General features: G+C 34.0%; 5 protein-coding genes, 2 long non-coding RNA genes and 2 pseudogenes across 9 annotated transcripts; 7 read left to right on the forward strand and 2 right to left on the reverse strand.

The window, feature by feature from the left end:
* The first annotated feature begins 9023 nt into the window (after nt 1–9023).
* On the forward strand, nt 9024–9535 carry LOC140842092 (uncharacterized; annotated as a pseudogene).
* Nucleotides 9536–23874: 14339 nt separating this feature from the next.
* On the forward strand, nt 23875–24778 carry LOC140842134 (uncharacterized). The gene is made up of 2 exons (XM_073209944.1): nt 23875–24559; nt 24690–24778. Exons 1-2 carry the CDS (start codon nt 24014–24016, stop codon nt 24741–24743), a joined length of 600 nt encoding a protein of 199 aa, XP_073066045.1. The 5' UTR covers nt 23875–24013; the 3' UTR covers nt 24744–24778.
* Nucleotides 24779–28913: 4135 nt separating this feature from the next.
* LOC140842093 (uncharacterized protein At4g00950-like) lies at nt 28914–29991 on the forward strand (annotated as a pseudogene).
* A 1235-nt stretch (nt 29992–31226) lies between these two features.
* LOC140842136 (uncharacterized) lies at nt 31227–32134 on the forward strand. Its single transcript, XM_073209945.1, has 2 exons — nt 31227–31824; nt 31955–32134. Exons 1-2 carry the CDS (start codon nt 31234–31236, stop codon nt 32006–32008), a joined length of 645 nt encoding a protein of 214 aa, XP_073066046.1. The 5' UTR covers nt 31227–31233; the 3' UTR covers nt 32009–32134.
* A 3810-nt stretch (nt 32135–35944) lies between these two features.
* Nucleotides 35945–40069, forward strand: LOC140840958 (protein ABIL2-like). Of its 3 annotated transcripts, none has more exons than XM_073208091.1 (10): nt 35945–36287; nt 37091–37240; nt 37912–37994; nt 38119–38269; nt 38577–38676; nt 38771–38863; nt 38958–39000; nt 39248–39321; nt 39432–39577; nt 39678–40069. In XM_073208091.1, the coding sequence occupies exons 1-10, from the start codon at nt 36270–36272 to the stop codon at nt 39846–39848; spliced, it is 1029 nt and encodes a 342-aa protein (XP_073064192.1). In that variant the 5' UTR covers nt 35945–36269; the 3' UTR covers nt 39849–40069. The 3 variants fall into 3 exon arrangements, with proteins under 3 accessions (XP_073064192.1, XP_073064194.1, XP_073064193.1); XM_073208093.1 differs by having other exon boundaries at nt 35947–36418; nt 37096–37240; XM_073208092.1 differs by having other exon boundaries at nt 35948–36418.
* An 8731-nt stretch (nt 40070–48800) lies between these two features.
* LOC140842094 (uncharacterized) lies at nt 48801–51762 on the reverse strand. The gene is made up of 2 exons (XM_073209908.1): nt 51667–51762; nt 48801–51245 (listed from the first exon to the last, which is right to left on the reverse strand). The coding sequence occupies exons 1-2, from the start codon at nt 51703–51705 to the stop codon at nt 48801–48803; spliced, it is 2484 nt and encodes an 827-aa protein (XP_073066009.1). The 5' UTR covers nt 51706–51762.
* Nucleotides 51763–52476: 714 nt separating this feature from the next.
* LOC140840961 (uncharacterized) lies at nt 52477–53566 on the forward strand. Its single transcript, XR_012120069.1, has 3 exons — nt 52477–52605; nt 52964–53363; nt 53450–53566. It is a non-coding gene; the product is annotated as an uncharacterized lncRNA (long non-coding RNA).
* LOC140840960 (uncharacterized) lies at nt 53026–57627 on the reverse strand. Its single transcript, XM_073208094.1, has 11 exons — nt 57422–57627; nt 57073–57271; nt 56633–56715; nt 55820–55920; nt 55230–55325; nt 55080–55133; nt 54658–54806; nt 54450–54567; nt 53970–54054; nt 53447–53656; nt 53026–53361 (listed from the first exon to the last, which is right to left on the reverse strand). Exons 1-10 carry the CDS (start codon nt 57522–57524, stop codon nt 53475–53477), a joined length of 1170 nt encoding a protein of 389 aa, XP_073064195.1. The 5' UTR covers nt 57525–57627; the 3' UTR covers nt 53026–53361; nt 53447–53474.
* Nucleotides 57628–59307: 1680 nt separating this feature from the next.
* On the forward strand, nt 59308–60225 carry LOC140840963 (uncharacterized). Its single transcript, XR_012120071.1, has 2 exons — nt 59308–59558; nt 59869–60225. It is a non-coding gene; the product is annotated as an uncharacterized lncRNA (long non-coding RNA).
* The last annotated feature ends 737 nt before the right edge of the window (nt 60226–60962 follow it).

Consider the following 60962-nt stretch of genomic DNA (forward strand, 5'->3'; position numbering starts at 1 on the left):
TGAATTATTTACATATCCCTTTTTCATCAAGTGATCACTTAGTCGATTATACCACATTCGACCTGATTGCTTTAACCCATATAATGATCTTTGTAATTTCACAGAATAACATTCCCTGGGTTTTGAACTTTGTGCTTCAGGCATCTTAAATCCTTCAGGGATTTTCATATATATATTACTATCAAGTGATCCATATAAGTAAGCTGTAACAACATCCATAAGACGCATTTCTAAATTTTCAGATACCGCCAAGCTAATCAAATACCGAAACGTAATTGCATCCATCACGGGAGAATACGTTTCTTCATAATCAATTCCAGGCCTTTGAGAAAAACCTTGTGCAACAAGTCGAGCTTTATATCTTACTATTTCATTTTTCTCATTTCGCTTTCGAATAAAAACCCATTTGTATCCAACAGGTTTTACACCTTCAGGTGTAAGGACTATAGGTCCAAAAACATTACGTTTATTTAGCGAATCCAATTCAACCTGGATAGCATCTTTCCATTTTACCCAATCCTGTCGATTTTTACATTCACCAAAAGATTTTGGTTCATGATCTTCATTATCATTTATGATGTCGATTGCCACATTATAAGAAAATATATCATCAATTTCTTCTATATCTTTTCGGTTCCATATTTTTCCAGTATTAATGTAATTGATAGATATTTCACGATTCTCGTCAGTTTGTGGTTCTGACAGAACATTTTCATCATCATGTGTTTCTTCAGGAACATCATTATCTATTTTGTGATCATCATGTGTTTCTTCAGGAACATCATTCTCTATTTTGTGATCATCGTGTTTCTCTATGAATTTTCTTTTTCGAGGATTTTTATCCTTGGAACCGACTGGCCTTCCACGCTTCAGGCGTTTAATGACATCATGAGTATTTTCAATTTGTTTCTTTGGAATTTCAATTCGAGCAGGGGCATTTGCAGCATGTATATATGATTTAGTTACCCCTTTTGTGTCTGCAAATGCATCTGGTATTTGATTTGCTATTCTTTGCAAGTGTACAATTTGTTGTACATCATTTTCACATTGTTTTGTTCTTGGATCCATATGTAACAATGATGATACATACCACGTAATTTCCTTTTCGGTATGTTTCTGTTCTCCCCCTAACATTGGGAAGATTTCCTCATTAAAATGACAATCAGCAAAACGTGCTGTGAACACGTCGCCTGTCTGATGTTCAAAATATCGAATGATTGATGGACTATCATAACCGATATAAATTCCAACCTTTCTCTGAGGTCCCATTTTCTTTCGTTGTGGTGGTGCAATAGGCACATACACCATACATCCAAAAATTCTCAGATGAGAAATGTCTGGTTCTTTACCAAATGCAAGCTGCAATGGGGAGTATTTATGATATGCACTTGGTCTGATACGAATTAATGCAGCAGCATGTAAAATTGCATGTCCCCATATAGAAATAGGGAGCTTTGTTTTCATAATCATTGGTCTAGCAATCATTTGCAGACGTTTAATCAATGATTCAGCCAATCCATTCTGTGTATGTACATGAGCAACAGGATGCTCAACAATGATTCCCATAGACATACAATAATCATTGAAAGTCTGGGAAGTAAATTCACCAGCATTATCAAGTCTAATTTTCTTGATTGTATAATCGGGAAAATGATTCCTCAATTTTATTATTTGAGCAAGTAATCTTGCAAATGCAACATTTCGAGTTGACAATAAACATACATGTGACCATCTGCTGGAGGCATCAATCAATACCATAAAGTATCTGAATGGTCCACATGGTGGATGGATTGGTCCACAAATATCACCCTGAATACGTTCAAGAAACATTGGTGATTCAGTTTGGATTTTGGTTGGTGATGGTCTTATAATAAGTTTTCCGAGAGAACATGCTTTACATTGAAACTTATTATTCTGAAAGATCTTCTGGTCTTTCAATGGATGACCATGTGTATTTTCTATAATTCTTCGTATCATTGTTGAACCAGGATGTCCTAATCGATCATGCCAATTGATCAGTATCGAAGAATTATCAACTACCATGTTTGATTCAATTGGACTTATATATGTATAATGCAATCCAGTAGGTAGCATTGGTAGTTTTTCAACTACATATTTCTTTCCTGATTTATATGTGGTAAGACACATATATTTCTCATTCCCTTCATTCATTATTTGAGTATCATACCCATGGGAATATATATCATTAAAACTCAACAAATTTCTTTTCGATTGTGGTGAATATAAAGCATCATTGATCAAAAATTTTGTACCATTAGGTAACAAAAATTGTGCTTTACCACAACCTTTAATCAAGTCTACAGGACCTGATATTGTATTCACCATTGTTTTTGTTGGTTTTAGTTCCAAGAAATATCTTTTATCTCGGAGGATAGTGTGCGTTGTACCACTATCAGGTATGCAAACTTCATCTTTGTTCATAGAATTTTCCATATTTGAACTTCAAAAAAATATGCAATGAAATAAAATTACTGACAATACATTTATAAAAATTCAATACAATACATATGCCAAAATATAACACACGATAAAATATTATCATACAATTACATGAAAAATAAAATGTTTTACATATTTATTCCACCCGCAAATTGATCATTGTCTGAGAAATCAATCAGAAAATCTCCAGCATCAAAATGAGTTGAATTACTCAAAGGTTCACTGTTTTCAGCGAAGTTGGTCTCCTTTTCTTTCCCCTTTATTGATTCTTTATAAAGTTTGCAAAGGTGCTCAGGGGCTCGACAAATACGGGACCAATGTCCTGGAGTACCACATCTGAAACAAGAACTTTCAAATCTTTTTGAGTGATTTTCATTTACACTCATGTTCTCTTGATGCCTTTTCGGTGGATGATTTGGGACGTTCCTTTGAGATGAGTTATTGAAGTAACTATCTCGATTATTTTCAAAACCACGGCCGCGTCCACGACCACGACTATTTCCACGTCCCCGACCACGTCCACGACCACGACCACGACCTCGATTTCGTCCTCGACCAAAATCTTGTCTATAACTTTGATTTTGGTTGCCAGATTTAAATTCATTTTTGCTTACGACATTTGCTTCAGGAAATGCCGTTGAACCAGTAGGTCGTGCCTGATGATTTCTCATTAATAGCTCGTTATTCTTTTCCGCCACAAGGAGACAGGCGATAAGTTCAGAATATCTCAAAAATCCACGCACTCTATATTGTTGTTGTAGAGTTATATTCGATGCGTGAAAAGTGGAAAATGTTTTCTCAAGCTTTTCCAATTCTGTAATCTCGTGCCCACAAAATTTCAACTGCGAGATTATTCTATACATCGCCGAGTTGTAATCGCTGACTTTTTTAAAGTCTTGGAATCTTAACGTATTCCATTCATCCCTAGCGATCGGAAGTATAACTTCCCTTATATGTTCGAATCTTTCTTTTAATCCCTTCCATAAAGCCATGGGATCTTTTTCAGTCATATATTCACATTTTAATCCATCGTCGAGATGTCGACGCAAAAATATCATGGCTCTTGCCTTTTCTTGTGATGTGCATATGCCATTTTCTTTTATGGTCTCATTTAGACCTAATGACTCAAGATGCATTTCTACATCGAGAGTCCATGGCATATAATTTTTCCCAGTAATGTCAAGAGCGATGAATTCGAGCTTTGTCAAGTTTGCCATGGTGGTACTAAAATTCACGATGCATTTTATTAGTTAATGAATATTGCAATACAAAGTAATGGATAAACAACAAGTACAAGTATTCGTAAAAATAAAGAAAACACACGAGGAGGATATTCTCCGATAAATACAAGACTCGTGAGTATAATAACTAAAATAATTAAAAATAACCTTGCGAAAGCCATCTTCTTTTTTCTCCGAAAATTTGATGAAGAATAATTTTTAGAGAAGAAGAGAAAGTTGGGGTGATTGAATGAGTTTGAGAGATCATATTTATAGGGCAAAAACTAGCCGTTTTGTTACCGTTTATGACCGTTGGTGAATAAAAGAATAAATGTATGTATTTGTATAATTTTATGGTAATAATATGGTATATATAATATTAGACATGTTTAAATAATTATATATATCATATCATAATATTATAACGACTGTCATAATTTATTTTGTTTAAAAACCTTATAGGCTTTTATACTTGTCGTATCCCTTGCCGGGAGTGTGGGATGTCGTCTTAACATCCTCCCAGGATTTATAACAAGTTTATGAAAAATTTATTTTTATTATTTCTAATAATAACATTATATTGTATATTAAATAAATACACAATAAACAAATAACAGTAAAATAAATATAATTACTTTTGTTACCTTTTTCTTCTGTTTGGAGCTTAGAAAAATATGTAGGACTTTTAGAGCTTCGTGCTGATAACGTGTTGTGAAAAAGTAAAAATTTATGGTAAAAAGTAAAAATCTCAAACACTCAAAATTTACCAAACTACACACTTTATAATATTTTTCTCTCTACTCAATTGTGATTTTCTTCACAAATGAGAGATCTATTTATAGGAAATCTTTACACATAATCCAAAAATAAAATACATCATTACCTACATCATCACACACTAATTTTCAATATTCAACACCTATTTTTCAACATTCAACATTCACATTTTCAACACAAATATTTTTCACATTTTAAATAATATTTCAACATATATATATATATATATATATATATATATATATATATATATATATATATATATATATATATATATATATATATATATTAATAGACCATTATAGTCATTTAAATCTCACTTGAGTTGGACTAACCATTAAATGACATACGACAACAGATAGTATCCGTTGTCGTTTAGCGTTTTTGTTGTAGTTTAAATAAAAATAATTATCACGGGAGATATGACAATAAATTTTTTGATTTAAAAAAACTATTAAATTAAGGATAATTAAATTTATCAAATTGACCATATGAATAGCCTCTATAGTATATATGTGTTCATTAAAAGGTCATTATAATCGTTCAAGTATCATAAATAGTTCGAGTATCCGTTACAAACTCACAATTTACTTAGCGATGGTTTTTGATAAAGTCGTCGCTAGTTTAGAGAAAAACCGTCGCTAATTTGAAAAATCGTCGCAAATGATTGCTACGACAACTCGTTGAACGCACTTTCAACAACACTATTAGTTACAACAGTTTTAAATAACATACGACAACATATGATAATATCCGTTGTCGTTTATCTTTTTATTGTAGTGTAAATAAAAAATAATTATCACGGGATATACGACAATAAATTTTTTATTTAAAAAATCTATTAAATTAAGGATAATTAAATTTATCACATTGACCATATAAATAGCCTCTATAGTATATATGTGTTCATTAAAAGGTCATTATAATCATTCAAAAATCATAAATAGTTCGAGTATCTTTTACAAACTCACAATTTACTTTATTATTTATGCCGGAGAGCCTTTTACATATTCAAACCAAGTTGAACTAAACCCACCCCCCCCCCCCCCCCCCCCCCTCAATTGTATATATACATATACACAAGATTACACACACACACACACACACACAAGATTATCACTATATGTTGATTTCAATTCAACATATATATATATATATTAAAAGACCATTATAGTCATTTAAATCTCATTTGAGTTGGACTAACCGTTACACCTATTTCATCACTCGTGAAGGGAGGCTCTTCATGTTCAAACCACAATATATATATTAATATATATTAGAAGACCATTATAGTCATTTAAATCCCACTTGAGTTGGACTAACCATTAATGACAAACGACAATGGAAAGTTTCCGTTGTCGTTTAGAGTTTTTGTTGTAGTGTAAATAAAAAATTATTATCACGGGAGATATGACAATAAATTTTTTGATTTAAAAAAACTATTAAATTAAGGATAATTAAATTTATCACATTGACCATATGAATAGCTTCTATAATATATATATGTGTTCATTAAAAGGTCATTATAATCATTCAAATATCATAAATAGTTGGAGTATCCGTTACAAACTCACAATTTACTTAGCGAGAGTTTTTCATAAAACCGTCGCTAGTTTGGAGAAAAAACCGTCGCTAATTTTAAAAACTGTCGCAAATCATAGCTACGACATCTCGTTGAACCCACTTTCAACAACACTATCAGTTACAACAATTTTAAATTACCTACGACAATAGATGATAATATCCGTTGTCGTTTATCTTTTTTGTTGTAGTGTAAATAAAAAATAATTATCACGGGATATATGACAATGAATTTTTTATTTAAAAAAGTATTAAATTCAGGTTAATTAAATTTATCACATTGACCATATGAATAAACTTTATAGTATATATATGTTCAATAAAAAGTCATTATAATCGTTCAAAAATCATAAATAGTTCGAGTATCTGTTACAAACTCACAATTTAATTTATTATTTATGCCGGAGAGCTTTTTCATATTTAAACCAATTTCAACTCGAAACCACCCCCCCCCCCCCCCCCCCCCCCCTCTCTCAATTGTATATATACATATACACTAGATTATACAAACTCACATACACAAGATTATCACTATATGTTGAAGATTATTTAATTATTTCAATTCAGCATATGTATGTATATATATATATATATATATAGATAGATATATATTAAAAGACCATTATAGTCATTTAAATCTCACTTGAGTTGGACTAACCATTAAATGACATACTGTCGTATAGCTTTTTTATTGTAGTGTAAATAAAAAATAATTATCACGGGAGATATGACAATAAATTTTTTGATTTAAAAAAAACTATTAAATTAAGGATAATTACATTTATCACATTGACCATGTAAATAGCCTCTATAGTATATATGTGTTCATTAAAAGGTCATTATAATCGTTCAAATATCATAAATAATTTGAGTATATGTTACAAACTAACAATTTACTTTATTATTTATGCCGGGGAGCCTTTCCATATTCAAACCAAGTTTAACTCAACCCCCACCCCCCTGTGGTCGATTGTATATATCCGTTGTCGTTTAACATTTTTGTTGTAGTGTAAATAAAAAATAATTATCACGGGAGATATGACACTGAATTTTTTATTTTAAAAAAAACTATTAAATTAAAGATAATTAAATTTATCACATTTGCCATATGAATAGCCTCTATAATATATATGTGTTCGTGATTAAAAGGTCATTATAATCATTCAAATATCATAAATAGTGGGAGTATCCGTTGCAAACTCACAATTTACTTAGCAACGGTTGTTCATAAAGCCTTCGCTAGTTTAGAGAAAAATTCCGATAATTTACCATTGCTTGTTTGAAAAACCGTCGCAAATGATAGCTACGACAACTCGTTGAACGCACTTTCAACAACACTGTCAATTACAACAGTTTTAAATGACATGCGACAACAGATGATAATATCCGTTGTCGCTTATCTTTTTGTTGTAGTGTAAATAAAAAATAATTATCATGGGAAATATGACAATGAATTTTTTTATTAAAAAAACTATTAAATTAAGGATAATTAAATGTATCACATTGACCATATGAATAGCCTCTAGTATATATGTGTTCATTAAAAGGTCATTATAATCATTCAAATATCATAAATAGTTGGAGTATCTGTTAAAAACTCACAATTTACTTTATTATTTATGCCGGGGAGCCTTTCCATATTCAAACCAAGTTTAACTCAATTGTATATATACATATACACTAGATTATACAAACTCACATACACAAGATTATCACTATATGTTGAAGATTATTTAATTATTTCAATTCAGCATATGTATGTATATATATATATATATAGATAGATATATATTAAAAGACCATTATAGTCATTTAAATCTCACTTGAGTTGGACTAACCATTAAATGACATACTGTCGTATAGCTTTTTTATTGTAGTGTAAATAAAAAATAATTATCACGGGAGATATGACAATAAATTTTTTGATTTAAAAAAAACTATTAAATTAAGGATAATTACATTTATCACATTGACCATGTAAATAGCCTCTATAGTATATATGTGTTCATTAAAAGGTCATTATAATCGTTCAAATATCATAAATAGTTTGAGTATATGTTACAAACTAACAATTTACTTTATTATTTATGCCGGGGAGCCTTTCCATATTCAAACCAAGTTTAACTAAACCGCCACCCCCCTGTGGTCGATTGTATATATCCGTTGTCGTTTAACATTTTTGTTGTAGTGTAAATAAAAAATAATTATCACGGGAGATATGACACTGAATTTTTTATTTTAAAAAAAACTATTAAATTAAAGATAATTAAATTTATCACATTTGCCATATGAATAGCCTCTATAATATATATGTGTTCGTGATTAAAAGGTCATTATAATCATTCAAATATCATAAATAGTGGGAGTATCCGTTGCAAACTCACAATTTACTTAGCAACGGTTGTTCATAAAGCCTTCGCTAGTTTAGAGAAAAATTCCGATAATTTACCATTGCTTGTTTGAAAAACCGTCGCAAATGATAGCTACGACAACTCGTTGAACGCACTTTCAACAACACTGTCAATTACAACAGTTTTAAATGACATGCGACAACAGATGATAATATCCGTTGTCGCTTATCTTTTTGTTGTAGTGTAAATAAAAAATAATTATCATGGGAAATATGACAATGAATTTTTTTATTAAAAAAACTATTAAATTAAGGATAATTAAATGTATCACATTGACCATATGAATAGCCTCTAGTATATATGTGTTCATTAAAAGGTCATTATAATCATTCAAATATCATAAATAGTTGGAGTATCTGTTAAAAACTCACAATTTACTTTATTATTTATGCCGGGGAGCCTTTCCATATTCAAACCAAGTTTAACTCAACCCCCCCCCCCCCCCCCCCCCCTCTCTCAATTGTATATATACATATACACAAGATCACACACACACACACAAGATTATCACTATATGCGTATAAAATCTCCGAGCCAAGGAGAACTAGATTTATAAGTTCATGTTGGTATTACAATGGGGTTAAAAGCAGATGATCACTATGAGAACGGGCCAAACTCCGTACCTAAACTTTCTTTATCAAAACTTCCAAAAAAGCCAAGGTAGCCGATTCAAATGCGGACACCACCACTTCATCAGTCTCATTCCATTCCATTGCAGTGGGAGGTGGCACCGGGGAAGGCAAGGGCCGCCAAGGCCACTGCGACACCACCATATACTGTTATTGCACGCGGTCCTCCTTCCAAAAACGTGGTGGCAAGGCATTTGGACCTGCCTTTAAGATTGTTGAATGATGATAGTGAGATGACTATAATGTCCTCGCCCGTCACGGTCCTGGACAGGCCATACGTCGGCCGTTCGTTGTCGCTTGCATGCACGTTCTCGTTCCGGAAAGGTGTGGTGGCAGCCGGGGAAGAGGGTGCGAAGGGGGGCAGAGCTGGAAACTTTGGCTCGGGCGGTGGGGGAGCTTCAAGGAGGAGGGGAAGTTTTCTCTTAGTGATGCTTTCAAGAATGAAAAAAGGATCTAAAGATTTAAGAAGAGGAGCTTTTTAACTTATCTGGCATGAATTCTAATATATTGGTGCATAAATTTATGATTAATTTATACATTTATCTTACTTTATTAATTTTATGTTTAAAACAAATTGTGCATGAATTTAAACTTATAAGTATGATTCAGTTATTGAACATTTTCGACATAATAATTTAACTATCTAATTTATATATTTATGAAAATAAAGTCTCCAATTTTTTAAAAGAAAAATACATTATTATAACTATATATAGAACATTTAAAATTTTCTAGTAGTATTTGTAAGATTTTAATCAGATCAAATAAATTTTGTGTTTCAAGCTGATATCTGTGTAAGCTTTAAGCATGCGGTTCCGTGGAGGCACAGGCAATAGAAAAAACCAGAAGTCTTGATGAAATTTCCACTCGAAACTGATATGCATTTAATACCCAACATTTCCCCTTTTTGCTTTGCTTTACTTTTTTTCCTTTGTTATATATATATATATATATATATATATATATATATATATATATATATATATATATATATATATATATATATATACACACACACACACACATATTTCTTAAAATTATAGATCCAAATGTCATGTACGTTAATGTTGGAATATCAAGAATAGATGTAAAATTGTCACCACCGGTTGGATGAAGTGACATAAACATCTCTCTCCTCTTTGAGAAAGAGGCATGAGTTCGAACTCATGTAGAAAACAACAAAAATCATATCCCCTACCCCACCCTAATGTTGTAATTAAAAAAAAAAAGTGCACATAGAGAAAATATGGGTTTAGTTTAGTTTATAATTATGGTATTCAAAATTGAAGACAAACATATATATCAACTAAAAGTTCTGTTTAATGAACTTTCAGATTATATATGAAAAAAAATTTACTTCGAATTAAAATTTACTTTGTATACCTTTTGTGAATGTATATTTTGTAATATATGATTTTGCACTACTACAAAAAAGACAATAGACAACGGTTTTTCACCGTTGTCGTAGGTCAAATAAAACTGTTGTTAAAGCCCCTGTGGTTAAAGGGTATGCTCAAAGACAACGGTGAAAAACCGTTGTCGTAGACGTCAAAGACGACGGTGGAAAACCGTTGTTGTAGGTCTTGTAAAACCGTTGTTAAAAGCCCTGTGGTTAAAAGATGCGCTCAAAGACAACGGTGAAAAACTGTTGTCGTAGACATCTAAATACGACGGTGAAAAACCGTTGTCGTAGTATTGAAAAATTGTTGTTAAACTCTAATTTGCCAAATGGGACAAATTTTATGAATTAAATATCCAAACATAATTTAAATACATATATATGATTTATTATATTATTATTATAATATTTTTATAAAACAAAACAACTAATCTAATTTTTTTTTTCCTACAAATATTCAAGCTGCTGTTGGAATGCAGCAATATATGTTGATATAAAATCAGAAAATGGACAGAAAAGGTATATCCTATAACATTAACGTTTTGGTACATTAATGTTTGGCTTACAAATTGCGGTTTTGGTCGCACCTATTTTATCAAATTTCAGTTTTAATCTATTTTTAGCCAATTGTTAGAGAAAAAGAAAAAAAGGAAAAACTCCACTTGAATCTCATGGCATCATTAAAATCTTTAACTGTCTACTTCGTTATCATGTCTTAAATCGGCATTTACACAAACCAACTCATTGTCTTAGTAGTAACTTTTCATCTCCAACTATAGTTGTTGAAGATTATTTAATTATTTCAATTCAGCATATATATATATATATATATATATATATATATATATATATATATATATATATATATATATATATATATATATATATATATATATATATATATATATATATATATATATATTAGAAGACCATTATGATCATTTAAATCTAATTGGACTAACCGTTACACCTCGTGAAGAGAGGCTCTTCATGTTCAAACCACAATAACTATAATGCCCGAGATTTCATTATTATAATCAGACGTTGCTTAATTGACATGATTGAAATTATAAGAATTTAAATGAACCAATATGCCGAGACCGAGCGTCGTTGCATGATTAGCCAAGGATTTGGGCAGCACCTCCGGCGCTCGAGCGGTAGAAAACAACCGCCCGAGCGCCAATGTCTCGGTAATTCATCGTTCGGGCAGAAGGTTCGGCGCCCGGGCGGTAGATTTGACCGCCCGAGCGCCAAGGGTGCGACTTGAAATTGTTGGACAGAAGATACCGCGCTCGAGCGGTAGATTTGCACCGCTCGAGCGCCGACCGAAAGTCACGAAAAGTAAACACGTTTCGTTTGCATGCAAGCTTGGATATATATATGTATATTACGTTTCATTTCCTCAGAAAACGAGGAAGGATCAAGAGAGAAGCTTCAGGGAGTTAGTAGAAAATCCTTACGCCTTTTGTGAGAAATCCGCCCGTCTGATTTTGAATCCGACTTCAGTACTGTGTTCCTATCAACACAGGCTACAACTGGACGTAAATTTTGTTACGTTTAGACAAGATTTGAATTTATGATATTGTCAGAATTTAATATGATTCAGATATGGTGTTTCTGCTACCGTAGACATTATAGAATTGAAGTCAGATTAAAGAGCAGACCGTTTCTGTAATTGTTATGATTTTTGAAAGATATTGACTGAGATTCTATATCAAAATTGTGTTAATATTCAGAGTATGAATTATGTGACACAGATTATGAGTTCCAGTATTACATTGGTGATGTTCAGATTGACGGGGTTATTCAGACTGTATTGTTATGCCGTAGAAACATCAGTTGACTTAGATTGATCAGATTCAGATATGATATCGATTAGATTGGGATATTATTGATATGACTCAGATTGTATCTTGTTCAGACATTGATCAGATTTTATACTGAATTGAGTATTGATCAGAACAGATTGTATATGGAATTATTCACTGATACAGCGTATTCAATATTGTCATTTCAGATTCGAGATGGACAGAGTTGAATACAGGTCTTCGTCATCGTCAGACCGGGACGACAAAGGTATAATTCATGTGATATCTGGGAAGATACAACTCAAATCAGATCTCATTTGAGTTTCCCAATAAAATCACATACTTGATTATTGTTTGTCTCTTGATATGATTATGATTTGTTTATAGACTTTATATTCAAATCTTTTGGAAATGAGCATGCTTTGTTTACAGATTGTTATACATTGCATTTGAGATAGGAAAGTTTGACAGATAGTCAGACTTCTAGACGTTCGGTGTATCGTACATAGGAGCAGACACCCTCTGATTGTAGCACCACGATACAGCTATGGCCGAAGTCTAGGAATAAGACGTACAGTCACCCCGATTGGGAGAGTAGGTGACAGCCATTGACGTCTTATTCACACCGGGATCCCTAGAGTTATAGTCAAGTCAAGTCTGAACATGATTTGATTAGAACTGCATGCGTATATGAGTTGGTTTCATAGACTATGGAACCTATCGTTATTGCTTTCAGTCATGACAGCATGTTTCCTGATTTAGACTGTTTATATGCACGTTTATCTGATTTGAATTGCATGTTCAGTAGATTAGATTCCATAGATGATGAAATCTATTACTACTATTTTGATTTTATTCATGACAGCATGTTTCATGAATTATTATGTGTATATGCATGTTTACCATGTTTTATACTGGGATTATTCTCACCGGAGTTATCCGGCTGTTGTCTTGTTTTGTATGTGTGCATGACAACAGGTGGGACTGGATCGGGGTCAAGAGGATGAGGAGAGAAGAAGAGTTAGCGTGGTGATTCCGGACTTACTGTAGATTTGGTTTATTACTTGAACTTAGTAACTGAACCTTAGACTTAGATTGTACAGTATTGTACTTTTATACTGAAATGTATTTTATACTGAGATGTATATTATTTAGATTCCATTACCTTTCGCATTTACATTTTAAAAAGAAAAATTTTTAGACCCTGTTTATCAGAACTGATAATTAAATCCCAACGACGATTAGCGTCCGGGTCCCCACAACAGGTGGTATCAGAGCGATAGATCCTTTAGACTGAGATAGTCATAACTGATAGATCTTTTAGAATGAGGTAGCAGAGAATGAGCGGGGTAGATTGAATTTTTTTGTCCTTGCATGTGATTGCTAGCATGAGATTTATTTCAATGTTGACTACATTGTGTGTGCTAGCATGATTTATTGCTTTCCCTATTACATGTTGCTTGTTATCTGAGTTGTTTGCAGCATGTAATTACTAAGCCTGGATCAGAACCGAGTCTGAATCAGAGGTATATGATCAGAGGAGGGCTGAGACAGATTGTATAGATGGTGTACTAATCTGTTTGATATTCAGATATACCGCCTCGAAGAATTTCAAAAAAGGGCAGTACTTCGTCTGAACAGAGAGATGTATCAGAAACTCAGTTAGAAGAAAAGATGAAGGAATTTGAGTTATTACAGCCGCCGGTTCTGAATGGTACCGAGACATCTGAAGATTGTCAGAACTGGTTTGATGATATAGAAATCTTGTTCGATTTACTTGACTGTACAGATGAACAGAGGGTTCAAATGGTGCCTTATCAGTTACAAGAAGCCGCCAGGAGTTGGTGGATTACCAGTAGAAGAATGTGGGCACAGAGAGGTACAGTGATGTCGTGGGAAATATTCAGAACTGAATTCTATCGAAGATTTTTCTCAGCTTCGTACCGAGAGGACAAGAAATTAGAGTTTGAGAATTTGAGCCAAGGGCCGCTGAATATTGACCAATATATTGCTAAATTCTCTACTCTACTGCATTTTGCTCCTCATTTAGCTGGAAATGATGAAGCTATAGTAAATCACTTCATCAGAAGGTTGAACTCAGAGGTAGTTGCATTTATGAATTTGCAGCGACCTTACCATTTTGCTGACATCCTGAGTAGAGCGAAGAGAGCTGAGGCGAGTCTGATTAGACAATTGACAAGATTGTGTGTGAAGCCACTTCAGACACAGCAATCCCCTCTTCGATATGATCACGGCAGTACGAGTGGGAAGCAAGATCTGCTGAAAGCTCGAAAGAAGCCATTCAAGAAACTAGGAAGCGATTCATCTAGCTCTAGTGTTTCTGGTCCAAGTTATACTGGAGTGTATTGCAGAAGTTGCGGAGGAAGACATTCCACCGAACAATGCCAGGGAGTAACTGGTAGATGCAATATTTGTGGACAGCCGGGGCACTTTGCTAAAGTTTGTCCCCAGAAGCGTTCCCGAAGATCGTAGGGAACAGAGTTCACTTGAAACCACAGATTCAGAATTCACAACAGGTACTAGTCTTTATGATTCTATTGCATATGTATTGATATATACTAATGCATTTGTTAAGAATATCTTTGACTGAGTTGCATGGAGATATGCTGTATCTGTTGGGTTTGTATGCACTGTAGTATTGATGTCCTTGCTTGTTAAGGAAGTGTTGATATCAGAGATTTCTGTATATATTGTATACTACAGTAAGATGAGAATGAAATAGAAATAGCTTATGATGTACTTGTGTTCCTGATTTGAACGCATTATTAATAAGCATATGCTGAACAATACAGACATATTGTAGAATTTTTCCAGAAATGGTAAGAGTCAGACCAGATATGGCTGATGAGTAGAGCTTCACAGTAAGGATTCTAGATTTCGAATTCCTTTGATATCGGTGTTGTTTATGACTCGATTGATAGAGAAAGGAACAGATGGTATCCTTATGTATTCAGTAGATATACTGAAATCGAGCCTAATATTGGCAGATCTGCCAGTATTGTACGAGTTGGCTGATATTGCCAGATAAGATTTTAGATTGCTTTATATCAGAAAGATAGATTGCATAATTGAATTAAGATCAGATATTGATTGTATGGTAGATTCAGTACAGAATGATATTGAATATCAAGAATGATACAGAACGAATTGAACGATTTGAAAGATTAACAGCAGAATACTGAACAGGAGTTACATTGGAGTAATGTTTCTCTTTGGCATGTCTCAGTATGTTTAGAGATATTCTGAAGATTTATACTTGTTATATCTATGATATATGGATATATTTGCAGTGTCTAGTTGATTGACTCGAGTAGTTGGAAATTATACTGAATATTTAAAGATTTTGTTGAATATTCTGAGAATTGTGAGTATTGTATACAGAAATTATTCAGATAAGAATTCCGCTTGAAACAGATTGTATTCAGAATATGCGATATCTGAAGTTAGTATACAGATAGATTTTGATACAGTTGAGACAGAGATCAGTAACTGAGAACGAGACTGATGTCAGAAAGACCAGAAAGTTCAAAAATTTCAGAAATTTCAGAAATGTATTTTTTCTGATTGGGCAGATTATTTTATTCGACTGTTGCTTTATATCTGCTGGGTATTGTTATTGTTCTAAATCAGTATTTGAGATATTTTATATTGTTTTGGGGAGCATATTTTATTTGCAGATGAGATATAACAGTTGATCAGAATGACATGAAGACATGTTTGATTAATCAGAAGCAATCTTATTACCAGAGATTACCGTTTATGAGTTCCTTGAACTCACTAGATCTGTATAGGTTACTGCTATTTCGTATCTGATTGGATATTACTGTTGTTTTGAATCCGTATATGATACAGATTGTTGTGAACAGTTGAGATTATATACATTTCAATTGTATCAGAGTTAATTTAAAGAATTATAGCAGTTCAGAAAATGAGATCAGAATGTGTCAGAGTGTTTCAGAATTGTATAACAGAATTGACATTGAGAGTCAGAGCCGAATACCAGGTAGGTATTTCTTCGTTGATTTATATTATTAACTGATTGTTTGTGCCGAATAGTTCGAATCAGATATCACAGATAGTGTCACACATGCACGTTAGTGGATTCAGTTGTTATTCGGATAACAGACAGTTTGGATATAAACATATTAAATCAGTTAGAATAGAATTGGTACGGAAATGTTGGCAGAAATCATACTGATATGTTTGAATCGCTAACAGAAAAGACAGAAAGATAAATATCAAAAGATTATTATAGAATTTGTATATTTCTAAATAGAAATGGGAGTGCATTTCTATGGCTGTTGTAATGAAATTACCGCCATTTACTTTAGATGGTAAGATAATATGATTATGATTGACAGATTGATCAATCTATATCTATTAGTTTGTACCAGATAACGTACAAACAAAACCAGATGACACAGATTGATGTCAGAGGAATGATCAGAATCAACAGAATGTTGAGATAGAGTATATCAGAATGTGATTTTCTGGTTGATTTTGTACTCGTGACAGAGTATATCATGAGTTTCTTCTCAGACTATGTTACAAATTGGCAGACAGTCAGAATATATTTTATCCAGATATTGGAGGATTTTGGTAGAATTATAGAGTGCTAGATGTTAGCACTAATTGATATGACTTATTATCACTGCGTGACAATACCTATCAGCCTACCAGATGGGTAATGAGATAGTTAGAGTCAGGACCGTATACGGTGAATACTACCGATTTCTATTTCTCTTAAAGAAATTCGAAGGAAGATAAAGATAGTTCAGAAAGAACAGATGTCATAAACCAACGTCGGATGATGACGATTGGTATTTAAAGATAAAGATTGAGTATATCCTGGACCGGGATAAACAGATTTGATAACAACTGATAGTAGTGATTGCTATGAGCTGTGGTTTAGTATATACAGATGTTGTATAGCCAGTATGGTGAGATTGAGATTTCAGAACAGATTCATTGAGATGAGTTCTGCTTTGAACTCTGTATACATTTCTTCTGAATCGATTGTTGCGAGTTCGGGGACGAATTCAGATCTAAGAGGGGGAGAAATGTAATGCCCGAGATTTCATTATTATAATCAGACGTTGCTTAATTGACATGATTGAAATTATAAGAATTTAAATGAACCAATATACCGAGACCGAGCGTCGTTGCATGATTAGCCAAGGATTTGGGCAGCACCTCCGGCGCTCGAGCGGTAGAAAACAACCGCCCGAGCGCCAATGTCTCGGTAATTCATCGTTCGGGCAGAAGGTTCGGCGCCCGGGCGGTAGATTTGACCGCCCGAGCGCCAAGGGTGCGACTTGAAATTGTTGGACAGAAGATACCGCGCTCGAGCGGTAGATTTGCACCGCTCGAGCGCCGACCGAAAGTCACGAAAAGTAAACACGTTTCGTTTGCATGCAAGCTTGGATATATATATGTATATTACGTTTCATTTCCTCAGAAAACGAGGAAGGATCAAGAGAGAAGCTTCAGGGAGTTAGTAGAAAATCCTTACGCCTTTTGTGAGAAATCCGCCCGTCTGATTTTGAATCCGACTTCAGTACTGTGTTCCTATCAACACAGGCTACAACTGGACGTAAGTTTTGTTGCGTTTAGACAAGATTTGAATTTATGATATTGTCAGAATTTAATATGATTCAGATATGGTGTTTCTGCTACCGTAGACATTATAGAATTGAAATCAGATTAAAGAGCAGACCGTTTCTGTAATTGTTATGATTTTTGAAAGATATTGACTGAGATTCTATATCAAAATTGTGTTAATATTCAGAGTATGAATTATGTGACACAGATTATGAGTTCCAGTATTACATTGGTGATGTTCAGATTGACGGGGTTATTCAGACTGTATTGTTATGTCGTAGAAACATCAGTTGACTTAGATTGATCAGATTCAGATATGATATCGATTAGATTGGGATATTATTGATATGACTCAGATTGTATCTTGTTCAGACATTGATCAGATTTTATACTGAATTGAGTATTGATCAGAACAGATTGTATATGGAATTATTCACTGATGCAGCGTATTCAATATTATCATTTCAGATTCGAGATGGACAGAGTTGAATACAGGTCTTCGTCATCGTCAGACCGGGACGACAAAGGTATAATTCATGTGATATCTGGGAAGATACAACTCAAATCAGATCTCATTTGAGTTTCCCAATAAAATCACATACTTGATTATTGTTTGTCTCTTGATATGATTATGATTTGTTTATAGACTTTATATTCAAATCTTTTGGAAATGAGCATGCTTTGTTTACAGATTGTTATACATTGCATTTGAGATAGGAAAGTTTGACAGATAGTCAGACTTCTAGACGTTCGGTGTATCGTACATAGGAGCAGACACCCTCCGATTGTAGCACCACGATACAGCCATGGCCGAAGTCTAGGAATAAGACGTACAGTCACCCCGATTGGGAGAGTAGGTGACAGACATTGACGTCTTATTCACACCGGGATCCCTAGAGTTATAGTTGAGTCAAGTCTGAACATGATTTGATTAGAACTGCATGCGTATATGAGTTGGTTTCATAGACTATGGAACCTATCGTTATTGCTTTCAGTCATGACAGCATGTTTCCTGATTTAGACTGTTTATATGCACGTTTATCTGATTTGAATTGCATGTTCAGTAGATTAGATTCCATAGATGATGAAATCTATTACTACTATTTTGATTTTATTCATGACAGCATGTTTCATGAATTATTATCTGTATATGCATGTTTACCATGTTTTATACTGGGATTTATTCTCACCGGAGTTATCCGGCTGTTGTCTTGTTTTGTATGTGTGCATGACAACAGGTGTGACTGGATCGGGGTTAAGAGGATGAGGAGAGAAGAAGAGTTAGCGTGGTGATTCCGGACTTACTGTAGATTTGGTTTATTACTTGAACTTAGTAACTGAACCTTAGACTTAGATTGTACAGTATTGTACTTTTATACTGAAATGTATTTTATACTGAGATGTATATTATTTAGATTCCATTACCTTCCGCATTTACATTTTAAAAAGAAAAATTTTTAGCCCCTGTTTATCTGAACTGATAATTAAATCCCAACGACGATTAGCGTCCGGGTCCCCACAATAACTCCCACCTTCTCAAATCTACCTATATTTATACACACACGCTAAAATTATGTGTTTATATATACAATGACCGATGCAGAAGACAGCTAGCTTATGTTATAATTACTCCTATGGGCTTGGAAGCAGATTATCGCAATGAAAACAAACCTAAACTTTCTTTATCCAAACTCCCATCGAAGCCGAGCGAGCCGATTCAAATGCTGACGCCTCCACTTCACCAGTCTCTTTCCGTTCCATTCCGGTGGGAGGTGGAACCTGGGAAGGCGAGGTCCACCGATGCCGTCACATTCAGCATGCCTTCCAAGAGCGTGGCAGCGAGGCGTTTGGACTTGCCTCCTAGGTTGATGTCGAATGATGATAGTAAGATTAGCATGATTTCGTCCTCGCCCGTCACGGTGCTCGACGGGCCATATGTTGGTCGTTCCATGTCGCTCGCATGCACGTTTTAGTTCCGAAAAGGTGTGGTTACGGCCCAGGAAGGGGATGTGAGGCTCAAGAAGCGGAGCGGAGCTAGAAAACTGGGCTCGGGGCGTTGGGGGAGCTTCAAGGAGGAGAGGAAGTTTTCCCTTAGTGATGCTTTCAAGAATGAAAAAAAGACCAAAAGATTTATAAAGAGTAGCTCCTTAACTTATCCGGCATGAATTCTAATATTTGGGTCAGTACTTTATGATTTAGCCTAAGTTAAAATTTTTCAAGTTAATAATTCAACCATCTAATATTTATATATGTACAACTAATTTATAAGATTTAAGACTTGTATAATTCGTGCATTTGCAGGCTGATTTTTGTTCAAGCTTTAGGCATGCAGTTCCATGGAGGCGTACAAGATAAAAAAAAAATATATTTATGTAATTAGGTATTTAATTAAACTTTGGTGTTTAATTACTTTTATTTTGTGAAATTAATCGATATTAAGTTTATTTATGTTTGTTAATTAGGTATAATTCAAGATCTCTTCATCTTTCAATGTGATATTTAGATATTCACATATATTTAAAAAAAAAAATTGTGCATCCAAATGTGTTCTTTGTTGGTTATGGCAGGAATATATTTTCTAGGAGTCGAAATTTTAAGATTTTTCTTTATTTTATGCTTACAGAAAGTATGTGAAATAATTTCATTTAATTTTTTTATATCGTTTTGTTACTTTGTAATATGCAGAAATTAATTTTAAAAAAAAAGAAGCTCGCACGCTGAATTGGTGGATTTTTGGATGATTTTATAAGAACCTAAAATAATCAGATTTGTTAAACTTGAACGAATTTGTACTTTGTATATCACGTGTGAGTTTTGATATATAGACCTGACAATATTTTATAAAATTGAACGACTCAAATAGAATTTCGGAAATTATATTTTATATGGGCAATATCTTAATTCTCAAACCTTCTCTTGTATATTTATTTATTTATTTGCAATTTTAATCATATATATGTTTTTTCTAGTAATTTTAATTATTTTTCTGTCTTAACCTCAACATGATATGGTATAACATGTTATTAACTTATGTAGTGTCACGTCAGTACTCTAGCAGAAAAATAATTAAAATTTAAAAAAAACAATAGAATTGAAATTTGATAATATCGAATATTAAAATTGGAAAAGATAAATATGCAAGTTAGGCACAAGAATTATAAAATTTATATTCGAGATAATGAAACCATTGGAGTGAACATGGAAATCTCGACACTGGGCTATTCAATCGCTCTCTCTGGCCCAAGTCCTTGTGCTCCATTTCAAAGAGAAAAGGGATAGTGTATGTTGGATAAGAGGTGCGAGAATATTTATATTATATATTTTTTTAGTAGAATTTATTTTGGTATATAAATTATTGATAAATTGGTACATTTAACTATTGTAAATTACTTGATTGGTATATGAATTATTTATTAATTGACAAATTAGTACGTATTCAAGTTAAAAAATGAATTTTACCCTCAACCTAAATTTTTTTCAAACAGGGACGGAGCTAGTATCATGATCCAGTTTAGGGTAAACTTTTAGAGTTGATCTTTTAACTAGAGTAAACTTTTATAATTAATCTTTTAGAGTCTTCATATTATGAAATTTTTGTACAATAGTTTCATTAATCAAATGTTAAAAATATTTTTTTTCTACATAGCCGATGAATCATCATTCATCCAATCATCATTCATTTAAGCCCAGATAATATCAAATTTTTGGCTCCGCAACAGCCAGCGTGGGCAGCTAACAATGCTTTTAAGTCCAATTATCATTAATAAATTCCATTAGGTACACATTTTTATTCAATAATATTTATTTTATTTTATTTTATATTTTTAAAATATATTTATTTTATAATTATATTATGATAAATAATTATTAAATCAAATATGTAACTATTTTTTATCATATGATAAAAATATAATAAATAAATATATGTTATCAGAGTCTGGAGATATTGTTTTCGAACGACCACAGCAAAAATAATCTTCATTTTAGTTTTTCAAAATCTGGTATTGATCCGTTGAAATTCGAGAAATTGTTCAACGTGAAAGTTATACAATATGAGAAGACACATACATTGGAAAATGGTGACATGTGGCGGTTTAAACACCGATAGGACAACATATAAAAAAATGTCACTCATTCTCGAGTTACGTCCTGAATTCCAACGGATCAATGTCATATTCTAAAATTAAAATGATTATTATTGTTGCTTCGGTCGTCCGAAAAAAACTACATTCTGATAACATATATTTATTTATTATATTTTATCAATATGATAAAAAAAATATTTGTATATTTAACTTCATAATTATTTATCACAATATAAATTTAAAATAAATAAATATTTTTAAAAATATATTTTAAAAATATCAATAAAATAAAGTAAATAATCTTGAAAATAAAAATATGCATGTAATTGAATTTATTAATGTTAATTGTGTTTTAAAACAAATTAAGTTAAGGGTAAAATTGATTTTAGTATGACGGTTCGTGTACTAAAATGAATTTTACTTTATATTATTTCTTATTTTATTTCATTTCAATATTTTTTTAGTTTTATTTAAAATACTTATTTTAATTTTATTTAAAAATAAATTAAACTTAAACATGTCCGACTATGATTCAAGTATCTCATTCGAGCTTAGCTAAAATTAAATTATTTTTTTCAATAGTTTAAAAATCGTTTGCTAACTTAATATAATAATTAATACTTCAAAATTATTATAAAATTAAACGATATGATTACTTTGAGTTATACATTTCACCCCATCACAATTTTTTTAAAAAAATTAAATTAATTTTTTTATATATATAAATATCCGAATTTGAATCTGTTGTTTAAAGTTTGACTTCAAAATATAAAAATAAAAATGATATAAGTCGAGGACAAATCACGGTTGAAATTCTAAAGCCATGGCCAATTGATTAGTCTTCTTGGGGACGACCCTGCCATTTACGGCATTGATTAAAATAATGTATTTTTTAATTGCTCCTCAAATCAACATTGAAAAGTAGTCATGGCTTGCAAATATCCATGTTCCCACTTCCTTCCTTTAAACCATCATAATTATTGTTATTAAATATATTTTTTTGAAGAAAATATATATTTTCATTTCAAAATACTTTGTTAAAAAAGTTGAAGTAGGAATTCGATGATCGATGCATAATTTGTTGTGTCTTTTGAAATTTTAAGATTTAAGATATTAATCCGTGAGACGGGTCAACCCTACCCATATTCACAGTAAAAAGTAATAGTACTCTTAGCATAAAAAGTAAGAGTGAGTCTCATGTGAGACCGTCTCACGGGTCATAATCCGTGAAACGGCTCAATCCTACTCATATTCACAATAAAAAGTAATACTTTTAGCATAAAAAGTAATATTTTTTCATGGGTGATCCAAATAAGAGATCTGTCTCACAAATACGATCCGTGAGACCGTCTCACACAAGTTTTTGTCTCTCGAGTAATTTTCTTTCTACGACGTGGTCAAATGTTAATCTTTGGATGATCGACATATATTTTAATTTCTATTAAAATGTGAGAGATTTACATGATTTAATGATATCAAAACAAGAAGAAAATCTCTCTCGATGTAACATAAACGGCATCAAAATTTTATTTCAATTCTACTTTCATTAATTAGGCAAGGACGGACATGTTACGTTGAAAAGGTAATAAAACCATTAAAATAACAGTTTCGCTCATTTAAAGCACCGATGGTGTAATTTATTAGAGGTAAGAAGAAACCTCGTTTAGCCATTTCAGGATCCACTACGCATCTAAGATCTTTTACTTATATTTCATTTATGAAATTTCAGTTTTAATCTATTTTTAACCAAGAACGATGGAAAAAGAAAAGAAAGGAAAAACTCCAGTTGAATCTCATGGCATCATTAATTAAAATCTTTAACGGTCTACTTTGTTATCATGTCTTAAATCGGCATTTGTCTTCACTCGTGAAGAGAGGCTCTTCATGTTCAAACCTGAAACCACAATAACTCCCACCCTCTCAAATATACCTATATATAGTATATACACACAATAAAATTATGCGTTTGTATATACAATGTCCGATGCAGAAGAGAGCTAGCTTATGTTATAATTACTCCTATGGGCTTGGAAGCAGATTATCGCAATGAAAACAAACCTAAACTTTCTTTATCCAAACTCCCATCGAAGCCAAGCGAGCCGATTCAAATGCTGACGCCTCCACTTCACCAGTCTCTTTCCGTTCCATTCCGGTGGGAGGTGGAACCTGGGAAAGCGAGGTCCACAGATGCCGTCACATTCAGCATGCCTTCCAAGAGCGTGGCAGCGAGGCGTTTGGACTTGCCTCCTGGGTTGATGTCGAATGATGATAGTAAGATTAGCATGATTTCGTCCTCGCCCGTCACGGTGCTCGACGGGCCATATGTTGGTCGTTCCATGTCGCTCGCATGCACGTTTTCGTTCCGAAAAGGTGTGGTTACGGCCCAGGAAGAGGATGTGAGGCTCAAGAAGCGGAGCGGAGCTAGAAAACTGGGCTCGGGGCGTTGGGGGAGCTTCCAGGAGGAGAGGAAGTTTTCCCTTAGTGATGCTTTCAAGAATGAAAAAAAGACCAAAAGATTTATTAAGAGGAGCTTCTTTAACTTATCCGGCATGAATTCTAATATTTGGGTCAGTACTACTTTATGATTTAGCCTAAGTTTAAATTTTTCAAGTTACTAATTCCACCATCTAATCTAATATATATATGTATGTACAAATAATTTGTAAGATTTAAGACTTGTAATTCGTGCATTTGCAGGCTGATTTTTGTTCAAGCTTTAGGCATGCAGTTCCATGGAGGCGTACAAAATAAAAAAAAAAAAATATATATATATATATATATATATATATATATATATATATATATATATATATATTTATGTAATTAGGTTTAATGAAACGTTGGTGTTTAATTACTTTTATTTTGTGAAATTAATCGATATTAACTTTATTTATGTATGTTAATTACGTAGTAATTCAAGATCTCTTCATCTTTCAATGTGATATTTAATTTAGATATCCACATATATTAATTTCTTCAAAAAAATATTGTGCATCCAAATGTGTCCTTTAATTTGTTGGTTATGGTAGGAATATATTTTCCAGCAGTCGAAATTTTAAGATTTTTCTTTATTTTATGCTTACAGAAAGTATGTGAAATAATTTCATTTATTTTTATGATATAAATTTGAACGACAAATAGAATTTCGGAAATTATATTTTATATTGGCAATATCTTAATTCTCACACCTTCATTTTTAATTTGATCTTTTATATTTATTTATTTTTTTGCATTTTTAATCATATATACTCATATATTTTTGCTTGTTCTTGTAATTTTAATTATTTTTCTGTCTTAACCTCAACATGATATGGTATGAACATGTTATTAACTTATGTAGTGTCACGTCAGTACTCTAGCAAAAAAATAATTAAATTAAAAAAAAACACTAGAATTGAAATTTGATAATATGGAATATTAAAATTGGAAAAGATAAATATGCAAGTTTGGCACAAGAATTATAAATTTATATTCGAGATAATGAAACCATTGGAGTGAAGATGGAAATCTCGACACTATTCAATCGCTCTCTCTGCCCCAACTCATTGGAAGTCGTTTGCTAGCTTAATATAATAGTTAATATCTTCAAAATTATTATAAAATTAAACGATATGTTCACTTTGAGTTATATATTTCACCCCAAGCACGATTTTTTAAAAAAAAATTAATTTCTCCTTAATTTCTTCGTAAGGAATTAACTGCATCTCCATTCTATTTCCAGTAAGTTCCATTGGGATTGCCATTTCCCTTCTAGAAACTTTATAGATTAGATGATGCTTTCTGTTTCTTAGGCCAAGACTTCCTAAGAACTTTTCTACCTGTCCTGCAGAGAAACCTTGATATCTCTGTAGACTCGGATTTTCTCTCATGATTCTTTGAACCATATTATGAGATATTGTTGTCTGACTGAAAAACCCAGACAGATCTTCATGTGTTTCGTGTCGAAACACCTCGTTTTCAGTCAGATTCCGATTCTGTTCCATCAGATTCTTCCTGACTTAAGACTTCTTCCTCTTCATATATACTTTCATCTGAGGCGATGTCCTCAAATCGGTATACTTGAATAAGATCTTGGTAGTAAACTGCTTCTTCAATATCCGGGGTAGGATCAAAGCGTTTAATACCTCTTTTTTCATTTTCTGGACAGTTGGTCGAGATATGACCTCTTGCTCCACATGTCCAGCAATTACAATCCTTGAAACTTTCATTAGCCCGAGTATGAGCTCTTCTGAAAGTTTTCTTGGTAGGTGTTCTTCCCGTGCTTCGAGATGTACTCGATGCTTGGGATGATATCCTACTCCTCGATGGTCCGCTTCTTTGTCCAGATTTATAAGATCTGGCTTTCTGTCTAGACCATATAGTTCTTGGTTTCCAAGAACTTCTTCCACTTCGTGAATAAGGATGAGTCCTAAAACTTTTCCTCTTATGCTTCTGTGGTTTACTTCCAATAATTGTTGGAAGATCATTTTCCTTACAACACAAAGGAGTTTTTTTGTTGATACCCCTTAAACGTTTGTAATTCTTTTGTAATGCTGCAATATGACATCATTCTGCCAATTTTCCTTTAAGAAAAGAAGCTCTTCGTGCCAACGTATCTAGATTTCCAGGTACATATTCCCTAATGAGCATTTCTCTCCAAGGGCTTGGCATTTTTGCGAAGAAAAGCTGCATAGCTATATCTTCTTCGACTCCTGAACTCCATCTATATTTAGTGAATAACATAATGTATTCATCCACCAAACATATATCATGTAATTCAAGACTATACAGAGCTTGAGTGTATTTCTTCTTCTTCTTCTCTGTATCTTGAGTGTTGAAATAGTCTGCCCCTATAAAGTGAGCTTTAAATAGGGAAGCCATTTTTCCAGCGATCTCACTAAGAGATTCACCGGCTAGGACTGACTCCTTCATGTCTAATGAAGTCATGTCCCAAGCAATTTTCACTGATCCCATAAGACTCATTTCTAAAAGTTTAATGAATCCTTCTTTATTGAGATCAAGTGTTCCTGCTGCAATCCTCATAGCAGATGTCCAATCGTCTATGAGATCTTCTCTGTTTTTGAAGTCTAATACATCAAGGTTAAGCATAACCCCGTAAGGATGTATAGGATCCAAAACAGTTTTCCCATAGGGTGTTTGGTGCAAAGGAATTTGATTTCTTCTTGCCCTTGTTCCCGCTGGGTGCGATCCTCCACCAGTATGGAAATCAGTTTGAGATTCTCTCATATTTATATTATGAGATCCCATACTTTCTCTTGGTGGTTCTTGAGAAGATGACCAAGTTATAGCAGGTGGTGTTTCACCTACTGCTGTGTTCATCTTTAGATCTACAACTTTGAGATTTGCGAAAGATTCCGCAAGCTCTTGTAGATCCTCTAGACCAATTCTTTCTAAAGTTGTCATCAGATTAATTTCTTTTCTGAGACAGACTTAATTAGATTGATCATCTTTTTTTCTTCAGTCAAAAGTTTTGACACCACTCTGGCCTTCCTTTGTTGATGTAACAAAGGTTCGGTACCAAATGATGGTGGTAACTATCATCCTGAAGCTCTTTTACTAGAACTTGGTTGTTGTTCTAATTTCTGAATTCTTGTTTGAATGTCCTTTAAGGTCACAAGAATTTCTTCTTGTTTCTCTAGGACTTTCTCAACTCGTTGAGGTACATAATATAGCAAAGTGCCATAATTTTGTACCGTTTTCTGGATTTCTCTAAGATCTGACGAAAGCTTAGAGGAATCTGGTACTATTTCCAGAAACTTATTGTTCTGAATCATAAATTTACCTGAGATTTTTCCTGAGAGTGCTGATGCTTCCCTTCCGGTCCGGCTTCCGAGATCTAACAATAGTTAGATTCACTTGTTTATATTCCAAAATATTGGAATATTCCTTGTAAATTATTTTTCTCAAACCGAAGTTTGGATACATAATTTTTTCGAAATGCTCCTCCTCAAACATTTTGTTTCTCTATAATAATAAATTTTGTGTTTGAAATAATTCAACCTAAGGCTCTGATACCATTTTCGAAAGCGCGGGATCAATTAACATTTAAATAGGGATAAGGGTATTTTTGGGTTTTAAAATTGTTTTTATCTCTCCAGGGAGCTAGGACCAAACCTAGTTTGGTTTGGGGACTGTCCACCAATTTACCCTTAAAATAATAATATCAAATCACAAGCCCAAGAAACGATTAATATTATTTTGTCAATATATATTCGGAACGTTGCGTCTAACTTTTATGTATTAAATTTATTTTAATTATATATTATATTTTGTAATTATATATTTCTCAATATATATTCAAATATAAATTAATTAAAATAATAATAAAAAAAAAAAACAAAAGCTAACTCAATAGCTTTTGAGTGATTATAACAAAGCTCAAACTCGACAGAATTGATTAGTTCAAATAATTTCAAATAATTAGCAATTGTGAATATTTGATGGATCAAATAATTCTCAAACAGTGTGTGTATTTCCGGGAGTTTGGATTTTTTTTTTCAAAATAGCTTTTAAAATATTTGATGGATCGTGATTAAAAAAAAAAGATTTGATGGAGCTTGGAATAAATGGTAGATTATGTTTTTAGAATAAATAAAATTTACTAAGTATCTGGTGATAAATTTTAAATATTATATGAAGTATTATAAAGTTTGGAATATATTGCATTGTATTGAAATATAACAACTTTCTAGATAAGTGAAAAGTTAAATAAAAAATAATTATGACGGGAGATATGACTATGAATTTTTTTATTTTAAAAAATAACTATTAAATTAAGGATAATTAAATTTATCACATTGACCATATGAATAGTCTCTATAGTATATATGTGTTCATTAAAAGGTCATTATAATCATTTAAATATCATAAATAGTTGGAGTATCCGTTACAATTACAAACTCACAATTTACTTTATTATTCATGCCGGGGAGCCAAGTTCATGTTGCTATTACAATGGGGTTAAAAGTAGATGATCACTATGAGAACGGGCCAAACTCCACACCTAGACTTTCTTTATCCAAACTTCCAACAAAGCCAAGGGAGCCGATTCAAATGCTGACACCACCACTCCATCAGTCTCTTTCCATTCCATTCCAGTGGGAGGTGGCGCCGGGGAAGGCAAGGGCCGCCAAGGCCCAAGGCCACTGCGACACCACCATATACCGCCATTGCACGCGGTCCTCCTTCCAAAAACGTGGTGGCAAGGCGTGTGGACCTGCCTCCAAGATTGTTGAATGATGATAGTGAGATGACCATAATGTCCTCGCCCGTTACGGTCCTGGACGGGCCATACGTCGGCCGTTCGCTGTCGCTTGCATGCACGTTCTCGTTCCGGAAAGGTGTGGTGGCAGCCGGGGAAGAGCGTGCAAAGAGGGGCCGAGCTAGAAACTTTGGCTCGGGGCGGTGGGGGAGCTTCAAGGAGGAGGGGAAGTTTTCTCTTAGCGATGCTTTCAAGAATGAAAAAAGGATCAAAAGATTTAACAGGGGGAGCTTCTTTAACTTATCTGGCATGAATTCTAATATATTGGTGCGTAAATTTATGATTAATTTATACATTTATCTTACTTTATTAATTTTATGTTTAAAACAAATGGCGCATGAATTTATACTTACAAGTATGATTCAGTTATGAATATTTTCGACATAATAATTTAACTATCTAATTTATATATTTATGAAATTAAAAGTCTCCACTTTTTTTAAAGAAAAATACATTATTATAACTATATATAGAGCATTTCAAATTTCCTAGTAGTATTTGCAAGATTTTAATTTGTGTTTCAGGCTGATATTTGTGCAAGCTTTAAGCATGCTGTTCCGTGGAGCCGCAGGCGATAAAAAAAAAAAAACCAGAAGTCTTGATGAAATTTCCCCTCGAAACTGAAATACATGCATTTAATAGCCAACATTTTCCCTTTTTGCCTTGCTTTTACTTTTTTTTCCTTCGTTAAGTTTGTTCTTGTGTTAGACCTTCAAGATCTCTTCATCCTTAATTTAGTGGATGTTTAGGTTCTACATTTTTCTTAAAATTATGGATCCAAACGTTATATACGCTAATGTTACCATATCAAAAATAGATGTAAAATTGTCACCACCGGTTTGATGAAGTGATATAAACATCTCTCTCCTCTTTGAGGGAGAGGTATGTGTTCGAACTCACGTAGAAAATAAAATTTAATTATTTCGAATTAAAATTTATTTTGTATACCTTTTGTGAATGTATGTTTTGTAATATATGATTTTGGGACAAATTTTATGAATTAAATATCCAAACATAATTTAACTACATATATATATATATATATATATATATATATATATATATATATATATATATATATATATATATATATATATATATATATATATGATTTATTATATTATTACTATAGTATGTTTCTAAAACAAAATAACTAATCTTTTTTTATTTTCCTAAAAATATTCAAGCTGCTGTTTGAATGCAGCAATATGTGTTAATATAAAATCAGAAAATGGACAAAAAAGGCATATCCTATAAAATTAACGTAGAATCACGGCTCTTAAATTTCAAGAATTTCGAGCCTATTTGTATGCAAACTAATGCATGATATTTGATTTAAAGGACTGATTATTTACTAAGCTTGTATCTTACATTTAATCGGAGTTAGGCATAATGCAATGGTGCTAGCTACTTTCGTACGTTGAGATATTTTTTAAGCCCACGAGGTTTTGGTCCGTTCATGTTTGGCTTACAAATTGTGGCTTTGTCTATTTTATCAAATTTCAATTTTATTTTATTTTTAATCAAAAATGATGTCAATCGTTAGAGAAAAAGAAAAGAAAGGAAAACTCCAGTTGAATCTCATGGCATCATTAAAATCTTTAACTGTCTACTTTGTTATCATGTCTTAAATCGGCATTTACACAAACCAACTCATAGTCTTAAGAGTCATCACTTTTCATCTCCAACTATAACTGTTGAAGATTATTTAATTATTTCAATTCAGCATATTAATATATATATATATATATATATATATATATATATATATATATATATATATATATATATATATATATATATATATTAAAAGACCATTATAGTAATTTAAATCCCACTTGAGTTACTAACCGTTACACCTATTTCATAACTCGTGAAGAGAGGCTCTTCATGTTCAAACCACAATAACTCCCACCCTCTCAAATCTACCTATATATACACACACACGCTAAAATTATGTGTTTGTATATACTATGTCCGATGCAGAAGAGAGCTAGCTTATGTTATAATTACTCCGATCCTATGGGCTTGGAAGTAGATGATCGCAATGAAAACAAACCTAAACTTTCTTTATCCAAAATCCCATCGAAGCCGAGCGAGCCGATTCAAATGCTGACACCTCCACTTCACCAGTCTCTTTCCGTTCCATTCCGGTGGGAGGTGGAACCTGGGAAGGCGAGGTCCACCGATGCCGCCGTCACATTCAGCATGCCTTCCAAGAGCGTGGCAGCGAGGCGTTTGGACTTGCCTCCTAGGTTGATGTCGAATGATGATAGTAAGATTAGCATGATTTCGTCCTCGCCCGTCACGGTGCTCGACGGGCCATATGTTGGTCGTTCCATGTCGCTCGCATGCACGTTTTCGTTCCGAAAAGGTGTGGTTACGGCCCAGGAAGAGGATGTGAGGCTCAAGAAGCGGAGCGGAGCTAGAAAACTGGGCTCGGGGCGTTGGGGGAGCTTCAAGGAGGAGAGGAAGTTTTCCCTTAGTGATGCTTTCAAGAATGAAAAAAAGACCAAAAGATTTATTAAGAGGAGCTTCTTTAACTTATCCGGCATGAATTCTAATATTTGGGTCAGTACTACTTTATGATTTAGCCTAAGTTTAAATTTTTCAAGTTACTAATTCCACCATCTAATCTAATATATATATGTATGTACAAATAATTTGTAAGATTTAAGACTTGTAATTCGTGCATTTGCAGGCTGATTTTTGTTCAAGCTTTAGGCATGCAGTTCCATGGAGGCGTACAAGATAAAATATAAAAATATATTAAATCAGAAGCTGTTGAAATTAACTTTGGTGTTTAATTACTTTTATTTTGTGAAATTAATCGATATTAAGTGTATTTATGTATGTTAATTACGTAGTAAATCAAGATCTCTTCATCTTTCAATGTGATATTTAGTATCCACATGTATTAATTTCTTTAAAAAAATATTGTGCATCCAAATGTGTTCTTTAATTTGTTGGTTATGGTAGGAATATATTTTCTAGGCTTCGAAATGTTAAGATTTTTCTTTATTTTATGCTTACAGAAAGTATGTGCAATAATTTCATTTATTTTTATCGTATCGTTACTTTGTAATATGCAGAAATTAATTTTTTTTTTTTTAAAAAAAGAAAAAGCTGGCACTCTGAGTTGGTGGAATTTGAACCTAAAATAATCAGATTTGTTAAACTTGAACGACTTTGTACTTCGTATCTCACGTGTGAGTTTTGATATATAGACCTGACAATATTTTATAAATTTGAAGGACAAATAGAATTTCGGAAATTATATTTTATATTGGCAATATCTTAATTCTCACACCTTCATTTTTAATTTGATCTTTTATATTTATTTATTTTGTTGCAATTTTAATCATATATACTCGTATATTTTTGATTGTTCTTATAATTTTAATTATTTATTCTGTCATAACCTTACCATGATATGGTATGAACATAATATTAACTTATGTAGTGTCATGTCATCATTCTAGCCGAAAAATAATTAAAATTATAAAAAAAAACACTAGAATTAAAATTTGATAATATCGAATATTAAAATTGGAAAAGATAAATATGCAATTTTGCCACAGGAATTATAAATTTATATTCGAGATAATGAAACCACTGGAATGAACATGGAAATCTCGACACTGGGCTAATTCAATCGCTCTCTCTGCCCCAACTCATTGGAGTGAACATGTAATTGAATTTATTAATGATAATTGGATTTTAAAACAATTTAAAGGGTAAAATTGATTTTAGTAAGACGCGCGGTTCGTGTACTAGAATGCATTTTACTTTATATTATTTCTTATTTTATTTCATTTCAATATTTTTTAAGTTTTATTTAAAATAATTATTTTAATTTTATTTAAAAATTAAATTAAACGTTATCATGTCCGACAATGATTTAAGTATCTCATTCGAGTTGAGTTAGAATTAATTTTTTTTCAATAGTTTGGAAGTCATTTGCTATCTTAATATAATAGTTAATATCTTCAAAATTATTATAAAATTGAACGATATGATCACTTTGAGTTATAAATTTCACCCCAAGCACAATTTTTTTAAAAAAAAAATTAATAAAATATTTTTATAAAAATATCCAAAATTTGAACCACATTGTTCTTTTAAGTTTGGCTTCAAATATAAAAACAAAAAAGATATAAGTCGAGGACAAATCACGGTTGAAATTCTAAAGCCATGGCCAATTGATTAGTCTTCTTGGGGACCACCCCGCCATTTACGGCATTGATTAAAATAATGTATTTTTTAATAGCTCCTAAACTCCTACTTTTTTTTTTATAAATAAAAAAAAAAATCAACATTGAAAAGTAGTCATGGCTTGCAACTATCCATGTTCCCACTTCCTTCCTTTAAAACCGTCATAATTATTGTTATTAAATATATTTTTTTGAATAAAATATATTTTTTCATTTCAAAATACTTTGTTAAAAAAAGTTGACTTCATATTTTTTTTAACCGAACATGTTGTTTAATCAACATTATTATTATAAAAGATAAATAAAATGAATTTGTTATAACTGAATTTCGAATTTTACTATGATGAGCGAAGTATAATTTGTTATACAAAATTTAGGATTATTACATCATATATATGGAGTAATTTTCGTTTTACGATGTTGTCAAATGTTAATCTTTAGATCATCGATATATATTTTAATTTTTTTCATAAAAATATGAGACAGTAACATGATCTAATGATATTAAATAAGAAAAACAAAACACTCTCAATATAACATAAACTAGAGTGGGTCTCATATGAGACCGTCTCACGGATCATAATCTGTGAGACGGGTCAATCCTACCCATATTCACAATAAAAAGTAATACTCTTAGGTAACGTTTGGTAGGGGTGATTGGGTAGGATAGATAATTTTATCCTACTCTATCCGGCGTTTGGTTGGGGTGATTATTTAACCAAGTCAATCCCTCATATGAATGATTAGGTTATATTAGGTAGGTTAAAATAATACCTCCTCACCCCCTAGGATTATTTATCTCACTCTTAATACCTCCTATTTTTTCAATTTTACCCTTCTCCTAAATTCAAACTCACCACCACTTCCCGCCTAAAATCAAACTTACCACCACTTCCCGCCACCGACTGCCGCCTCCACAACCGACGCCGGCCGACCACCGGTCGACCGCCGACGGACCGCCAACCGCGGCCGAGCACCGGCCGACAGGCGATGGACCGCCGGCCGACAGCTGTTTAACGACGGTTTGTAAAAAACCGTCGCAAATAGCGAAGATTTTTTTTCAAACGGTCGCTAAATGTCAAATTTTTTAGTAATTAAAATAATTCAAAACCAGATCGGCGACGGTTTCTTAAAAACCGTCGCTAATTTTCCGGAAACTCAGACCATTTCCGACCGGCCGCCGCCGTCGCGAAGGGGAAGGGCAATTTCGTCTTTTCATCCAAAAATTCAAAATTATCCTACACTTAAAAATCTTACCAAACATAATATTATTTTACACCATATATTACAATCCTACCAAAATAATTTTCTTTATCATTTACGTACTAATCATTAGTTTATCCTATCCTTCCAACCAAACGCAGCATTAGCATAAAAAATAATACTTTTTCATAGGTGACCCAAATAAAAGATTCGTCTCACAAATATAACCCGTGAGACCGTCTCACACTAACATCAAAATTTTATTTCAATGAGCCCGAATATTTTTCTACTTTCATTAATTAGGGACAAAAACTTGTGTGAGACGGTCTCACGAGTCGAATTTGTGATACGGATATCTTATTTGGATTATCCATGAAAAAATATAATTTTTTATGCTAAGAGTATTACTTTTTATTGTAAATATGAGTATGGTTGACCCGTCCCACAGATTAGTATCCGTGAGACGATCTCACATGACACTCACTCTTAATTAGGTAAGGACGGACACGTGGAAAAGGTAATAAAACCGTTAAAATAACAGTTTCGCTCATTTAAAGCACCGATGGTGCAATTTATTAGAGGTAAGAAGAAACCTCGTTTAGCCATTTCAGGAGCCCACTAAGCATCTAAGATCTTACCACTGGATGGTTTTACTTACATTTCATTTACAAAATGCTTTAGTTTTTCAAAAAATGTAAAAAATAATCTCAAAAAATGTGTAATAATTAGAAAATCTAATTGGGACTAGTGACTATACACACGCGATGCGTGTGTAAATTTTTTTTTTATCATTATCAATGTACTAAAGTATAATTTGATAATTTATGGGGTGACTAAATTGATATTTAAATTGTTGAAATAAAAAAAATAAATAAAAGTGTGTGTTGAAATTTGAAAAAAAAATAACAAAAAACAAAAGTGTAATATTAATATCATGTAAGGATAAAATTGAAAAAAAAACTTGGTGTCCTCCTAGGTAGTTACTATCATGTGCTCATCCTTAATATAATAGTATAGATGTCCTCTAGGTAGTTACTATCATGTGCTCATCCTTAATATAATAGTATAGATATGAGGAATAAATCCAAATACGAAATCGTGCCAAGAAGAAAATCTAAAAGCCACGAAAAATGTGAAAAAATCTCTTCCAAATGGAATCTTGAAATATATTAAGGAATATAAAGGGTCGAATGTTTCACTCTCGCGAGAAACCAGATTTTTATCTTGATGATAAACTACAAAATTCACGGGGTTGAGTGCTGACCCACGAAACATGCAATGATTAGAAAGAGTTAAGGTGAGGCAGCTGTTTGGTTGTTCGCCCCATTTTTTCTGCTCCAAAAAGTCGCTAAAAACTCCCACTACTCATGCTTTATAATTCTTCCATTGTCGTGCTTTCCTCAATGCCATTCTCCCCTTTATATGCACCTCAAGCTTGAGCTTAATCCCACCAAAAGAATTGAAAAGATTACTCGAAAAATATTGTCGGGTTTGGTCAAAATCTTGGCACCAAACCATAATCGCCACTGTCGTTTCACTGGGCCTATTTGTGCCGTCTTCTTTTGCCTTTTTCCAAAGCCACTCCATGATCAAGCTTGAATGCGAAGGGATTGTGGGGTATTTTTTTATTTTTATTTTTTGCATTTTTTAGTCCAAGAAAGATAGAAAGCAGTGTTATTTTTCTGTTTCACTGTTTTTCTTCTTCTGAATTGCTGAAAAGGAGTGTTGAGAGTTTTTGAAGTTTAAAGGTGAGTTTTTGATTCCTTGGACTTGAGAGTGAAGGGTTTTATGTTTTTTACTATTTCAATTTTGTGATGAAATTGCAGTTCTATGGATGCCCTTGTATGTAATTTGATTGAATTGGATTCCGAATCATGTTTTCTTGTAAATTTTTACGATATCCTTGCTGTGAAATTTGGAGTTTTTGTGATAGAACTTGCAATCTTTTTTGTGGTTTTTGAGTATAAAATGGTATTCAGTGAACTTCATGAAACTTTGTGTATAAACAATTGGAGTGTATTGGTCCTCAAGTTTTGTCAGTATTAGCTTTCTATGGAATCCTAGCTCCTTTAAAATATGGATTTTGTTATTGGGAAAAGGCATTATCCTGGCTCATTCTTCTCAATGTCTTGTCTCTTTGCTCTGCACACTCTAGTGTTTGTCTTTGTTCTAGTTGCTGATTTTCAAGAATGGGAAGAGATTCTTGCTGTCCATACATTTCTTGAAAAAATAATGGATACTTTTTTCCCTTATTCTTTGTAAAGATTGCACAATTTCTTTCAAGGACCGTCATGTTTACAATTCTGAGTACTTTTATACATTTGACTGTACAAAGTTGTGCAAAATTTTTCAACTTCATTGAATGAGATTTAAAGCACATTTTCATCATTATGTTATATTGGTGGGAATGGTTGATGCAGTGTAGAAAAAGACCTTATAGCCACCATTTTAGTTATTCCGATTTGATGGAGACAATGACTGCAACTGCTTCAATGCAATTCTCCCGTGAACCAGCCAATTATGATGAGGTCTACATGCAGCAGAGTATGCTCTTTTCTGATAGTTTGAAGGTGAATTATTTTTACTTTTATAATTCTTTGATGTTCATCTATTTGGTGGTCCTTACTATTCAGTAGAATTTCATAGCTGATTTAATCTTATCCTAGTCAAATAAATGCTTACATTGATTTTGTGGTGATGGCGGATCCATTGTAAATTGGTTTAATTGTAAATGAATTATGAATTCGTGTGAAACTAGTGCGATAATTTATATTTATCAAAGGTTGATTATGAATTGTTGTGACTTTGCATTGGGGTGAAGACCTCTTCTCAGCTTGTTTAGATCCCGTTCGTGTGTATGAAAGTGTGGATCCAGGAATTTAGTCTAGGGGTTGAAACTAGTTTAGTACGAATGTTTGATATTTCTTTATCTAACGGGAGTCAAGTACACCTACTCTTGCTCTCCACAGTTGCTCCGGTGTTTGTTACTGTTAATGGACGATGTCCATTTGAGTTCTTTCTGGTTTGAGGAGGAAAGAAGAAAAGCTCGCATTTGGATTGAAAATTTGGAATCGAAGAATTTCATAACCATAGTATAAATACAATATAGCTGTTTAAATGTCTACCGTTTGACAATGTGTTTTGCAATGGCGTATCAGATATGCACTTTGCAGTTTATTATTTTGGCCTGGCTTTGAAGTTTAGATACAATAACTAGATATTTTTTCGCTTATTTCTGTAGGACTTGAAGAATCTTAGCAAACAACTGTACTCGGCAGCAGAATACTTTGAGTTGTCTTATACCAAGGATAACCAAAAGCATATGTGAGTTGTTATAATAGATTATTGAAGAGATCGATTTTGAGTCTTCCTTAACATAATATCCGCTCCAACTCCAAGAAAGTTTTTTCTCAAGTTTTAGCCTCCCAAAATATTACTGATTATGTAGAGTGGTGAATACATTGAAAGATTATGCTATTAAAGCTCTTGTCAATACGGTGGATCATTTGGGCTCAGTGACATATAAGGTTAATGATTTGTTGGATGAAAAGGTTGATGAAGTTACTCGAACAGAGCTTCGTGTGTCTTGCATAGAGCAGGTGATACAATTTTTCGTTACAGCTGCTACTATGTTGAAATTCATGATTTTAGAATATTAACATCATATATTTGTAGTCTATATAGCAGATATTTGTAGTCTATATAGCAGATATTTGTAGTCTATAAACCAGATATTCATTCTATTACCATTCACGTAATATTCTCTGGATTCTGTGAACTTGAGATGTAGCATCTCCTAACATGCTAATTGTATAACTTGTGTATCCATCTTTTATTGCATAGATCTCAACTGATGTAGCATTTGTTTCGTGCTGAATCTTGAATGTTTTTTATGCTATATTTTAGAGACTTCGGACATGCCAAGATTATATTGATCGGGAAGGCCTTTCTCAGCAGTCGTTAGTGATCAACACTCCAAAGTACCACAAGAGATACATCCTCCCGAGTAAATTGTTATAATATACTACATGTTAGATTATTTTCGATTATAAAATCTTAAATAAATTTCTTATGCATAAAATTTCTCTCCTATTGTTTAGTGGGAGAGACTGTGGATGGAGCCATTCGCTCAAAGTCGAAATACCAAGGATGCAACCTGGAAGATGGTGATAACTGGCACCAATTCAAGAACGGTAGGGTGTATCTCTTATTTCATGTCAATTTCGATGCATTTGTGTTACCTTCCATCGTAAATTTTTAGTTCTCACGAGATAATATAACTTGCAGCTATACGAGCAACGATTAACGAAACTCCACCAGCTGTAATCAGGTTAGTTATGTGCCCACCAAGTCATCATCAATCAAGTTTTACTCATCAAAATTTCATAGTTACTGGGGCCGATTCAACATGCGGCCTCTCGACAAAAGAAAAATTTTAAATTTTATGTTTAATCAATTTTCTGAAATTCTATACTGAATCATGGTAATTCCCCCATCTAAATGGTCATTTACCCCCTCCTTTGTATAAGTCCCTGCCCCTTCTCATTCAGACAACTTTATGCTGTTTGCTTTCGCAGTAAAGGGCATTCAACGTTACCTTCTCCTAAACTTCCCCAAAGATTTGGAAGTTTTTCATTCTCCAACATGCCTGGTAAAGATTCGGGTTCATCACTACTTCCTATATCAATTGAAAGATTAGTCTTCATTTTCAAGAATTGATGGTGATGATCATGCTTTTTTTTTTTGTGGTGTTGTTACCAGAAAAAAGAACAGTATCACCGCACCGGTTTCCACTTCTACGTACCGTTTCCCTCTCGAGTAAGCCCGCAACCCCAAAAAGTTCAAATCCAACCACTCCAAATCGTAGCCGATCAACTACCCCAAACCCCTCTCTTGGAAGACAAACGGTAACACGAACAAGATCCTTCTTCTCTTTCATTGGTTTTATCTGCTCATTTATGAGCTCGTATTAACGCTTGTGCTTCTTCTATTGGTAAAAATTTGCAGTATATCTCCGAACCTCGGAAATCAGCTTCAATGCGAATTCGCGTAGGAAAAGAAAGTACCAAAGAAAACGAACAGTATCCTAGCAAGAGCAAACGGCTGCTCAAATCGTTGCTCAGTCGACGGAAATCGAAGAAAGATGATACTTTGTATACTTATTTGGATGAATACTAATGGAAAAAATGTGGGGGATGAAAAAGAAATTATGCATGTATCAATTCAATCATCCTCTAATTAGCCTTTTGCCATTCTTTTTAGCTTTTTCTTGGAGTTCCATTGGGAGAGTTGTATGATTTTTGTTTTCTTCATGAGGCTTCAGGTCTATATTTAGTGTAATTGTAATTTATCCAAAAATAAATTTTTAAATGTTAATGCAAGCATCACAAGATTTAGTATGATTTTTGTGAGACGGTTTTACGGATTTTTATCCGTATTTTTTTCATAAATTACCTAAATAAAATATTTGTCTTATGAAATTAACTCGTGAAAATATCTGACAAAGTTTTTGTGTAGGGGAAGAAAACTTTTGATGTAATGTTTAGTCTTCGTGGTGTGGTAGTATGTTTGGTCAATACATTTGTGAGCTTTTTTTATACATAATTTTAATATCTTGTGAGCTTTTTTATACATAATTTTAATATCGTTTGATTTATGTTAAATAGTATACTTTCATTCTAACCAAGTTATATGTATTTGAACATGGCAAACAATTTTTTACATAAGAATTTATGGAATACTGATAAGTACGAATTATATAGCGTTTTTGGGATTATATTTTGTCGCATTCGTGCTTATCTGGCAATTTTATTCCGAGTTTCGCGCTTAATTCGATTAATTTTGGCTATTTGTACGTTTGACCAAGAGAGGGCGAAAGCCAACGAAATGAGAGAAAAGTCAAACTCCGCAATGCCACATCAGAAATACCCGGAAAAATAGGAAGAAGATATGAAGTCCAGACACAGACCCTTACACGGACCCCGTGTAAGGGTCAGTGTGCAGCAATCTCCAAAGAAGAGAAAAGCAGAGTGTAGACGGACCTGTAAACGGACCCCTGCACGGGGTCCGTGCCTCATACGCCAAAGGAAGACAAATAACAGAGTCTACACGGACCCCTTGCCAGACCTATATCCGGGGTCCGTGCTTGTCATCATCCAGAGAAGAAAAATCCAGAGTCTACACGGACCCCTGGACGGACCCAGGCACGGGGTCCGTGTCCACCATTCCGGAAGAATTTTGAGGCAGAGTCTACACGGACCCTTGCCCGGATGCAAGCACGGGGTCCGTGTATGCAATATCAGATCGAGAATTTGGCAAAGATTTTTGTTCGCGATTTGGGAGATATAAAAAGAAAACAACCTAACAAAATCTAGGGTTGTTGAATATTCGAAGAGGCGGCCGACTTTTGGAGAAGAAGGGAAGATTTGCGACCCGGAAAAGACGGCGACAACGTGGGCGAAAGACAACGCAATTTACACGCAAGATCCGCGCGCCATCATTGAGAATCTCTCTTCTTTTTAATTTCTTATTTTCAGACATGAATTCAACATTTAAATTTGATTTTAGTCTTGAATTTATGGAGTAGTTTTCTTTTGTGATCGGGACCACGATACGGGACAAACGTTTGATTTCTATTTATTCATTGAAGTATTTGATTTATAAACTTGTTCCCTGTTATTGATTAATATTCGTATAAATTTCGTGCTTTTAATCTGGCCAATTATTTGCATGTTTGTCGTTCAATCTTGACTCGAAAGAGAACAGATTGAGTTTAGCTTCGAAAATATTGATCAACACACGGTTAAACCGACTAGAAATAGTATTCGGTTTCAGTGTGCGATTTTAGGCGACAGCTGTAATTCATTCATTGTTAAATGCGTTTTTGTTTAATTAAATTCAATTAGAAATAATTGAACTGTTAAATAAAAATAGGATTATAAATTCTAGAAATAGATTTATGATTAAATCAGGGAATTGCATCGTGATGTTGAATAATTTGTGGTTAAATAATTCCAGTGCATGATTTTAATCAAAGTTTGTTACCGTCGTGTGTTCCCGGTCATCCTATTTAAATTTGAAAATCCCAAGTTCTAAGCCTCTCTGATATTCGATTTAGCCATTAAATTTGCATAACTTAGTTTAAAATTTACGTAGTTGAATTAAAAATCAAATCACTTATTATTGTTTGCCTAGATTAAATAAAATAATTAAATCTTAGTAATTAAATAATAGTCTCTGTGGGATCGATACTTGGACGTCTGTCCATTTACTATAACTTGACCTAGTCCGCTTGCTAGAATTAATCTCAACCGAATTCGTCGGTCAAGTTTTTGGCGCCGTTGCCGGGGACTATTTATTTAATATTAGGATAAATTATTTGTTTGAGACTAGGCTTTTATTCTTAGTTTTAAATTTTTCAGTTATTCTATTCTTTAGTATTTTAATTAATTTTGTTTCAGTTTTTCTTATTATATTCTCTCTTGGAGCTTAAATCGTGCACTTAAACTTTTGATTTCAGGGGCTAGCTCGTGTTATATGAGCCGTGCTCAAGACGTCAGGAATCTAGTGCCACTTGATCTTGAGATTGAAAGCACTCTCCGCAGTATCCGCAGAGCCCGAAGGAACAACAACTTGACTCTGGAATTCGAATCTGAAGCAGAATCCGAAATAGACCGTAAACCAGAAGTTGAGGAAATGGCCGGAGAAGAGGATAACCGTACATTGATGGAGCTTCATCGACCAGCATTTGGAGGTTATGGTTCTAGTATCATCCGCCCTACAATTCAGGCGAATACATTCGAACTTAAGCCAGGCATCATCCAGATGATCCAACTTCAAGTCAAATTTGGAGGAGCACCTTCTGAAGATCCCAATGCACATCTGGAGAATTTTCTGTCGATTTGTGATACGATTAAGTGCAATGGGGTGAGTACCGACGCCATTCGACTCAGATTATTTCCATTCTCCCTGCAGGGAGACGCTATGGAATGGCTTCGTGATCTGCCAGCTGGTTCCATCACTACTTGGGATGGATTGGTTGAGGTATTCTTGCATAGGTACTTTCCCCCAACTAAAATTACACAATTGCGGAATGAGATCACATCCTTCAGGCAGAGAGATGGGGAGTCACTGAATTCAGCATGGGCAAGATTTAAAAAGATGTTGAGAATGTGCCCGAGACATGGTTTTTCAACTGGCCAGCAAGTGGAGACATTCTATTATGGGGTGGATCCTTCTGTGAGATCTATGCTCGATGCGGCAGCAAATGGGAGCTTATATCGAAAAACGCCGACTGCAGCACTTGAAATCATATCCAATATGGCCGAGAGCAATGTGGGTTGGCAAGAAAACCGCAGGGAGAAGAAAGTAGGATTCTTGGAAATGGATGCTCTGGCAGCAATTACAGCGAAACTTGATGGATTGACACATCAGATGGCACAGTTACAAGCGCAGAAGTCAATACCAGTCAAGTCAGTGAATCAGATCCAAGGAAATGCTGAATTAGTTGGTGGTCCATCTTGTGACATGCCATTCATGCCGGATATGTCTTGTGAGGGAATACAGTGCTTTGGGGGGGACTCGGTGAATTATGTGGGAAACCAAGGTCCTCCACAATATAACCCATACAGTTTCTCGTATAATCCGGGCTGGAGAAATCATCCGAATTTTGGATGGAGGCAACCTGAAACTGCTGTTGAGCCACTAGTTTTTAATCCGCCACAACATCCTACACAGCAAAGACCTCCTCAACAGCCACCTCAACCACCGCAAGGTGCTGGACCTTCAATGCCACCCGGTTTCAAGCCACAAGAGAGCAAGTCGAATCTCGAGGATATGCTTGCCAAATACATAGCCGGGAACGAGATGAGATGGCAAAACCATGATGCCATGATGCAAAGAGTGGAGACTCAACTAGGACAGCTAGCGACACAGATGGCCACACGAGCTCCGGGTTCACTACCTAGTGACACGGAAAAGAATCCTAAAGGTGTCCATGCAGTCACGGTGACGTCTCCCATAAAGCAAGAGGTGGTTGATGTCGATAACTATGCGAAGGAGAAGGAGTCATCAAAGCAAAGGTCCGAGAACGCAAGGGAGAAAGGTAAGTCTCTAAACTCGAACTCTCATATTGATATTAATTCACTCCCGTTTCCCCAAAGAGCAAAGCAACTGCAACTGGATACTCAATTTTCAAAATTTCTTGAGATTTTCAAAAAGCTGCACATAAATATCCCGTTTGCAGAAGCTTTAGCTCAAATGCCTTCCTATGCAAAGTTTCTTAAAGAAATTTTATCAAACAAGAGGAAATTGGTAGATTTTGAGACAGTTAAGCTTTCGGAGGAATGTTCTGCAATTTTACAAAATAAACTCCCTCCGAAGCTTAAGGATCCAGGTAGTTTCTCTATCCCTTGTACTATGGGAACTTCGAATTTTAATAAAGCGTTGTGTGACTTAGGCGCAAGCATTAACTTGATGCCATATTCATGTTTTGAGAAGTTGAAAATAGGTGAGGTGAAACCAACTACAATTTCCCTACAGTTAGCTGATAGGTCAATTAAATATCCTAGGGGAGTTGTGGAGGATGTGTTGGTGAAGGTTGATAAGTTTATTTTCCCAGTGGACTTTGTGGTGTTAGATATGGAAGAGGATCGTGAGATTCCTCTTATTTTAGGAAGACCGTTTTTAGCCACGGGAAAAGCTCTGATAGATGTACAAAAGGGTGAGTTGGTGTTGAGATTGAATGATGAGAGTGTGGTGTTTAATGTTTTTCAGTCCATCAAATATCCTAATGATACATCTAACTGTTTTAGAATTGATGCTACTGACGAACTTGTTGAGTGTGGTTCGCAGGAATTGATAGGTGAAGATCCTTTAGGAATTTGCTTGACTAATTCATGTCCAGGAAAGTTGGAAACTGAGGATGTTAAGGAATACATGCAGTACCTGGAAGCAGGCAGACCGATCTCAAAGACGAAAGAAAAATTCTTCGAGGAATTCCTATGCGATGATAAGGCAGAAGAGAAGTTGGAGGATGTAGAAGAACTCAAGTCGAAGGAGCTGAACTCATACATGAGTGTTGTTGGAGTGACGAGCCTACAATGTCAATATCATGCCAAGCTTGAGGGCACATATAACCAAGACCCATATGTAATATTGTATGATATTTACTATGGGCGGAAGCCGCTATTTGAGGGATGCTTCTCCGTAGTCAAGCTATAGACAATGAATTTAGCGCTTACTGGGAGGCAACCCAGTGTTTATTTTTAGTTTTCGTTTCCTGTTTTATTTTCGTTTTCTTTATTTTTGTTTTATGTATTTAGTTGATGAGTTAATCTCAGTGATTGGTGGTGCAGGTAATTTATCTACTGGCGGTGGAATTTATCAGGTGTGGGAAAATTTAGCAGGGCGACCGATCTCAAAATCTCGAACAGACCAGGACTTGCCGATCTCTACCTCTTTTCACCACGTACTCGACATCTGACCAGGGAAGTGTTTCTGTTTTCACATATTAGATAGTTCATTTTATATTGTTTTACACTGAGGGCAGTGTCAAGTTCAAAGTGTGGGGGTGGGTCAGTCTTGTTACACATCGTTGCACAACACTGAACATCACTTTTAACGTAGGAGGAGACTATTTTTAGACAAAGAACTCTTGTTTCACTTAATAATCGGATTAATTTGTTAGATTTTGGATCACCCGGAAAATGGTTTTGTGCCTAGTATTGAATGAGATGAGTCGTAGTTTCAAGGAGAGGGCCAGACATGAACCAGTTTTGTATCAACATTTTGTTCAATGCACGAGGTCAAACTTTTACTCGTTGATAGTGAATTGGTGAAATGAAAAAAAAAAAAAAAAAAAATCAAAAAAAAAAAAAAAAAGAAAAAGAGAAATCGAACAACGATCCCTAGAACTTGTCTGATTAGCCCTCGAAGCGAAAATACGAACGATGGTGACTTAGGGATGATTTAGGCGATCTTTGAACCGTTTGAGCCTTTCAAGCCTGACCGATACATCATTCATTGCCCCTAGTAACCCCTTTTGAGCCTGAAAAAATCGAATGGTATGACACACAGTTAGCCCCCATTCGTCGGTTATTCAATATCCCACATCAACTACCTGAATCATAGCCTATACACTTTTTCCTACCTACATGTGAGAAAAATAAAACTCCTGTGCACATTGAAATGTTTTACTCCAATGGATTGAAAAATTATGTGTGAAGGAATCGATGAATTTTTATTCATGAAAAAAAAAAAAAAAAAAAAAAAAGAGGAGGAAAATGTATAGTGTTGAAAGCACCCGAAACAAAATTCTATGGGTGAAAGTTGATGGACAATGAGAAAGAAAAGGAGACGCTAGAGCTCTGGAATTGATGAAAAGACAATAACTGTTGACGAGTCGAAAGTTGAATGAATGTGATACAGGAATAATGTTTATTGTATCTCACTTTTGATTCCCTATCTTTTATTGTAGCCGTGAGCCTTGGCCTTACGTTATAAGCTTAAAAAGACCTATTAACCAAGTCACTGTCGTTCAACATTTAGTAGAGAGGGGTATGAAAGTCAAGCATATGGGGCGTTTCGATAACAAATAAAAAAAAAAATAAGTGATCATGAAACCAAGTAGCTGAAGATGAGTACGAGTCTGACCTACACACTACACACATCTTGTTCTGTTGATCCTTACTGGGTAAATGTTTGAATCTTAAATTGCAACGAAAGCGAGTCTTGTGATATGCGAAGCATGATCTTCTGACCGGGGGTGAAAGAATTTGACAAATTGAGAAGTTTTGATTGTGTCTCTAGAGTTCTGAATCTGAAATATTTCTCATCTTTATTTTTCTCTGATTTGTTCGAGGACGAACAAAGGTTAAGTGTGGGGGAGTTGATAAGCACGAATTATATAGCGTTTTTGGGATTATATTTTGTCGCATTCGTGCTTATCTGGCAATTTTATTCCGAGTTTCGCGCTTAATTCGATTAATTTTGGCTATTTGTAGGTTTGACCAAGAGAGGGCGAAAGCCAACGAAATGAGAGAAAAGTCAAACTCCGCAATGCCACATCAGAAATACCCGGAAAAATAGGAAGAAGATATGAAGTCCAGACACAGACCCTTACACGGACCCCGTGTAAGGGTCAGTGTGCAGCAATCTCCAAAGAAGAGAAAAGCAGAGTGTAGACGGACCTGTAAACGGACCCCTGCACGGGGTCCGTGCCTCATACGCCAAAGGAAGACAAATAACAGAGTCTACACGGACCCCTTGCCAGACCTATATCCGGGGTCCGTGCTTGTCATCATCCAGAGAAGAAAAATCCAGAGTCTACACGGACCCCTGGACGGACCCAGGCACGGGGTCCGTGTCCACCATTCCGGAAGAATTTTGAGGCAGAGTCTACACGGACCCTTGCCCGGATGCAAGCACGGGGTCCGTGTATGCAATATCAGATCGAGAATTTGGCAAAGATTTTTGTTCGCGATTTGGGAGATATAAAAAGAAAACAACCTAACAAAATCTAGGGTTGTTGAATATTCGAAGAGGCGGCCGACTTTTGGAGAAGAAGGGAAGATTTGCGACCCGGAAAAGACGGCGACAACGTGGGCGAAAGACAACGCAATTTACACGCAAGATCCGCGCGCCATCATTGAGAATCTCTCTTCTTTTTAATTTCTTATTTTCAGACATGAATTCAACATTTAAATTTGATTTTAGTCTTGAATTTATGGAGTAGTTTTCTTTTGTGATCGGGACCACGATACGGGACAAACGTTTGATTTCTATTTATTCATTGAAGTATTTGATTTATAAACTTGTTCCCTGTTATTGATTAATATTCGTATAAATTTCGTGCTTTTAATCTGGCCAATTATTTGCATGTTTGTCGTTCAATCTTGACTCGAAAGAGAACAGATTGAGTTTAGCTTCGAAAATATTGATCAACACACGGTTAAACCGACTAGAAATAGTATTCGGTTTCAGTGTGCGATTTTAGGCGACAGCTGTAATTCATTCATTGTTAAATGCGTTTTTGTTTAATTAAATTCAATTAGAAATAATTGAACTGTTAAATAAAAATAGGATTATAAATTCTAGAAATAGATTTATGATTAAATCAGGGAATTGCATCGTGATGTTGAATAATTTGTGGTTAAATAATTCCAGTGCATGATTTTAATCAAAGTTTGTTACCGTCGTGTGTTCCCGGTCATCCTATTTAAATTTGAAAATCCCAAGTTCTAAGCCTCTCTGATATTCGATTTAGCCATTAAATTTGCATAACTTAGTTTAAAATTTACGTAGTTGAATTAAAAATCAAATCACTTATTATTGTTTGCCTAGATTAAATAAAATAATTAAATCTTAGTAATTAAATAATAGTCTCTGTGGGATCGATACTTGGACGTCTGTCCATTTACTATAACTTGACCTAGTCCGCTTGCTAGAATTAATCTCAACCGAATTCGTCGGTCAAATACAAATAACATTTGTGATACACTTGTCCCACGTTTTAAAAATGAAAGATTTAAAATGAGTTTGTAATGGCTTACAATGGACTTCTATAGCAATTTGGATTAATCAGTTTCGTAAAGCAATGCCAAATATGAAGTAATTGCTATAGGGGCCCACTGTGCGCAGTCACGCAGGCTCGGAGTGTGACAGAATGATTTCAGAGCCGGTCACGGGCATGGAACACGGAGAAATAAATACTATGCGGGGCAAAGTGTTACGTGCATGAGAGCCACCTCTTGAACATGTGAAACAAAGTGCTACATGACGGGAGTCACCTCTTGAACCTGTAGGAGCTACCTCTAGATTCTCGACGTTGGTGGATCGAGGGGTCAGGCCGCAACGAGGACGTTGCGTGTCGCGTTCTGAAGGATGAGTGATTGTGATATCCCTGTCTCACATATTAAAAATGAAATATTTAAAATGAGTTTATAATGGCTTACAATGGACTTCTATAGTAACTTAGGTTAATCATTTTCGTAAAGCGATACGAATACGAAGTAGTTGGTATACAGTGGCGTAGCCAGGAATATTTTTTCCGGTGGGCGAAAAATTTTTAAATATTAATTTGAACTTCATATAATAAAAATAAAAAAGAAGTCAAAGGAACATACCAAATTCTTATTTAAGCCGAATTTTGCGATTTTTCAACACATCAAACTTGTTTATGATAAATTCTGTATCAATACCCAGAGCAATATCCCTCTCTATATAAACAACCATGGTATTGGCCAAAAGGTCATTTTCCATTTTATTACGAAGTGGCGTCTTAATGAGTTTCATCCCTGAAAAAGCTCGTTCTGTAGTTGCTGTTGAAACTGGAAGAGTCAAAACCAATCGAACCAACCTATCAATCAAAGGATAGATAACCGACTTCGTTGTTCTGGCCAATGTTTGGCACAAATGATGCAAAGAATCAAGATTCTGAAACTGCACATGACGCGGTACATCAAACTTATAATGATCTAATTCCCTCATCAAATCTTCTCTTTCCTCTTGACTGAAATCATGGTAGTAAAACTTATCAACAAGAGAACAAATGTCACATGGAGAAAATGATCTGAATCCATCAACGGGACTCAAAGCATTACTAAGAGTAAGAAGTTCCATTGTGCTCTCTGGAAATCTCTCGTTCAATTCCATCAGCTGAAAATCTATTACTGCGTTGAATATTTCAAAATGATAGTGATCATGGACTGTTATATTATTTTTCAGCTGACAAGAACGTTTTGTACCTCGTGTGTAGCCATCATCCAAGTCTGGTACTTCAATATCATTACTTTCACAAAACTTAATCACACTCCAAAGAAATTCTTCCCATCTACCATCTCGGATCTGCTGAAGATTTATTCTTGTCGTAGAAACCAAAGTCACAGCATTCAAAATATCTATGTCATTTTTCTGTAATGTCTGGCACAACTTTTCTGATATTCCCAAAACTTCATGCATCAAAAACAACACAAATACAAAGTCAAATGATTTTATATCCAAATACAAACCTTTAGCCTCTCCTCGAATGTTACTATTGAGACCTTTGTCAACAAGATCTTCAAGAAGTATACTCACTGAACCAAACAAACCAATGAATCTCCTAACAGAGTTGAAATGTGAACTCCAACGAGTAGCTCCAGCTTGTATCAAAGAACAATCTTGATTAGCTCCAGTACCAGTGTCAATTTCTCCCGATTCTATCAAATCATTAATTTCATCTTTTCGGATAGATTTCAATTGAAAATGACGTTTAGCAGATGAACCAACAAAATTAATAGCTGAAGTTAATGTTGAAAAGAAACGCCACACATCATGCACCTCTTTAGAAACTGCAACTAAAGCAAGTTGTAGTCTATGAGCAAAACAATGAATATAATAAGCATGTGAAGAATCTTTAAGAAATAATGCTTGGAGTCCATTCCATTCCCCACGCATGTTACTTGCGCCATCATAGCCTTGCCCCCTTAGATTTTCAATCAACAAATTGTACTGGTTGAATACATTGCAGATCTCTTTCTTCAAAGTTAATGCACTTGTATTTTCAACGTGGACAACTTCAAAAAATCGTTCTCTAATGAACCCATCCCGATCAACATATCTTAAAATGATAGCCATTTGTTCTTTATTTGACTCATCAATTGCTTCATCAACTAAGATACAAAATTTGGCTTCTCCAATTTCTTCACGAATTTTATCTCTCACAATACCAGCAATAATTTTCAAAATCTCTCTTTGAATTTCCGCTGATGTGTACTTTGCATTTTTAGCTGCTTTTTCTAGAATACTACCAATTTCTGGATTCATTCTTCCCAACAAATTGATCAATTCTATATAATTTCCACGATTTTTAGAGTCAACTGATTCATCATGACCCCTAAAAGCACAACCTTGCATTGCAAGAAACTTCACACTTTCTATGGACACCTTTAAGAGCAAACGATTTCGCTCAATTTGCTCAGAAGATTGTTTTTCTAATCTTCTATCAATATGTTGATCAAGATTTTTCAAGTCTCCCCATTTTCTCATAGCAAAGCTATGTCTTGAATTCCCATCTCCTTCGTGTCTCTTGAATGGACAATTTTTACAATTAACTCTTTTCCAATTTTTAAATCCCTTGACAGTGAATGTGTCAAATTGTGCTGAATTAGTGTCAAAAACATAACAAGGGAAACAAAATGCACTTTGCTTCGCAATAGAAAATTCAAGCCATGGATATTTCTGAAACCAAGAAGATTGGAATCTACGCTTTTGACCTTCACATTCAGCAAAAGGATAATCATATATAGGCTGAACCGGCCCTTTATCAATATATTCTCTTCTTACCTCATCTTGTAGTTCAATGGGATACTGCAATATTGGGATGCGAATTCCAGGATCAGAAACATATTGCAAAGTGATGTTCGGAAGTGGTTCATTAAGAGTCTCATTTTCAAGTCTTGGTTTTTTTGTTGATGCTGGTTCTGAAATAAAAGGAGATGCATTATTTGGCCCATTTAAATCACCTGTTGACGCTGATTCGTCATTTTTCTTTCTGAAGAAATCAAAGATTTTTTGATTCTTCATCGCAATATTCACCTGTAAATTGTAATCAAAATGAAATTTATAAGTTATAATTCGATTTAAATTGCAAATTCTATATTTTTTAATCATAAAAGTTTGATCTTAAAATTTCAGCATAATTCAAATATAAAAAACAACTTAAATCATGTAGAATTTTAATATAAAGAAAAAAAATTCACAAATTTTTCTTCTTTGAACAAATAAAAATAGATACTAATTTCAATGTTTACACATTTTCAACTAAAAAATAGATATTAATTTCAAGGTTTCATAATCTATAGCATTGATATAAATAAATTTGAAATACAAACATAGAAGAAATTTTGTTTCCTCAATTTCGTCTGAAGCTTTCTCTTGCCAAACTTGAACTGGGCAGCAACTAGCAAGAACAAAATCGAACCCTAATTTAGAAGCAGTAATGTAATTGTAGAATTACCAGCGAAGAGAAATTCAAGGAGCTCGAAGAAATCTGCATGAACAGTGAAAGAGTTTTGAAATCGCCATTTTCCCTGCCGACCCTGCGTTTTCTTCAATTGAATTTGAACGGCTGTTTTTTCCCCCAATATGATTTACAATACACCTAATGCTTTGAATTGGGCTTCATAAAATTCAATCCATTCTTTTTTGTTTTTTTGTATTGGGCTAAACATGTATACTAGGCCTAAAATTTAAAAAAATCTGCTGGGCTTAAGCCCAGCTTTGCCCACATTGTGCTCCGCCCCTGTTGGTATAGAGACCCATTGTACAGTCATGCAGTTGCGGGCCCGCGCTCGGGGCGTGACAACATTAGCCTTTTGCCGCGGTTTAATCAAAATATATTTTGTTTGATGGATAAAAAAAAAATTTAGGGTGAGGTTAGAAATTCAAATAATTTATTGAGTATTTATTTCATATAAGTTGATGACATCTTTAATCTTTTAAAGCCAAATTTAAATTAGTTTTTTTTTTTTTTTTTGAAAAGGCTTCTAGTCTGCTCAACAATATTCAAAATTAATTTTTGGAAAAAAAATATCAATATGCAGCTATGGAAAATGTAATAATATTCTTGACTGGGCGAATGATTCCCTTAACAAGAAGAATAAATAAAAATATTTCTTTTGTTATTTTGTTTGGAATAGGATTCCATGGGCTATAGCTTGTTTGGCTAAACTTGTTGGACAAATAAGCATAATAGAATATTCGTATGGTATATTACTCCTATTTATATGAATCAATACACATGCATATTATATGCATTCACTTATCCTTAGAGCTCCGCCGCCAGCTCTCGCCGCTCCTCCACATCAACGGTGGTGTTGTATCTACATATTCAGGCGAGCGGAAGAGGAGACGAAATCCTGGGATGGATCAAATATGTACATGCTAGCGTAAATATGTAAGTATATGTCACTGATCCTAGGTGATTATCTTTGTCAAGTTTTATTTATGAGTTTTTTTACAAGAAAATTCTAATTTACTACCCCAAGTTATCTGATTTTTATTGTTTTTAGCATGACCGAAGTCGAAGTCTTGTTTAACATGTAATTTGTACGTTTTTTTTTTTGTCATGTAATCGTATGATCACGATTTTAATTCATTAATTTATTATTTTTTAATCATTGTTTCAACCGAGTGTTGAATTGTTTGGAGCTAACGACAATTTTTTTTTCTTTTTCTTCGAATTTGTGCATATTTACTAAAATTTTATATGTTAAACAACTTGTGAGTGATACTGCAACTCTGTGTTTGTGAAGGTACTGGGATGGATGGTTCTTAATATGATTTTCCTGCTTATGAATCCACTAAGTTAATTAACTTCATGGAAGGAAAAAAGACTAATTTACTAACTTCTCAGAAGATAATGTAATTAAACAATTAAACAAATTGACATTCCATTGAGATTTACTCAGATACATTGAGTTGATATTTATCAACATAATTTGATTAGAAAAAATCAGAAAAACGATACACGATTTTCATTCAAGATGGAGCCAGAAGTAGCAAGTTTTTGCTGTTGCAAGATTGGTCCACTTCCTTAAACCAGTGAGTAAGATGCAACTCTGGATGAACATCAACCAGCCTTCTCATTGCTCTCATCCCAAAATTTAGCTTGTGTTAGATTTCTTGTCGATCAAGATGCATTTTCCTCGTCCTGTAATAAACCGTCCCATTTCATAACATGATGAATTGAAACGTGTATATGATTATTTTGTTTCCATCAGTAGAAAAGGAGTTACCAGTAGATGAAGCTCCACCAGTATAGGCTTATGGAAGGGCAGATCCAACTCTTACTGGTTTGAGACTTCTTGCAGCTCTTCGGATGTACTCGAACACTAAAACAAAGAGACCGAAAAAATATATTAGGAAAATATGTATCTTCTCTGCACTTTCTGCTATGACAGATGAATTGATTGCTCTCCATAGCAAGTTCCGAGAAGATTTGGAACCTGCAAAAAGTATACATTTTTAAGGATTCTTGATCTTAAATAAGAAAGGTAAATTCGTCTGTCATTTGTACGTTTAAAGCCAGTGGTAGTGAAACCAAAAAATCATAACAGGGGCAATATTAAAAATTTTATGTTTCAAAAATTTAGAGAGGACGAATTATCATTTTTCGTTACATGTATAGAAGAAAATCTACATGTATATAGGAAATTGTTGGGCGAGTCGGTGACCACCCTTGATGTGCCCCTGTCTGCCTCAGCCACTTATTTAGACAGGTGATAGTAAAGAGGTAGAAGTTATGCATGAATAACTTACTGTTGCTTTTACTTGAAAGATTTGTCCACTCGTGTAGACTTGTATTTTCGGATGCCTTTATCAACTCGAGAAGAGCTTTATTGACCTGAACTTTCAACCAAAAGATAAAATTAAAGCATCTTATTGATATAGATTGAGTGTCATCTATGGATTCAGACAAAATATTTTGCGTGACGATATATGGATTAGCTTTTTCCTAGATGAGATTAGCATGGTTACAGGTTTCTCACAACTTTGCTTCGATTAGTCATACTTCATATCCTAGTAATACTACATTTCTGTCGACAACAAACTGTTATCACTACCTACCCGAATTGAGACACAGGATGTTAGGCAACATTGGCGCAAGAGAAAAGTTCAAACCAAAACACTAGTCTTTTAAGTGGGAGTCTTTCAGTGCTATATGCCCACTCTACAATACCTTGTCATACCAACATGGGATATATTATAAATGATAATAATAGGGAGCAGAAATGTTACCTCTTCAGTTCTCTCATGGCTCACGAGATGCCCGCCATCAAGTTCGACCATTCTTGCAGATGGATACAATTTCTCTGCAAGCCGTTTTGCATGGCACATTTGAGCAATAACATCATGTCTACACCATATGGAATAATTGTCAGTCAGTTGAGCAGAATTTTTTCTTCACTTTTTTTCTAGAAACAAGTATTTAGCATTATTTAGCTACCTTCCATGAATTACTGATATAGGAAATCCGGAAGCATGTATAGATTCCAGTTCGGTTCTTGACATTTTATGCGTCCAGCAAGCGTTTAACTGACCTTCAAATCCATAATTTGACTGCATACCTGTTGATGATATGCCCTTTACATATTCCTGCAGAATGAAAGAAATAATATAAATTGCAATTTCATTCATATGAATAAGACTTGCATTCCATTCAACAAGAAACGTGGAAAACTATAACCAAACTCTTGTATGTATATTGCGTCCACAGTGATTTGAGTTAAAATCATGACAGTCAAAGTATTTTGAACGGCCTCGAAAACAAAAATTCAACTCAGAAAGAAGAAAATACATTTAAGCTTCCAAGTACAAAGTGGTACATTGTCAGGTTTACGTACTCAAAAGTTGCTTACAAATCCTTACTTGGTATAAAATTAATCTTCTGGTCTTCAATCCAACATACTCTTCCAGATATTCCTGCAAAGAAATGAAACATTAAGTTCCAGTTGTCCAAAGAACATATTGAAAATTAATTAAAATACGACTGTGTATAGAAAAATTATAATATATAACCTGTGAGTAATGTGTATCTAAATCAACAGCAGCTCTCTGCTCAGGAGTTTTTGCCCTCAGAAAACGAAGTGCAATCGACATACTTTGGCGATCAATCTGAAAAGGGAAGAATTATTTTGACATCTAACACAAATACACCAGTTCATATGATGCACTACATAAAATTCTCAGAAATCAGAATTGACCAAAACCCTTTCACAGCTATCAACAATACAATCATCATTTGTGTTCATTTCAAAACATTCAAACGAGAGTACACCACTACGATTTTCACAAAAAAAAAACCCACATCACATATGTTAATAGGCATAGACTGTTGGTTAAATCTAAGGATGTAAAGACTCAAAATTGAACAGTCGCAATCACTTTCAAGAAACATAAATTCAAACATGAAATCATAGTCTCTGATACCATCTTAGTCATTATTTCTCTCTAAAGGTTGAGAACACTGGAGATGGTCTAATAATAATTTTATAATTAAACAAAACACAATGAAGTCAACGGCCGGCGATCATGTAAATCTTACAAAAATTTCAAAAACAAATCGTTAGAAGCTAAAGAGATCAGATCTTACGAGGAGGCCGGCATACCTTTGGTATACATTCATAACCTCCACCAGTTACATTTAGTAGAGCCAAAGATAAAACTCTTTCAGGCACCATCGAAGCCAATTTACAAGCAATCATAGCTCCTGCATCATAGAAATAAATGAGCTCATATTGACCAAGAAAGCCACTTGATGCAGAATTTTGATTCTACAGAGGTAGATTTAATATTTCGGGAACATATTCAGTAATAAAACAACAGAAACATTGTGGAACTCTCCGCTTTAAGCACTCAAAACCTATGCAGGAGATGCAAACGAATCCATAAGAAGAAAACTTATTTTTTTTTCACATTAGAACTCGAGCTCGATTTTAATTAGGTTCCTGCTCAACTCAAAACTCGAAAAACATTTGGGCTTAAATAATTGTCTGAATTCGAGTTGAATGATCAAACTCTATTCGAACAGTTGTTTCATTTGAATTTTTTTCAACAACTATCTCAACGATTGCGGCCTATAAAAGAATAAATCTCGAAGTCGACTTGACATATATTCATAGATGATCAAGGTTGACTCCACAACTTTGAATATTAAGAATTAAGTCAAATCATGTCGACTTGAAATATAACAGTAGATGATCGTGGTCGACTCAATAACTTTGAATACGAATCAAATAACATAAGAGAGAACTTTTTCAAGTGCTCTGATCGACATGATATGACTTGATCTTTAATGAGAAATCGAATTTCATTACTTCAAAAATGTTTAATATGAAAACAAACCACTAAACTCATACCCCTAAAGAGGAGAACTTGGTCAAAAAAATGCCAGCTTAAAAACTGAAAAGTCAAGAACTCACCCATTGAATGGCCAAAAACATGAGCTTTTTTCCAACCCAAGTGATCCATTAAAGCTATTGCATCACTTGCCATAATTTTTGTCCTGTTAAATTACACTTATCCTCTTCAATAACACGAAATAGTTGCAAAGATACAACTCACAAAATTTGAACCAACCCCAGTCTTAATTACTCAAGTGGGTGTGGGTCACACATAAAAATGCAATCTTGAAAAAAAAATTCAACGATCGTTTCCATTTTCCCACCAATTCATAAAAGATAAATAAGCACCAAAAAATAGAAAATAACACATAAAGTTGGAATTCATAGTATAAGGATATCAATTAAATTAAATCCATAAAAAGTAAAAAAATAGATAAACATTCATATCTAACATTGCAAGCAAATTATTAAATATCCTTAACTAAAGCTAAGATTTATAAAAGAATATAGTATATTACGTATATTGAGATTTTTTGCTGGGAATGGAGCTCCGACCCATTCCACGATTATCAAACGCGCAAACTTCCACGCCAGAACCGCCGCTGCCGCAGCTCTCATTGCCCTGATCGCCGTCCGACGATTCACTACCGTTCGGTATGGACGTTCCGACCAGAACCTTTATCTGTGGGTCCCATGAATCGTGGGTCGCAGCTAATCCTAAAGTCCACAAAAAAGATCAAAATATGAAAAATCAGCGAATAGGTAAAATTAAATCCAAAACCCATATTAAAAAACGTTGAAATGAAACAAAATTATTTGAAATAGCATATCGAGATTCTCCGTAAAAAATCCGGGAGAATGCGTTACCGATGATCATAAGAACTTTGACGGGTCCTCCACCATAGATTCTGTAAAAAATATTGATTGCATTTTCGCTGCTCGATGCTCCGCCGACGCTGCAGAACTGCATTTTTTCTTTTCTCCTTTGATTGTTTTCGGGGTGCTAATGGGTTTGATTCAGAGGATTTTGGAGAGAGGAATGGATGAAACGAGAAAGATAAGAGATTCACAAGCTGTCGGATTATATCTATATATATATATACACACACACACACACATGCGCGTGTGAACAAGTTTTGAGTTTGGTCGTCCATCTATTACGATTCTAATTTATTATTTATTTAATTTTAAATATTGAAGAAAATAGAAAATTTGTGACTGTGAGAACAAGGTGTGTGACTTTCTATTTTTATTTATTTAACTACTTTAAATTTAAATTCTATTTAAAACTTGAAGAAATTGTATGTCCTTAACTGATTTGTTACATTAGATAAAGAATATGAATATGGCTCATGTTACTCCGTGTGATGATTTTTGTAGTTCATTAACTTGTCCAAATTTGAAATTTATTCAATTGACTTATCAAATTTTGGTTGTCGTGTACTATTTTTAATTTTTGCTTATTTTAGTTCACTTGTTGACCATAAATTATAACGGTTAGTTAAGACGCTATTTTTTTCTTATACTTTGTGGTAGCGCATAAGTACCTACTTGGGTGCTAATGAGTCGGACTATCATGCTAATGAGTCTGGAGGAAGTACGTATTTATCTGCTAGTAATGTCTCACATCTCTTATATATCAGTCTTATCCTTTAACTACCGTTGACATTGTCCTCAATAGAAACAATATTAATCGTTAAGATCTAGTGTCATTTTTTTACGTCTCACTTAACCAACTAGATCAAGCGGCGCAATGTTAATAGCTTGACGAACGAAAATTTTCCAGGAAATCGTTCATATTAATATTATTCTCACTCTTATACGTTTAATCTAACGGTATTGTTATCTTAAAATATTCTGATATATCTTATATACGAGATATTAAACGGTGATTTTTTCTTTTTCGTTATTGAGAAATTATTTATTGGCTAGTTTTCGATGTAAAATTTGTGGTTTCCACATTATGAAATCTTAGCATTGAAAAAAATGGCAGATAAAAAGAGTGGTGGTAGTTGCCCTTGTCCATGGTCGGTTTTCTTTTGAATTTTTTTTTTCAAAAAAACTTTTCGATACGTTATGATATAAAATTAAACAATATCTATTATCTGAATTTCAACTAACCAAAAAAAAATATTTTTCATCCATATATATATATATATGTGTGTGAAAGGACAAAATTGAAAAATATATCAATAAAAAATTGGCATTTAAAATGGTCAACTTTGGGCAGCACAGCAGAGTCCAAATGTTAATTAACAATTAAGGAAGAAAGAGACGGAGGAAGCTAAGAACTAAAGGGTCGTTAGGGGGAGTAATTGTTTTGACGTTGCTTGCACCTCGGTATGAGTAGGTATATTGTGAGACGCTCTCACGAATATTTATCTGTGAGATGGGTCAACTATCGATATTTACAATAAAAATTAATACTCTTATCATAAAAAGTAATACTTTCAAAATTTTCCAACAGTAAAATATCTTATATCAATAAGTCAATAATCATTATTGAAGTTGTAATTAAATTAAATGTTTAATAAAATTTAAAAAAAAATTATATAAATTATCATTAAAATTTTACACACATGCATAATTTATCATTATATATAATGATTTGTGGGAGAAAAAGATAACTTTCAGATTTAGTGGCCAAGAAGAGTTTGATAGATAGGAATTGACGCGAAGGGGCTGAGTCACTTGTCTTACTCCTCTACCATCTTCGTCATACATGTGATTCCTTATCGTATATGTACATTTTGGGCAATGCCACGCCCAACAAAAATACCAGAGTTTTAGATAAACTTGAGAGGAAGAAAGTTTTATAAATGATAAAATATTTGGAATTTTTGCCCATTTCACAGTTTGACATGATGAATGCAGCAGCAACACAGGCCAAAAATTTGAAAGGTTCCACACCAGTGCAGAACTAATTTATTGATTTGACCATTTGATCGGATCTTTTCCGTTGTAATTGACGTCTGTCGGCTATTTGCAAAAGGGAGAAAAGTAAGTAAACTAATCTCCAATCTACTAAAGTAATAAGCATCGCTAGATTTAGCTTAATTATTCACCGATTGCATGGATTATCTATCCTATAGGATTCATGGAGAAGGACAAAGATGGTTGCTTCCACAACCAGGATAGGATACATAATCCATGTAATTGGTGATTTTGGTGAAGTCCCACTTTGGACCTTGATGAAGAAAAGGAATTAATATATGCAAAACTTTTTTATACTTGGACATCCTCAAGAAAATGTGTCATTAATCTGACATAGCGCATGTTTTAATTGACATGTTTCTCTAAATTCTAAACTGCAGATGTGGGCCTGTGTCGTGAGCCAATTTATTGTACAAGAATGTCGCGTCACTGCAGAAGGAGAAGTGCTTTACTTTCATGTGGACAAACCTTCGAAGCATAATGCTTATCACTCATCCTTTTACAATTCAATCGGCCTTTTCGTAAGTTAAAATATCGCGAATCCAGTCAGATATTAACCAGTCCGAAATGTCAAACGAGAATTTTTCACCTGTTCTTCTGCCTCAATATTTATTTTAGTTTATTTTCAAAAAAAAAAATTATTTTAGTTGATATCATAAAGCTGTACATCTAATATAAATGAACGGGGTAGGGACGAATCTCCTATCAAGAAGAAAATAGACTAGAAATTTAAAATATTTTCGGGTTGGGTTGAGAAATCGACCCTGTTCCCTGATTCTTTAGTATGCAATAGAATGATCTCGTGCGAGGCATTGTAATCACTTTACCCCCATTGAAGTTCTTACATGGTCTAAAAACTATGTCATCAGAGATCTTATAAACACTTGATTCACACATACACCACTTTTCAAATGAATCGACCTGTGACATAAGCATAATTACACTGTGGTTGCATGGTGAATGTGGAAATTAAATACACCCCCATGCACACGACGTACTCTAAACAACGAGCATGGATCTGTTGTGCACAACACCAGATCCATTTCCCTAAACAACAAATCAACTTACCAATATTCGAAGCATGCACGGTAAATTAGTCTATAATGCAAATACGATAGAGTTGTCAAAATAACCCAATAGACACTTGTACTATTTCAGCTATGGACAAAACCATCAATTTTCAACCTATTAGAGAGTTTAGATTAGTGGAAAGTCTACCAATGTACACAGGAATTGAGCCTAAATCTGAAGCAAACGTAGCGACTAAAGAAAATTTTCGGTTAACTGATGGTTCCACCAAGACCAAATTACTAACGGATCGAGGACTTGGAATTGTAACAACATACTGCGATGGAATATGAATCATACGAATTAACGGTCCCATAAATATACAGAAAGATAAATAAGCCACTAACATTCACAAATCTTATGAACATAAACCGTCGCCATTTCTGAACAAGCTTTTACATTGAAA

Source organism: Primulina eburnea, chromosome 9 (assembly GCF_022965805.1).
Source record: "Primulina eburnea isolate SZY01 chromosome 9, ASM2296580v1, whole genome shotgun sequence".
Classification (NCBI taxonomy): Eukaryota; Viridiplantae; Streptophyta; class Magnoliopsida; order Lamiales; family Gesneriaceae; genus Primulina; species Primulina eburnea.

Coding starts and splice junctions, on each gene's coding strand:
- LOC140842094 (XM_073209908.1), bottom strand. CDS start 51,705: ATGCAGATTTCTTCGAGCTCCTTGAATTTCTCTTCGCTG. Junction 51,246..51,666: donor CCTTGAATTTCTCTTCGCTG/GTAATTCTACAA, acceptor TACAATTTACAG/GTGAATATTGCGATGAAGAA.
- LOC140842134 (XM_073209944.1), top strand. CDS start 24,014: ATGGGCTTGGAAGCAGATTATCGCAATGAAAACAAACCTAAACTTTCT. Junction 24,560..24,689: donor GCATGAATTCTAATATTTGG/GTCAGTACTACT, acceptor GTGCATTTGCAG/GCTGATTTTTGTTCAAGCTT.
- LOC140842136 (XM_073209945.1), top strand. CDS start 31,234: ATGCAGAAGAGAGCTAGCTTATGTTATAATTACTCCGATCCTATGGGC. Junction 31,825..31,954: donor GCATGAATTCTAATATTTGG/GTCAGTACTACT, acceptor GTGCATTTGCAG/GCTGATTTTTGTTCAAGCTT.
- LOC140840960 (XM_073208094.1), bottom strand. CDS start 57,524: ATGCAGTTCTGCAGCGTCGGCGGAGCATCGAGCAGCGAAAATGCAATC. Junction 55,921..56,632: donor TGTTTTTGGCCATTCAATGG/GTGAGTTCTTGA, acceptor TCTATGATGCAG/GAGCTATGATTGCTTGTAAA. Junction 54,807..55,079: donor GAAGATTAATTTTATACCAA/GTAAGGATTTGT, acceptor TTCATTCTGCAG/GAATATGTAAAGGGCATATC.
- LOC140840958 (XM_073208091.1), top strand. Junction 38,864..38,957: donor CTGGCACCAATTCAAGAACG/GTAGGGTGTATC, acceptor TATAACTTGCAG/CTATACGAGCAACGATTAAC. Junction 39,578..39,677: donor CCTCTCTTGGAAGACAAACG/GTAACACGAACA, acceptor AAAAATTTGCAG/TATATCTCCGAACCTCGGAA.